Here is a 72,089-nt window from a genome sequence, read left to right on the forward strand (position 1 = left end):
TGTTATTAACACATTTAAATAGTTTGTTTTTTTGTAATGTTCAGTCTCATGCATATAGACATAACTGTAGAGTCTACATTTCACTTTTGCAAACAGAAAGTAATTGATTTTAGAAATTTCTTCCTCCCTAAATTTTTTCTTCCTTTTATAGCCCATGCCCAGAGTTACAAGTGCTGGAAATAGCCAGTTCATCTTTCTTGTAGACCTTTCATTAAAATGCATAACTTGCTTTGAAAGGATAGATTGCAATGGCCATTGCAAACTTGGCTAAGGACATATGCTGATAAGGATATAACTTAGTAAAGTCACCAAATTAATACTTCACAAGAGGGTTATATTGAGCAGCAGTAATGTTCTAGAGTTTTATTAATTTGCAAGAGAATTTTTCATGTTTGACAATACTCATGCAAGAAAAAATACTTTATCTAAATATTTTTTCATTTAGTTTAAAAAGAAATGCAGAGAGATATATGTAAACAGAAAAAAAGAAGAGAGACATCAAATGGAATCATTATTTAAAAAAATCAAAGTTAGTCATGAGAGCCATAAAATTTCCTTTCATATAAAATTGGTTTTCCATTATCTCTGGCTTCACTGATCACTGTACAGGTGAGGTTATTGCTTTTTCAGTTTTGTTAATAAACCTATTCGTACATAAATAGCCTTCTGGCCTTTCCTGAACAAATGGAAAATAAAATCGTTTCATTATCCCCAGGGTTTCATGCACTCCTGGTTATAGAACTATCCCTGAAGAAATGGTTCTGTTTGCAAGAAAATGTTTGTCTTGAAGACTTTTCATATTGGACTCTAGGGGCTTCCCTGGTGGCGTAGTGGTTGAGAATCTGCCTGCTAATGTAGGGAACACGGGTTCGAACCCTGGTCTGGGAGGATCCCACATGTCGCGGAGCAACTAGGCCCGTGAGCCACAACTACTGAGCCTGCGCATCTGAAGCCTGTGCTCTGCAACAAGAGAGGCCGCGATAGTGAGAGGCCCGCGCACCGCGAGAAGGAGCGGCCCCCGCTTGCCACAGCTAGAGAAAGCCCTGGCACAGAAACGAAGACCCAACACAGCAAAAATAAATAAATAAACTCCTGCCCCCAACATCTTCTTAAAAAAAAAAAATTGGTTTCTATATTTTTGTATTCTTTAGATTTTATAATTAGAAATGGAATATTATTTGAAGCCCTGCTATTTATTATAAAAAATATTTAAAAATTATTAGAGGCAATTTCAAAAAAGGTAAAGCATGGGTCCTGTCAAATTGCAAACCTACAAGGAAAAGAAATATGAGATTAGGTGTTTAGTGTCAAAGAAGGGTATTTTATTATATTGCAGGGATATTTCATAGGAGTTGAATGTTTAATTTTCAAATGGCCCTCAGATCAAGAAAATAGGAAAGAATCTACTATAGGCCAGGCCTAATAACATGTGCTGGGAAATGAAAGAAGAATAACACTGCATCCATTCATTTATTGATTCATACTCAGATAAGCCTAACTATTCCCCAACCAAGAAGGTACCTGTCACCTGCCTTAAAGCCCCAGAATTATTCCTTAGTCTTTACACACCGAAGGTAATTCCTTATTTGCCACAAATTGCTTTATTGGATTGTGTTGCTGTGTCAAATTGCTCTGGTTGAAACACTAGTCAGAAAGATGCCAGAGATGATTTTTAACAGCAGTGATACTTACGTGCCTGCTTTGTGTACCATAACTGCATTATTATAGCAGGCTAGAGTTAATTGAATATCCCTTTAAGATACTGAATTTCGGAGGACTCAATGAAGCTGCAAGAAAGCAGAAAAGTGAAAAAGCAAGGAAGTGAAAAACCAGAGCTCTAAAGAATTGGCTTGATGGCTGATCTGCCATTTACTGTATGAGAAACATAGGCTATTTGTTGGTTGGATAATAAAGTATAATGGAATAGGACAAGGGGATCACTGCAATTAAGCAGTTCTATACTCCATGCTTCAGTACGGGTAGTTTGAAAAGATTAGAGACAAATGATTCTTGTGAGTTCCTTGAAAACAACGGACAATCCTCATCTCTACAACTCCAACACTGAATTCAGTGCTTGGCAGATGAAGTGCACTAAAATTTTTGTTGATCGAATGAATTAATTTATTAATAAAAATGAATATATGTGGAATCTAAATTATGACACAAGTGAACTTATCTACAAAACAGAAACAGACTCACAGAGAACAGACTTGTGTCTGCCAATGGGGCTGGCGGGGGGGTTGGATTAGGAGTTTGGGACTAGCAGGTGCAAACTATTACTTATAGGATGGGTAAACAACAAGGTCCTACTGTATAGCACAGGGAGCTATATTCAATATCCTGTGATAAACCATAATGGAAAAGAATATGAAAAAGAATCACTTTGTTGTACACCAGAAATTAACACAACATTGTAAATCAACTGTACTTAAATAAAAATGAAAAAAATAAAACCCATTATCCAGAAGGTGAAAAATTTCCATTAAAATACAATTCATTCTACTAAACATATTTATTGAGGAATCTTTGTATTAGATTACCTTATATAAAACTATATAGGTGACTTAAAACCAGTAAAATGCCTTGAAACATTTTAATCTTGTTTAAGATTATTGCATCCTAACTGAAAAGCTAAAACCTGAGTTACTTAGATCCTAAGTTACTAGGATCTCATATAATATATACAATGTGGAAATGAAAAGATGAAGAGTAAATAGTGACACATGCCTGATGTGGGTTACCTAAACATTCAGAGAGATTTTGCCAAACACATGTTTAAGGTTCCTATCTAGCATCAGAAATCATACAGATCACAATTTTCTCTATGAAATTTCTACAGAACTGTAGGGAAGGCCAAAGTTTTTCTTACAAAAACTTAGGTGATGTACTTCCCAAAGCGAAGTATTGAACTCTTAAAAAATTGTCCAAGAACATTCATTAGCATTTTATTGATGAAAAATTGAGAGCATAAAAAGGACATTACCAGCCCATGAAAATTCATAAACAATTAAAATAATTGCTTTTAAAAGTACACAACTATTAAATATCATATATGCAATTGATAACAGAAAAATAATATATTATGGGTACATGAAAACCATGACGAATTTTGTTTGAAAATAATCTGAATATATTGTATTCACTCTCTGGCATATAGGATACTTTGCATTTCATGTTTGTTGGTATAAATGTTCATGTAACAATCACAACTGGGTAGCCTCTTGGTTGCCTTTCCAGGTTCTGGTATCTGCTTTGAAGAACTGTTGTGTTTCTTTATGTCCACACTTGATAAAGAGGAAGCTTAGCTATGTGCTGTGTTCTACGATACCCAGGCTCATATAATAAGAACTACACCATTTGCTACATAGGAAGGAAGAAAACACCCTTTTCCACTTCTAAATAAGAACTCTCAGTATTAAAGGTCATCAGTGTTTTCTTAATTCATTTTTAGAATGCTTTCATAAACATTTCCCAACTTTCCTACTTTCCTGAAAGATACTACCTCCTGAATTTAGGAGGGATGTGATTCATTGAAATGGTAATTTACCAGATGTTCAGTTATTCTATTTACCTATCAATATTCCTTTTAGGATGCCTGGAGGAGAGGCAATGTCTCTTTTTCTAGTCCCAAGAGACAGCAGGCAACTTATACATAATAACTATCTATTACATTTCTCTAACACCTTCACTTTGCTTGTAAATAATAATCGTGTGTTAGTTGTAGGAATGTTTACCAGGAGATTAACAATTTGTAAAAGCCCTGCCATGGAGGATGTGAAATAATATAATTCAATTTGAAAACCTATAATTTCATATGATACGGTTTTACCACTCTTCTTAGTCAAGGTAGGATAAAGCAACCTTCCTGTCAGAGATGATTGGATAATGTGATATATTACCTGATTACCAAGTGATTCTGGGAAAACAACCCATTTCTCTACATTAATCTGACTTGTTTAGTGTTTTTTCCCCTCTCTGCATTCAGATGAGGTGCTCGGCACCAACCTAATTCTTTTTTATGTACATTGGCTGTTTTTTAAAGCACATTTTTTTTCTAAACTGCTTAAATAATGACAGTTTTGCAAAGTTCTGAATAGTTTTCCAAATGTCTTGAATTTTAATTTGGTGCATTTTCCTTCATGACAATTTGTGTGGGTGGAAACAAGAAACTGGAAAACATGCAACTTGGTGAATTCCAGTAATATTTAATAATTTCTTAATGTTGCTGATATCACTTTGCATTTGTACGGCATTTTTCTTTAGGTGCTTTCCACATATTTCATTGTTATTTTGCAATTATTAATTTTTTTAGAAAAGGAAATTAGCGACACAGATGAAATAAAATTCCGTTTTACACAGCCAGTGAATAAATGACAAATATTAGACAGATGTCTTTTCTGAGATTTTTAAACATTTTCTTGAAAAGGGTAGAAATCATTTGTCTATTGTTGAATACAAGGACTTTCACATCTTGTACTAAACCTGTTCCCAATCTTTAAGGATCTATACCTTATGTTTTACGAGATACAAGTGTGTGTCCTTTTATCCACCATACAAGCTGAAGTCACTCAACTCTTTCTCAATGTCGCTCAATACACTGTAATATATCCCTGCCACTAGAGTGCCAAATAAGGACTCTGATGTTCTTTTGCCCTTTATAGATTTGTTCTTAATGCTGTAATATTTTTACTCATGATCCTAGTTGTTTGTTCCTGTTCCAAGGTTCTTTTCCAGTGGTACAAGTGAAAATTCAAATAGACTTTATTTGCATAAGACAACTTAGACTTTTTGTCTCAAAGGAAACTTTAATGGCCATATCGTTTAACTCTCTCATGAATGTGGAAACTGAGGCACCAAAAGATGGAGGGCTTCCCTAAATCAAAGAGGAATTTAATGACAGAATTGTAAATTCAAAGGATACTCTTTATGCTGCTTTTCTAAAATATAAATGTTCCCACTCTTTGTATTCCACAATTATGTAATTAAGCCTGGGCCACTTTCCTCATGCCACAAAAGAGCTCTTTCTGTTTCTTGTTTTATTCTACATGGAAATTTAACTCTCTAGCTAGATTTTCTACCCTTTGTCATATTTTTCAAATACTATTTCTTACATTATGTGTTTTGAACACTTTTTTCTGGATCACTGACCTTACTGTCTGGCTTGGATTTTTGTCTATTTATTCAGCTTTTGCTCAGTTGCTTCTATGTACAGGACAGAAGAGTGTTTTCTTTTGTTTTTGTTTTTAAACCGCTTTATTGAGGTATGATTGACATATAAGAGGCTGCACATACTTAATGTATACAATTTGATGAGATTGGAGATAAGATTACAAGCTGTGAAATCATCACAATGATTGCTATAAACCTATCTATCTATTACCTCCAAAAGCTTCCTGTTGCCCTCTTTGTTTAAGAGCATCTATACCCTCTAAGGAAATTTTAAAATGTACAATACAGTATCATTAATATAATCATATATATCATATATATATATCATATCATAATCACTATGCTGTACAGTAGATCTCTATGACCTACTCTCCTTGTATAACTGAATCTTTGTAACTTTTGGCCAACGCTCCCCATTCCCCCTTCCCCACTGCCCCTGATAACTACCATTCTACTCTCTGCTTCAATTCAGTTTGACTGTTTTAGATCCCTCATGTAAGTGGGATTTAGTATTTATTCTTTTGCATGTGGCTTATTTCACTCAGCATCAGACCCTCCAGGTTCATCTATATCATCACAAATGACAAGATTTCCTTCTTTTTAAGGTTGAGTAAAATCGCATTACATACAAATACCATATTCTCTTTATCCCTTCATCCATCAGTGGACATTTAGATTGCTTCCATGTCTTGGCTATTGTGAATAATGCTGCAATGAACATGAGCGTGCAGATATCTCTGGGAGATCCTGATTTCAATTTCTTTGGAAATACACCCAGAAGTGGGATTGCTGAATTATATGGTAGTTAGATTTTTATTTTTTTTTCAGTGTTGGGAAAGGCATTTTCATGTGTGCAGTTTTTCTACTCCAGCTCAGCCACAGAAGAATGAGAGCTGGGCCTGGAATGCTTCTTAAGCTAGAGATAAAAATCCCACACAGCCTTTACCAAGCTTATCGCTTTACGTGGAAATATTTTTTCCCTGTTCAGACTTGGTGTAGGTGAACTCCTTTGTTCATTTTAAGTGTGTGTATCAGTGGTCCTCAGCATGCCCAAGATTTCAGTATTTCAGACTTCACGGTAGGAGGGGAGGGAGAAGTCCTTCTATTGCAGCGTGTAGGTCTTAGGTTCTCTCCCAGTTGTCCTGATAGCCATGAGGGACCTGTGAACACTTTTGGAGTTGACTTTGTCTCTTCTCTACGTGAGTTAAAGTCTTGTTCCAGCTAATGCCTGACTGTTTTGTGTTTTTGTTGGTGATTCTAATGTCAAATAGGCATAGTGATGATTTTCGCTGTCCTACATGTATTTGGAGTCCTCCCCTGGCATTGATGACTGGTGCATGGTGTTCTGTTTGACACTGAGGAACCTCCATAATGGCTGCACCAAAATACATTCCAACCAATGAGATACACGTTTCCTTTCCTTCACATCTTTGGCAACACTTATCTTTTGTCTTTTTGATAATAGCCATTCTACAGGTGTGAGGCTATATATCATTAGGCTTTTGATTTTCATTTCCCTGATAACTAGTGATGTTGAGCATCTTTTCATATACCTATTGGCTATTTGAATGTCTTCTTTGGATAAATATTTATGTAGTCCTTTGCCCATGGTTAAATCATATTATTTGAGCTTTTGTTTGTTTGTCTGTTTTGCTATTGAGTTGTATGAGATCCTTAAACATACTGGATATTAATTCTTTGTCAGATATACGGCTTGCAAATATTTCTATTCAGTAGATTACCTTTTCACTTTGCTGATTGTTACTTTTTCTGTGCAAAAGCTTTTTTTTAGTTTGATGTAATCCCATTTGTCTATTTTGCTTTTGTTATCTGTGCTTTTGATATCATGGATATCATATGATATATCATATCCATATGATATATGGATATCCATATATATCCATATGTATATATCCATATATATGATATATGGATATCATATCCATGAAATCATTGCCAAAGCCAATGTCAAGAGGCTCTGTCTATATATTTTCTACTAGAAGTTTCACAGTTCCAGGTGTTCTGTTTAAGACTTTAATCCATTTTGAGTGGATTTTTGTTTATGTTGTAAGATTTCATTCTTTTGCATGCGGATATCCTGTTTTCCCAACACCATTTATTGAAGAGACAAAGATGCCATTTGGGAGATCCTTAGCCTCAGAAATTTACATAAACTCTAATTTCAGACTTGTGGGATAAGATTTGTTGTGTGTGTGTGTGTGTGTTTGTGTGTGTGTGTGAGAGAGAGAGTTTTGAAGTGATGACACAATGATTTCATGAGATATCAAGGATCACATGGGTATCTGTTATTCCATTGGTCCACATAATGCCCTTTCTCTCCTCTTAGAGTAATCCAGTTTAAAGAGATTTGGGATGTCCCTGATATGTGTGGACCCATTACTGAGACAGTTTTTCTCTTATATGAACTTTCCAGTATACAAGAAGCTGAAATTGACCTGTGGTCAATGGGAATCCACTGTTCTGCACAGAATATTCTGGAACACCACTTACGTAACAATGAATCCCTAAATTTTATCTGGCTGCCAGTGTACAACTAAGTTAATAGATACTGAATAGAAAAAAAGAACGGAATCTATAATTCCACTGTGAGGGGTTGCCAAAGAAATACTTTTAGATCTTGATTGAAATACTCTTAATATCTGGGGCAGAAAATGTGTTAAGCATGACAGAAAATGTCACAAGTCATGGTTAGGTAGATAAAAACATGGAGTGCCTTAAGAAGTCGCCTCCAAATATGGAGTATAAGCTAATGGTTAGATTTGGAAGTCTGGTGATTGGGATAGGTCATGTATATGAGAGGGTTCACTGACTCATAATACAACAGTAATTAGAGATGTGTGGGTTGTTCCAATAAAGAAAATAAAGGCTGTAATTTTAAAAAAATTAATTAGTGGCTGCATTGGGTCTTTGTTGCTGTGCGCGGGCTTTCTCTACCTGTGTTGAGTGGGGGCTACTCTTCGCTGAGGTGCGTGGGCTCCTTATTGTGGTGGCTTCTCGTGTTGCAGAGCATGGGCTCTAGGAGCGTGGGCTTCAGTAGTTGTGGCACGTGGGCTCAGTAGTTGTGGCACATGGGCTTCAGTAGTTGTGGCTCGCGGGCTCTAGAGCACAGGCTCAGTAGTTGTGGCGTACGGGCTTAGTGGCTCTGTGGCATGTGGGATCTTTCCAGACCAGGCCTCGAACCCGTGTCCCCTGCATTGGCAGGCGGATTCTTAACCACTGCGCCACCAGGGAAGTCCCAAGGCTGTAATTTTGTAGTGAACATCTGTTACTACATAGCTTGTGATAAAAGATTCTATCATAATTTAGTGTCTATATATGTTCAAAATGTCTCATTTATAGACTGAAAGCATAAGGAATCTTGGTCATTATGTCTGTGGGGCAGGCAGAGCTAATCTAGTGTTAGATTCACTACCTTCTGGTCTAAAAATACAAAATCCCTGCTATTAATTAAATCAGAAATTTTAATTAGTTCATGTAAGCCAGTCTTAAAAATTGACTGATACATGATTAATATTGTGTGAGCATTTGTTCTTATTATTATAATCAATTGGACATCCTAGCAAAGTAAGGAATGGATATAGCGCATGCATTTAGGAGATTCAGACTATCCTCAAGGAAGACAGTGTTTGCTATCCCCCCAAACGACAATGTTTCAATTCATGCATGTTTTCAAAGTATGATAAAAGATCTTTACAAACCCTTAAAATGGCCAGCTAGACTGGATTTTTGCTCTCAGGTTTTCAACTCTAAAGCCAAAATTAGGAGCAGAAAGTTGGATAGTTGCTTTCAGAGGAATTCTATTTCTACCTTTTCTGTTGTATCATTACTCTTCATTGGCTAAATTTTCAGTATTTATTTCCAAACCTGGGAGTCACTTCTGAAAATAGCTCTGAGACTTTGTTTTCCACATGGCAATGTAACAGGGGTAGATTTGCATTTTAACACTTGCAATTACGGTATAAAAAGATAGTGCACTGACTTTGTAAAACATTTATTAAAATAAAAAGTTTATAAAGAAGACAATATCCAGTTACCTGACCATGTAGATGTGACATATATTCCTGTTTTAAAAAGTTGCTTTAGGGGCTTCCCTGGTGGCGCAGTGGTTGAGAGTCTGCCTGCCGATGCAGGGGACACAGGTTCGTGCCCCGGTCTGGGAGGATCCCGAATGCCGCGAAGCGGCTGGGCCCGTGGGCCATGGCCGCTGAGCCTGTGCGTCCGGGGCCTATGCTCCGTAATGGGAGAGGCCATAGCAGTGAGAGGCCCGCATACCACAAAAAAAAAAAAAAAAAAGTTGCTTTATTTTTTACTAATTTTTATTGCAGAATAGTTGCTTTACAATATTGTGTTAGTTTCTCCTGTACAGCAAAGTGAATCAGCTATACGTCTACATATATCCCCTCTTTCTCATTTCCTTCTCACCACAAAGCATTGAGTAGAGTTCTCTGTGCTATACAGTAGGTTTTTATTAGTTATCTACTTTATACATAATAGTGTATATATGTCAATTCCATTCTCCCAATTCATTCCACTCTCCCTTCCTCCCCAGTATCTATTCGTCTGTTCTCGAGGTCAAAAAATAAAGAAGGAAAGAAAAGAAAGACAAACAAGAATTGAAAAAGCAAGCAAAATTAATTTCTAATATTTAAAAAGATTTGACTCTTTATTAACATTACTTAATATCTTCACATCGAAAACCAAAAGTCAAGAAATAAAAAAAAAATGGACAGTGTGGAAAAACAAATAAAAAGTTACTTTACTGAATTGGGTTTATACATTAAAAATGTATTTTTATTTCCACTTAATGCATATTCCATGATTTTTTTGTCTACATATATGAGTTTAGATACCTCAAAAGACTAAAAGTACAAGGTAAAATCTGGAAAAAATGTCTAAAAGTCCCTTTGTGCAAAGAATTAGGTAAACTGATAGACTTGTTGTGTTGTTGCAGAGACCTCCTGCTTGGTTCCCTACCTCTTTTTGATGAGTTATGTCATAGAAATTGCTCAGGTCTAGAAATTGGGAGAGAGATCTCGAGTTTTCCTTTGGCATTTACTGACATTTGCCTTCAGCTCTTGAGCTTTGTACAAATCAGAAATGTTTTTGTTGCCTGGTGGTATGTTTCACCCTCAGGATCATTATAGTCTATTTACCATTACCACAGGTACTTATGGGTCAAGAACCCTTTGTTATTTCTTCAGGCTGGCTGCCTATTTAAATAATTATGGAGAAATTAATTGTGTTGATTAGTTATCAACATCTGGCCTCTGATATTCTGTAGTCCTGTCATCCCACTGACCATAGGGAAGCTAGTTACAAGGTATTATCTTTTACCTTCTTTCCTGGACTTGGGGAAAAGACCACCAAGGACTGTCTCATAAAATGCTCTCTCATGGGTGCTATTCTTATTGCTTTAGCAACAAATTGTCTTCTGACCCTTTAGGAGAACAAAGTGAGCTGGTGGTCTTCTAAGAGCTTACTAATTCCTTCTTTGATACTCTAGGAAAGGGAGTTTTGGTATCTCTACCTCATTTACTGAAACAATTGTCATTACCAACTTCCAAGGAGCCATCCAACAGGAAGTTAAGGTCAACCTCAGGTGTCTTTGTTGGGAAGCTCTATTCTGAATTATAGGAAAGTGTCACTGTATCAATGAACTCTCCCCAATCCAGTCATTTAATTCTGAATACTGGTCTCAATACTGGTGTCCAATACTCTCAAGATTGATTCCCACACAAGTTCTCCTAATTTCTGCTGGTTTATATTGTCCAGGAACTTCAGTTCCTTCTCTAAAGAACATATTTCCTTCTGCAATAGGGACTATATTTCCCTGCATGGTCCATCCTGAGGCTTGACCCTAGTTACTGACTGGAGGAAATCAAAATAGGACAGATTGTAAGCAGGTTAAGTATCATCATGATGCTTACATCTCAGGTGAGGGCTCTGCGTGTTCTCCAGATAAAGGAAATCTTTTCTCCTCTAACTGGAGCTTTACTTCTGGACCAGAGGGTTCAAGGGTTCCCATTTCAAGTCTCAGTGTCTTATTTCTTCACTATCTGGGACCTGAAATATTAACATGTACAAACTGCTAGTTTTTGTGTTCATTCTCCCTTGTATTTTGTTATACTTATGATCAAATTCTGGGCCTGAATTCTTCACAGCAAATAATCGCTTTAAAAGCAGCTATGCAGGACATCTGGCTTTTACAGCGTTCCCTGAGATGATAATTATCTGATCTGAGCTTTCTATTTTCCTTCAAAATTGGTAAGGCACCTCCACAACCTCTAAAATTATTTTTTGCCTTTTATCTTTCAAGTGCTGCAGGTGCTTCACAAACCAGTGCTTCCCATTTTACCTTCATCTTATCTCATTTATGAAGGATGAGAGTCTTGGTAGTTGTGCTACTATATCATGACATAGACTATTACCATCCCACCTGTCATGAGCAATGGGATCCTTGTTGCTATCTGACCGATAACTGATATAATTCCAGAATCCCATATGGAGTGTCTGCTTTCTAGGATGACTTCCAAATTACATTAAATTGGATCCCTCCAAAACAGACCCTCCAAGAGGTCTTAAGTACAGGTGGTTTGTTTGGGAGATGATGTGGAGCTAGGAAATGAGGGAGGGAATAACACTAAAAAAGAGTGTATAAAAGATGAGCTGCTGTACTGGATTGATTACCCCATGGGACCCTCAGAAATGTTGTTGGGGAGGCTGTGGCATTTTTTCACCTATTCCCATCTCTCATTTTTGCTTGAGGGTTGTTCTTAAAGTCATTCACTCCACACAATTCTGGATTATGCTTAGGAGGAACAAGGAAGCCCCTACCATGTGAGAGAAAGCTCTGAGGCTGAGAAGAAGAAAGACTCACACTTAGGGTGCAAAGCTGTAAACATGCAAGAAACTGTATGACAGCAATAAATCAACCCAGAAAAAAGGCTGAAGGCAAATTCTATAATTTTTCTATAATTGTCAACTTATGGTCAATTTTGTTTCTTTATACAACCAACACACCTTCAACCTCAGTAGGATTATAATTTTATCTGTAAATATGTAGGTATATAACTTTTAAAAAAGATCAGTTGTTTTAAAAATATAATCACAATATCTCTACACCATGGAAAGGAACAGTAGCTCCTTAATCTTGTCAGTTATCAAGTCAAATACTTTGAGAGTTCAATTTTGTCAATATAGAGTTTACCTGAGTTTTCGTTTACATATTAGTGTCATGTTTTCTCACCTGAAAATTTTGGTCACTGGTGATAGTAACATAATAACTTTTTACTATGTGTGAGAGAACATTCTAAAAATTAATAAATAAAAACCACTATTAAAGTAGAGTTGGGAAGCCAGAAGGGGGAGGTCTCATGCCCTACAGTGATAGCAGAGCCTGACAGGAAGGGAAAAGCCTTCTATTCTTTCCTGGTAAGGACTTCCCAATTAAAAACCATGGACTCTTTGTTTACTATAACCCTCCCAATTAATTTTTCCCCTCTATACAAGTGTTCTTCTTTTGCCATGTGAGGTCTTGCATGTGCCTTGTCATGGTTGCAGAACCCAAGTTATAAATCTTTGTTGATCCCAAATAAACCCTTTTTTCCTCTTTTTTTTCTGGAGAGACAACTGTCTAAACATTTTAGTGACCTGTATGGGGATCCGGAGAAGACCCCTGATGACTCCAAGGCTGGTGAGCAAACAGGTGCAGCACTCACACAGAGCCCATTTTTGCTCACTGCTTTTCTCACCAACCCTGGGGTTTGAGAGGAAGTCTTTCTGATGAATATGAGCTTCCACCCTCTCTGTATTTTGAAGCTCACCAGGTTTTACTCAGGATGTCTTTTAAAGTTTTGTCCCTCCGGTTAAGGCCTTATTCTGTCTCTTAGTACTCATTTGGCACTTTGGTCTGACTTTTGAAATCAGGAACTGACTAGTCTTTGGTCCATTCCTTAAGGAACAGGGCCTGCTTCATTGGAACTGTGCTTTGGTCCAGCTCCTTTAGAATTAGGCTGCTCCACTACAGCTGTGCTGAGCAGCCTTCGGCCTGACTCCTTCTGGACCAGAACTGGTGGTATTAGGCCTTCAGGCTGTTTGAGCTGCAAGCTATTTAGACTGTTTGAAAATTATTTTTTTAATCTAGAGAAAAAACTCTTAAGATGGGATATCAGTTATCCAAATATTTTGAGCGCGCCATGCCTATGGGAGCCCCAGCTGATTTTATGTTTAACAACTGTAATTCTTTCTCAGGCACATTTGTAACTAAATGGACCAACCTAACCAAAGGCAATTTGGACTATCCATGACCATTATAAGGAACTTTTGAAATCCCCAAACTTACTTTTCTTAAAATCAACTGGACTACCATAAATCTAAAATTTCCCAAACTGAGTGGAATGCCTATTTCAGCTGATACTTTAAGGCTTCTATATGTTATCAGGAGTCTAGAGCTGTCTCTCTGCAAAATAAGATTTTAAGATTAACTGAGGCAAACAAAGAAAGAAAGAAAAGATGGCTTCCAAAGGCTCAAGGTCCTCTTCTCCAGCTCGTTTGTCTTGGGTGACACCTCCAGCTCCATCTTCCTCTTTCCCTTCTACACTGACTATACCTCCTCTATCTCCACAGTTCCCCATACTAATTCTCTCACCAAATGTCCCTTTTTTTTTTTTGAAACTCATCTCAACCCCCTTTCCTATAGACCTATCAGAATCTGTCCAGTTAAAATGAAGCCTTCTGAGGATCCAGAGGATAAATCCTTAACTTCTTATTCTCCCTGGACTAAAGCTGAACAGTCAAAGATTTTCCCAAAGTAACCAAAGATCCTCACAGATTTTTTGAGGAATTTAATATAATGATTCAAATTTATCAGTGTGGTTTCTCTGATTTATATCAGCTAGTTCATATGCTTGCCAGTGAAGGCCAGGCTCAGCATTGGATGAAAATTGCCAATTGGGAAAGTCCTGATAGGTCTCTAGAATTACACCTGGGAGACCAGCCACTAACTTATATTATCAGGTTCAGGCAATTGCTAGGTGACTTCACTGAGCACATTCCTAGGGCTTTTCCAAAGAGAGTTAATTGAACAAAATTCAAGTTTGCCCACAAAAACCTGATAAAATGTGTTCATATTTATTACAATCAACATCAGATTATTATTGAAAAAATGACTGGTCCTTCTTTGGACCTTTCCTTTCTAGAAAGAAGGACCAGGTATGAATGGAAGACTATGTCCACTCCAGAATTAGTTAATCTGGCAAAACCAATTGTCTCATAATCTACGTGAGTCACCTCAAAGGAAAACCACCAATATTCTTAATCTTCAAATCCAGCAAATGAAGGTCCCTAAATAAAACCAAAACCCTCCTAGTTTCTGCTATTATTGCAAAGAGTTGACATTGGGCAGGAGATTGTTACAAATTTAGATATATTAGGCACATTCAGCCCTCTATATGGACTTGCCAACGTCTGCCCAATTCTCAGTGATGAGGCTCTGAGAAACCACAGGGGTCTTCTCAATCCTCCCTCTTAATTGGTTTGGAGAAAAAATTCTCCAGATTGGGGATGAATCTCTTCCAGTCCTAAGTGACACCAGAGCCGCACTCTGGGTGCTTAACCCTACTACTATAAAGCAGTTCCTGCCTCAGAATCCTAAAGGAATTCAAATAGTGGGATCTCTAATGAACCTCAAGACGTTCCTGTCTCTGAACTTATTCCATTTGTTTAGGCCCTCTGAGAGATACACACTCTTTTCTCCTGAGTTTCTCCACCCTTAACCATTTATTAGGCCGGGACTTCTTAGAATAGTATCATGCTGGGGTTTGTTTCTCCTGAAAGGGGGAAATAATTCTGGAATTTGACAGTGGTCATCAAAGCAGCCAACAAGGTGAATTAAATGCCCCCTTGACATTTTTTTTTTTTTTTTTTTTTTTGCGGTACACGGGCCTCTCACTGTTGTGGCCTCTCCCATTGCGGAGCACAGGCTCCGGACGTGCAGGCTCAGCGGCCATGGCTCACGGGCCCAGCCGCTCCGCGGCATGTGGGATCTTCCCGGACCGGGGCACGAACCTGCGTCCCCTGCATCGGCAGGCGGACCCTCAACCACTGCGCCGCCAGGGAAGCCCCCGCCTTGACATCTTTTACTTGTTCTGTTTCTGAAGGTACTAGAACTGATTGCGGAAATACTGATCATTTGCCTTTTGAATCTGCTACCACCCTCCTTAAGGGCAAAATTTCCAACTAATATTGGCAAAATTCACAGCATACCTCCCATCAAGGTTCAAATAGGTACCTCACAGCCTCTCCCCAGAATTAATCAATATCCTACAATTAAAGAAATCTTTCAATGTATAAAGCCCATAATAGATTATCATTACACCTTGTACTAACCTCTGTAACACTTCCATTTTACCAGTGAGAAAATCTGAGGGCTGAGGATAGAGGTTTGTCAAGGACCTCTAAGCAATAAACAACATTTTTATCCCTTGACACCCTGTTATTGCTAATCTCATACCCTACTAAAATCCATTCCCACTGGAAGCAAATTCTTTGCTATAATTTATTTATGCAGTGCATCCTTTAGTATTCCAGTTGATGAAGCTTGCCAATACCTATGAGCCTTCACTTGGGAAGAAAAACAATTTACCTGGGCAGTAACGCCTCGGGGATTTACTGAGAGTCCTTATTTCTCACAAATTCTGAAGGCTGGTCTAGATGATATAAAGTTCCCTAAGGGTTCTACTTCGCTGCAATATATGGATGATTTTGTTCTTTTTTCTCTTTCTCGAGCCTCCTCATGGGAAAACAGCATCTACTTACTTGCTAAAGCTTTTAGTCTTAAAGGGACATAAATTCACCAAGGGAAAAAAAAAATTGCAATTTGCTCAAACCCACGTTTGATATTTAGGGCATCTGATATCAGAACAAGGGCTATACCTAGATCCAGGTCAATTTCATGGTGTCCTAAGTTTCCCAAACTCAAAACTAAGTCATAGCTATGAGCTTTTCTCAAGCTAGTTGGTATTGGATTCCAAATTTCTCTCTTATAGTCAAACCTCTGTATGTTTTACTCAACAACAACAACCCCAATCCAATTTTATGGGATGAACAGGACAAGGTAGCCTTTGAGGATTTAAAGGAGAGTTTGATGAACGCGCTTGCCCTTGGACACGCAAATTGTCAGATTCTCTGTTTCCTTTTTTTGTGTGTGGTACGCGGGCCTCTCACTGCTATGACCTCTCCCGTTGCGGAGCACAGGCTCCGGACGCGCAGGCTCAGCGGCCATGGCTCACGGGCCCAGCCGCTCTGTGGCATGTGGGATCTTCCCGGACCGGGGCACGAACCCGCGTCCCCTGCATCGGCAGGCGGACCCTCAACCACTGCGCCACCAGGGAAGCCTTGTTTCCTTTTTTGTATATGAAAAGGGAGAGAATGTCCCTGGGGTATTCACTCAAAAAGGTGGGGACCACCATCAACCCACAGGATATTATAGCCAGTAACTGGACCCTATGATAGGAGGATACCTCCCTGGCCTTAGGGCCACCATGGCCACTGTCCTTTAGGTTAGGACCACCAAGAACATTACTTTGGGATCCCCTGAACCCATTTTTGTATCTCATGCAGTAGAAGCCTGCCTGAATTTCTCATCACTCTCAACAATTTTCAGCCAGCCAAGTCACCACCTATAAGAACTCCTCACGTGACTCTTTTACATTGTAGTAACTTTAACCCCGTTACTCATTTTTCTGCATCACAGATGAATTCCCTCACAGGTGCTTAATGCTGATGGCTCACCTCCTGACTCCTTATAATGATCGGTAGGAAACTCATTTGGGTATTGCAGACGTCTCCTGGTTCATTGATGGTTCTTATTTAAAAGGCGACAATGGCAAATATCATGCTGGATATGCTCTTACAGCTCCTCTTGCTGCTGTTAAGATAGGCTTTTTACCTATGGCCACTTTGGCCCAGGAGACTCAATTACATACTTTCACACAAGCTTGTACTTCAGCCAAAGACAAAACTGTCAATATTTGTACAGTTAGTAGATATGCTTTCAGAATAGCTCATGGTTTTGGAATGTTGTGGAAGCAACATAAGGCTGCAGAAAGTGTCTACCTCACTTGTCCCACTTGCCAAAAGTACAACCCAGGGATGACTGTTTGTACTGCTTCCAGGCATGTTCAGCTGCCTAGTGGACTATTCAAGGTCTGGCAAATGGACTTCATACAACTTCCTCTGTCTGATGGATATAAACATGTCTCAATCATGGTCTGTATGTTGTCACACTGAACTGAAGCCTTCCCTTACAGACAGGCCACTGTCTCTTCTGTGGCTAAAATCTTTTTGGAGAAGATTATTCTTACCTGGGAAACTCCTCTGGAACTTCATAGTGCTTGAGAAGCCCATTTTACTGGCCAAGGGCTCTGAGAAGTCTGTGCTGTTTGGCCAGTTTTACAACACTATACCTAGGCTTACCACTCTCAATCCCTCTTGTTTAGTCAAATGAACTAATGACATTATTAAGACTCAATTAGCAACCTTGGCCAAAGGTATTGTCGTTGGTGCTTCTAAGATTTAGATCCACCCGTTTGGAACACATAAACTCGCAGCCTTTGAGATAGTCACTGGATACCCAATGCACTTGGCTTCTGCTTCTTTTGACCTACAGCTGATAGAAGGAGAGCTGCTCCGATATTGCAAAGGCCTAATTGGTTCTATTAAACATAATCATTTTTTTGGTAGCGCAATCTTTTCACAGTGTGTCAATTTCTACAAGAATGTCAGCTGAGATTCTGATAAGATTTGCATTGAACCTGTACATCAATCTAGGGAGTATTGCCATCTTTACAAAATCAAATATTTTGATACATAAACATGGGAGAGTTCCCCATTTTATTTAGATTCTCTTTCATTTCTTTCAACAATATTTTCAAATTTTCAGAACAGGTTTTGCATTTCTTTTGTTAAATTTATTCCTAAGTATTTTATTCTATTTGATGCTGTTGTACATGGAATTGTTTTCTTAATCTCATTTTCATATTGTTCATTACAGGTGTATTGAAATACAAATGAATTTTGTGTATTGAGCTTATATCCTGCAAATGTGCTGAACTTTTTTATTATTTCTAATGATTTTCATTGGATTTCTTAGAATTTTTTATATAAAGAGACATATCATCTACAACTAGAAATAATTTTACCTTTTTCTTTCCAAATGAATATTTTAATTCTTTTTCTTCTTGAATTTCCCTAGCTAGAACTTCCAGTATAATGTTATATCAAAGTAGAGACAGTATATATCCCTTTCTTGTTCACAGTCTTAGGGAGAAAGACCTAGTATTTCACCAATAAATATAATGTTAGCCGTGGGTCTTTAATATATGTTTTTAATCTGGTTAAAAAGTTCCCTTCTGTTCCTAGTTTATTAATTGTTTTTATCATGAATGGATATTGGATTTTGTCAAATGTTTTTTTGTGTCTAATGAGATGATCATGTGGTTTTTATTTTCAATTCTATTGACAAGTTACATTTGAATAAGAGATTTTTGAATGTTCTACAAACCTTGCATTGTGGAATATATCCTACTTGATCACTTTGTATAATTATCTCTATATGCTGCTGGATTTGCTTTCCTAGTATTTTAATGAGGTTTTATGTCTATATTCATAAGAGATATTGGTCTTCAGTTATCTTTTCTTGTGATGTCTTTGTCTGTTTTTTGGTATAAGGATAATAGTGACTCATATAATGAGTTAGACTAATTTCCTTTTCTTGAATAGAAAAGTAAACTGCATACAATGTTGCTTTGATTGACTCCGAAAACAAAGTAACTTGGGTACATACTATACATCTCAAACTCTTTATTTCCATCAAGCAAATTGTCCAGTATCAAAAGATTGTCCCTCACTTTGAGCAAAACCCAGATTATTGCCTAGCACAAATTCTTCTAGAGGTGCAATATGTCTGGAGTTATGTCTTCTTTCACATCCTTACACAAGTAGAAAAAAGGATTAAGTGCAGTTTTCTGTTTAGGGGTTGCTCATTTAAAGCCCAATCTCATTTCTGTCTACATTTCCATCTCATAGCAGAGGGTCACAAAAGAATGATGGAAGGCTAGTTATAAGTGTGGTAGAAGACGAAACTGTATATTAAGTAAAAGATGCCAAACTCTTCCCCTCTGACTTCCATGAACAAATATCAAGTCCACTTTACTTTGGTTGGGGAAAATAAAAACGACCTTAAGTTGTGTAATTTGAATGCTTATAAGGGGGAAATAGTTACAGTTGCCAAAACTTCTATTTCTTTTCTGTCAAACAAAATGTTTAATTTTGATGTCATATGTTTCTGGGGAATGTAAATATTTATTGCACTAATACATGACTGAAAACATCTTCTCTTTCCTCTAACATAGTGTTCTAGAAATATTTAACTCCAGGTGTTGGAAATAACAAAGATTTAGCATTTTTGAACTTTCCTTTTTAGACAGGGCATGTACTTGCTAAGTCTACCATGTTAGCAGAGGTGATTTCTTGCTTAATCTCTTCTTTTTTGGACAGAATTTCATCTGGACAATATGTAAGCAATGCCATTGAATATGCTACAGGAAGTCAAGAATCAGATTCTGATTTCCTTTAATAGCAAAAATTTCAAAGTTTCAAAAATTGTCCTACCTAAAACGATGTGCTGCTTGGAAGCAGCAAAGTGGCCTTAAATGTCTTGCAGATTTGCAATCATTTGCCTCTTTTTAAATGTAAAGCTTAGTCATGATTACTGAGAAATATGCATATCAGAAATGGAAATAAATTCTTCGAAATATTAAGGGTATTAGTTTTAACACTGTATTTTGAAAGCCTGGCAATGTTTTCTAGGGGCAATTAATGCTATGTATAAAGGTTAATTCAAGTGAAATTTTACTCCTACCCTTGGTACCTGATATTCTTAGAAAAATAGAAGTATTTTGTGGTTGTCTAGATGTCTCAAAGTTTTGCTTCGAATTATATGTGAGATATGGTGTGTGCCTATCTGTGTTTACTACATTTTTGCTTTGCACTCCTAGGAGTTTGATGTGTGACATTGCCATTGCCCTGGAGAGGTTTTTTTTTTTTTACTGTCTACAGGCTGTAAATAAATAATGTTCACAAAAAGACATGAATAGATTGAATATTTCATATTGTTAAGCTGTATGGTCCCACAACTAAATACATTATTTTCAAATGTCTCATTAAACTTTGAAGGACTACACTAATAATCTACCTAATGCTCATATATTTTTAATAAGGTTTATAGCTCTGCTATGAACATATTTAACAACGGAATTTCTCTTTAAATCAATATTTTTACACACAAGACTAGGTATTTGAAAAGAAGGAAACTCTATACATGCACCATCTCTAATACATCAAAGGACTTTTATTGGAATGGAAGAAAACTAAGTACAAACTATGACAGGGAACAGTCATCAAAACTAACAGCTGTAATAGGGAGGTATATTCTTACTTTATATATCATGTATTGGGTTGCTCTGGAAGTTATAAACACTGGTAAGTGTGGAAAAACTGTGAAATGTTTTGATATTATGCCATTTATGGCCTAAAAGATACATTTTTCTGCTACTTTTCCCCATGGTGTAAACAGTCCATTATCAACGAATGGTACCTCAGCTTAAAACTGAGCCAGATTTTAGGGCTTAGATTTTTCTTTGTCTCTGGGCTTAGTGTCCGTGATCACCATGTTAACTCTCCTAATTCACCCAATCCCAGGAACCAGGATTCATATTGAAGCTTTTAAATTGTTACCTTTTATATTGTTCACAGGCTGCTTATTAATAACTTTTAATTCCCAACAATGCAAATAACGGTGTGTTTTCCCTTTATATCTCAATATTTTAAAAATTTCCTTATTTCATATATAAAACCTTTTTTTAATGTGTATATATTATCCAAATATTTTATTATTGTGCTTTTTAGAAAAAGGTTTGTACATCTCACAGACTAGAATACCTGCTAAGGGAGTATTGATCCTGTGTTCCCTTTCATGCTTTCCAGGAGCTGGATGGGCAGGGAATTTATTTGCTGTGGTTTCACTTGGTAACACAGTTTCAATCCATAACAAGTAATGTTGGTGTTTGCCTTAAATGACATAGACTCGATAAACAGAACTTCTAATAGTTAAGCCCTAAATGAACAAAACATGTGTTTTTAGGAATGCAATTAAATGCCTGGAAGGTAAGGAACTTGCCATGAAAGTACAGTTGTTACACGTTTTAAGTCACTCCGAAATGGACTGGGCTCCAAGCTTCAGTTCTGATCCAATTAGTAGATCTTATAGTCTCCAAATGGGGCGTTTCTTCGAGGGTATGATTAGGGTACATCAAGGAGGCTAAGATAAGGAGATTTACAATCATAACAAAGGTAATAAAAGGGCAGTTTTTTTTCTTTTACAGGTAAAATTTGAAAGACCACACTTTCTATGAATGCACTTGTTTTAAAATAGTAATCCTAACTTTGTGAAAACTGACTATATGTTTTGGGTCTCCAGAATTTAGTGTCAGTAGATAGCCAGCATCCAGTTGTTCCTGAAAATCAATTTATTTCTTTTTCCCAAATGCACAATTACCCTGGTAAAGGCTACAGGTCCCTTTACGGAAGGCTGGGAGAAAGATTCACAGTATACATTTGTAGCAGCGTTCCTCAAGGGAACCCAGACTCCTCTGCATTCAAAGGATTCTGGGCCCATAAGCTGGCTTGAGCCTAGGAATTGATTGAGGGACCGTGATGCTCTGATTTTATGATTTGCTTTAGACTTTTGTTCACTTGACTTAGAACTTTATCGTTCATACGGATCAAGTAAGAATTTAATATTCTTCCTATGTATTTCTCTGCAGGGACACCATGATCGACTAGTCAGTGTCTTAGGTCTGTGTGAGTTGATTATTCGGATTGCTTCTCTGGCTCTGCTGCCATTACCACACCCACCTTGCTTTTGGTGGCTGAGTGCTGTGACTTGACTCCTGCTACCTGGGGATCCAATTACTCTAATTGCATTTAGGCTTTCCAGTTCAGTGACTGCAGTGCCCCCCTGTGAAGTCTGGCCTGCAGAAGCCTGCTCTTCCGTGATGCAGGAATTACTCTCACAAGTAATTTTTCTCACAGAAGTGGAGAAAAGTATGTCTTCAGGATCCTCCCAGTGAGTCAGGAGATAGATGGGCTCCAGGCTAGGCATTTTAGGCTAGTCTCCTGTTTACATTTCCTGAGGCAGGAGGCAAGTGGGCTCTAGGCTAGATATTTACAGCCAGCCTCCTGTTTGCACTTTGAGATGGAAATAACAACAGGAACAGGGTAAATAGCTGGACTTTGCCTCCTGTGGACGCTTTAAGATAACAGTCATGGCAGGGGCAGAGAGGGGCTAATCCCTGCTTGAGCAAAAGATCAAGACGTCACATATTTCCCATCCCTGGGGCAAGGGAGACACTGCACATGCGCAGAAAGGCTCCTTGGGGGTCAAAAGGGAGGGGGTGCCACCCCATAATAGGTGATGCCAAGGCTCCCCATAGGCCTCTGGGCTGGAATCCATCTTGGAAAAACGTTGCACATGCATGTTGGGGAGGGACCTAGGACAGGTCAGGTGTGGAAAAAGGAACCAGATATTTGGCTAAGGGTAAACAGAGACCCGGAAGAACTGTCCTATATGAATGATTCAACCGCCTCTTTACTGCGTTCCTTCTCACTAGCGGGGGACGCCCACACCCTTTCTCTCCGGTGTGCATCTCTGCCCTGCTTCTGTCTTAACTAAACAGTTTCTCTCCCACTTTTTGTGCTGTGTCTCTAATAATAAACTTTGTACCTGATATTCTACAGATGCAATATAATTAGGTTATATATTTAATATACTGTTTCACAATTCATGCATATTTTAACTCTAAAGTCTCACATGTTTTTTCAGTTCTGGAATATTTTTAATCACTCTTGGTTTTTTTTGTAATTCCGTTTAATCTTTCCTTCTGGAAATTTTATGCAACATATCTTGGAGTCTCTCAATCAAATATCCATATCTTCAAAATTTCTCATGTTTAGTATATCTCTCTGGTTTATTCTGAATGAATTCTTCAGCATTCACTTCCAATCACTTTTTCCCCCACAGGGTTCATTCTAGAATATACTACATCTATTGAATTTTTTTAGTACGGTATTTTTTTTAGTACGGCTAATAATTCCAATTAATTCTTTTGGATGTCTATTTGGTTTTGATTTATATAGCCTGTTTTGATGTACGATTTCCTATTGTTTTTATGGATACATTTCTTCCGTCACTCCTTTGAGAGACTTCGTTGTCCTTATTTTTTTATTTTTTATTTTTTTGCTGTACGCAGGCCTCTCACTGTTGTGGCCTCTCCCGTTGCGGAGCACAGGCTCCGGACGCGCAGGCTCAGTGGCCATGGCTCACGGGCCCAGCCGCTCCGCGGCATGTGGGATCTTCGAAGACCGGGGCACGAACCCGTGTCGCCTGTATCGGCAGGCGGACTCTCAACCACTGCGCCACCAGGGAAGCCCCGTTGTCCTTATTTTTAACATTCTTTGAGAATATGATGTAATTTACATACCATTAGTGACTTAATCTCCTCACTATTCAATTGGTTAGGTGCTTTTCTATAATATTATTTTTCCTCATGTGCTTTTAATTTTAATCTTCCTGTTCTTCTCGTGTTTTACTTTTTATAATATCTAGGCTTATCCTTTCCTGTCTCACACTTTTGCAGTTATGTCAGCTTTTTTCTTTGAGATGTTGTGGGTAAGTAGCCAGGTTATATTGGCAGGTTAGATTTTCTTTCCTGTGGGGAAATTTGGAGAACAGGCTCTCAGACCTGTATGCTTAGACTTCCTTACTCCCATCCACTAGCAATTGTGCTGTTCTGTGTGAGCCATAGACTTAGGAATGCTCAATTTTATTTAACCTCTTTTTAAGACCCTTTCTGGCTCCCTTCTGCTTTTCTCCCTTGACAAGTAGGTACTTCTTGTTTGACTACTGTTGTGTACCGCTGCCCGTTTCAGAACTGGAGCCCAACTGTCTGTTTTCACACAATTATCAATCGCTGTGGCTTCAGGCTGTAATTAATAAGTGTTTATTTTTATCTCAATATACTTTCTTTAATATATTTTCTTTCAAGGCCTCATTTAGGAAACATTTATTGTGGAATTCATAGAACGCTAATCCTTGACATCTCAAACACATTTTAGAACACGTTTTTTATATTATAAATCTTTTTTCTCTCATTTTAATACATTTTAATTATCCTCATCACATCAGTTCTTGATTATCGACTCTTGTGACTGTAACCACTGGCATTTTGGTATTGTACAGATTTCAGATGCAGAAATAATATGTATCACAAATGCGAAAAGTTAGAATTAAAATGAAGGCATGGAGAATGAAGAAAACAGAGAAAGCATTTGATGAAAATGTGTAGCTTCTGCCAGTCTTAGTCAGTGATGCAAAACGGCTGCTTCTGGGACTTTGATATTTAGAAATGAATATAAAACGGGGAAAAATTTTAAGTCAGTGTTGAAATAGCATTAGCATTTTAAAGAAGTGGGGAAAAACACCTCACTAACTTTACTTTTCATTCATGACAGCAAAAAAAAGCTCATGTTTTATATTACCGCATATTTTTGGTTAATGCCAGTTAAGTCCAAAAGTAACTGTCAACTCTACTTCAAGATGCCTTTTATAACTTGATAGCAAGCATTATTTAATTTTCTAGTTAATGAAAAGTAATCACTGTGATCATGAATAAAGTCTGGTTATGATTTTTGGTTAATTAGAGAGATTTTTAAAAATGTTATCAGAGGAATTCATGTCTAAGTAGAATCTAACAGGACATTGCTAATTTTTTCAAAGGAGCTATAAGTGCAATAGTTATATCTGAACCCTGGATTGAGTAGGTTACTCAGTGGAAATTTTATCCTATTATTTGTGTCCTCTACTCAGTCAGCTGTTTAAAAATCAGTGAGTTGGGGGTAACGGCCACAATGAATATTGGACATAAGGCAAATACTTTCAATCTGAAATTGAGTTACTTCAAAGTAATGAATCCTTTCTTTGACCTGAAAAGGGAAATTGCCTGTGAATTGAGGAGAATTTGTATATGGAAAGGCTCCTCCCATGCCTACCTCAGGAATTTAATTCTTTATTTATTGAATATTTTATCTTTCCTTTTCTATATAGTAAGAGAGAATTACTATGTTTGGACTTTGTAGAAAGTTCAAATGACTTCTACTTACTCACAGACGTATTATTTATTAAATTAGCTGCATATTTTCTCACAATTTTATTTTAAATACATTTTCAGGTGTACTACAGGATGTCTATTGTCATTCTCATGGTTTTAACAAGGAGGTTAGAAGATTGAAATGCTTCCCTTGCTCTGCAATTTTCTGTAGTAAGAGTAGAATCAGGACACTGACCAGGTGTCCTGCTAAATAAAAGTATTCTGACAGCACAAGTGCAGTGAGCGAGTCCAGGTAGTTTGTCAAGATCTAAAGTCTGAACAGAAGAAAAGCTTCATTATAGAACAGTTGACCTAGGACAGAAATTTATTGCTCTTTTTAATGTTTTATTCCCTTTGCTGGATATAGAAATCTTGAATGACAAAAGTAGATTGTATGCAGAATGAGGTTAGAGGTACAGGAAAGTCTGGCCCTTGATTGGATAATTTCTTCAGCTAAGATCTCCTTATACTACTGTCTTGTTGTTGTTATTATCACAGTTTCTATTAATTCTGACTTGTCCTCATATTATCTATTCTCAATAGGAGGAAAAAGTTTAAGAAAGAAATAAAAAAGAGACACAAGTCTAGAGAGAGAGTGGAAGTACCAGTGAAGGACACCAAAGAACTGTTGAATGCTAAGTGTCATTCTTTGTCCTTACCTGGAATGAAAACCTCCTTTCAAAGGAGAGGGTTAGTTAAAAAGAAATAGAGTGAAATGACATAGATATTGTTCTTCAAGTTATGGTGACTTTTTTGGAAGTTTCCTTCTTAGTTATATATTTCTTTCCATTCTAATACTGAATTAATTGAAATAAAAACCAGGAAGAATACTTTCTCATTTTAATTTACATCCTATCAATTCAAATAGTAGGCAACAGGTCACTTATATATAAATATTTTATAAAATATATGCTTTTATTAAAAGTTTATTGAAAAAAATTTGTTGTGTTTTTCTCCCATAGGGTGCCACCCATTTATTCAGAAAGTGGGAGATACCCAAAAACATGAAAAAAAGACATAAGAAAATTAATATTTTACTTTGTTCAAACAATGTCATTAGACACTTTGGACACGTTAAGCAAACCAATAGAGTTATTAATAAAGTTATGATATTTGTGTTTTTGGTGTCAGGCAAACAGTTATAATTATCAAAAAAAAGTAAAACACTAATCCACATTATTTGATACCTTGCTTAATAACTGTAAAGGTTACTGAGAGCAATATATTCAATTTACTTATGTACAACCTTTATTTCCAGTACTCTCATAAAACATAAAGGTAATATCAGTAATTTTCTAAGTCAACCTTTCTCAAAATAAAGTACAAACTTGACCAGACTGTAAAAGAAAAATTGCTCAGTGTTTAAGAGTCGTGGGTGGAGTTTTATTCAGGGTCTCAGTGAGGACTGTAGCCCAGGAGATAACCTCTCAGACAGCTCTGATGTAATGTTCAAAGAGGTGGGGCAGTGGCTGGTATATATATGATTCTGGCCAGGGATTACATGCAGTCAATCATGCATGTCAACAAATTGTTATTGCCAATCATGAGGAACAGGTATCTCTGTTAATGATGCCAGTGGTTTCTTTTTTGTTTGTTTTTTGTTCTATGTATGGGGAGATGCAAGAATTTGGGTTTATTAAAATTCTTCCTGAGATATATAAATACATAAGGGGCCTGTTTTTCCAAAACACAGAGTATTTTTCATCCTAATTCCTTTCTGGCTGAACCATTGGTCAACGACTGCAGTGGCTAATTACTTAATCCTTGTAGAACTGGATGGTGGGCAGCATTCTTTCTTTTATAATTCTCCACTTTTGGTCATAAATTGACCAAGTTTTGGGAGACATTTCATGACCAATTTCTCCCATAGTGCTAGTAAGGCTCATTCCTAGGTCAGGCGAGGATTTCATTGATAGCCCACTCAATATGCTATTAGCAGACAGGACCCTGCTAATGGTAGCATAAAAGTCTCCGGACCACTTGTGTTACTAGTCTGTTACTAGTCTGTTATGGTTCAGGAGGCGTTCTTCTTTGTTAATTCATATATCTAGAGTTACACTATTGCAATCATTTTAATCTTACATAGAACTAGGTGTTTGGTAAACCATTTTAAGTAGCGTAGTCATCATTATTTTTGTTGGAGGCTCACTTACACATTGGGTAATACAGGAAACAATAGTCTTGCAGAATAGGCAGAATACAGCTGTCAGACCCAGTCTATTGCATGCCATTCGCTGTCTTTAAAAGTAATGGTACATTAGCATTGCTGGTAAGGCACCCAAGCTAATTTCCTAGTGTTATTAGGCTGAAAATTACCCTCATTTCTACAAAATGTAGCCACATTCAGACTAATTTGTTTGCAAAATAAGTCTGGTTTCCATAAACTTGGCCAGGTTTTTTACATAAGTGTAACAAGAACAGCAATTGATTGTATATGCTCTTTAAAATTTATTTTGCCAGAACTTTTCACATAGAATCTCAGACTGACTTTTATAAAAGCCTCTACATATTATATGTAGTATGAATTAATTGTTCCCAACATAAGGGGGCTTTAAACTTAAATGAACATAACCTGGTATTACCCATATAAATTAATCCCATAACTGAGGGAGGATCCTCTTAATAAGTGGGAGGTTATGGTTTCTGACTGAAATTTAGCTTTTTGCTCTGATTGAGCTTGAGTAACATTTAAAGAAAATTCATATTTATGGCCAGGGTCAAAGCAAGTATGAGTGATTGGCCAAGTGAGTGATTCCATCTAGTAATATTAATAATGGCCCAAACAGAGCTGCAACTTCATTCTTCAAGATTAAATTTCCTAAGAACTATTGCACTTTTATTCCTACAAGAAATGTATGAGTCCCAGTTGTTATACCTTCTAGCCAACCTTGCGTTTTATTATCTGCTGAGGTTTTCATTTGCATTTTCTAAGTAGCTAATGATGAGCATCTTCTTTTGTTGTCATCTGTGTGTCTTCTTTAGTGAAGGGTTTGCTAAAATATTTTACCCTTATTAAGTTATTGGTTCTCTTATTGAGCGACTAAAATATTTTTATAATGTGAATACAGGTCTTTACTAGATACATGTTTTGTATATCTATTCTCTCCATGTGTGGCTTATCTTTTCATTTATTTGAGAGTGCTTTTAAAGAGTTTTTTTTTTCTTTTTAAATTTTGAAGAAGGCTACAAGAATTATCAATTTTTCATGGTTTGTGGTTTTTGTGTAAGAAATGTTTGCCTAACCAAAGGCTTCAAACAATTAGAAAACTGTTTTATTTACAAATTAGATATCATATTTAAATAACACTGACTGTGAAAAAAAAAAGATTAAATTTCCTAAGGACCATTCAATCCGAGCCTTCAAGAGGAGAAATCTGCCAGGGTAACCAGAAGTACTGAATATAGATCATTGAGCTTAAGCCCAATGATTGGATTGATTTTCAAACTCTGTATAGGTCTGTGACCATGACATAAAAACACTTGATTAATAAGCAAAAGTCCAAAAAATCAAGAAAACACTACAAATAATCATACAGGTCAGGTCCAGCATCTTAGGATAGCTGTCTGTTTCTGATGTGGTCTTTTTCTCACCGTGATGCTGATGTCATATCTTCTCTGTCTGACTGTTGTTTTTAAGGTGAGTTTGAAGTCAGTAGTCCTATTTATAGACTAGTCCAGTGAAGGGGCCCTTTTTAAGTGAAAATATGAATTCAAGAATCAATTCCCTTCAGTTTTGCTGTGCATGAGCTAGTTAAGAGTATCTGACAAGGGTCCTTCCATCTAGGTTGGGGAGAGTCCTTTAAATGATGTCTTTTCCAATATGCATAATCTGGTTGCACATCACGTGGCACCTGATCTTCATCTAAAAACATATTGCTATAATAAGCTTCAGAAACAAGTTTAGAATGTCCTTTTCATAATTCAGTTAAAGCTTACAATAATGTAACACAGTAACAAGGAGCCATTTGGAAGTGAGTCTTAGGCAGTAAACATAAAATCTCAAAGACCATTAACAACACTAGAATTTAATATCCACTGAAACATATTTTTTTCTCTAAAATTACCCTCATTTCTACAAAATGTAACCACATTCAGACTAATTTGTTTGCAAAATAAGTCTGGTTTCCATAAACTTGGCCAGGTTTTTTACATAAGTGTAACAAGAATAGCAATTGATTGTATATGCTCTTTAAAATTTATTTTGCCAGAACTTTTCACATAGAATCTCAGATTGACTTTTAAAAAAGCCTCTCATGTGCAGGAAATTCACTACAAGGACTTGCCACTATATTCTACCAGAAATACCTACAAATTTGGGTTGATTCCTCTCTTCTTGAGGTCCCTGAAATATCTTGAGGTCCTGTACCTACCAGGAAGTAACTTCTCTTATTTAGCTGGTAAGATTGCTGGGAACCGTGTAAGCAAGGCACTGGGCTGTTTTTCTACTGGGCTTTATGGCTCCATACAATTCACCTTAGCTGTTTAAGCTGTCTGATCATATCTGACTCTTTGCATTTTTCTCAAATATGGCATCCCAGTCAAAACCATTGTAATATAATCAATGTTTCAATTGTGATCTGTTACAAGGGGAATAGATTCTTGTTGAACTCATGCAAATGATGACATGGTCATGAAAATAAGAATATTCACAAAGTGTTTCCAAATTCTGGAGGGATCAGGTAGAGAGAAAAGATAAATGTTTTAATTCTGCTTACAAAGTGAAAATTTACCAGATTTCTGTAAGTCATAATTAGCTTAAGGTGAAAAGTTTCCTTATATCTGGAAAACAAAGTTTAAATAAACAGGTAATATTTCAGACAAAAAGTCATAAAAATTATCATTCAGCCCTATGAAACTATTTACTGTTAATCTTGATCTTCTGTTAACAGTTATATGAAGCCACCAGAATTTTCATTAGAATTCTGTAGAATAAGAGTATCAAATTAAAAGAAAAGACGAGTAATTCCTATATGTTTTTTCACTAGAATTTTTTTTTAACATCTGTATTGGAGTATAATTGCTTTACAATGGTGTGTTAGTTTCTGCTTTATAACAAAGTGAATCAGTTATACATATACATATGTTCCCATATCTCTTCCCTCTTGCATCTCCCTCCCTCCCACCCTCCCTATCCCACCCCTTCACTAGAAACTTTTTAAGTAAACTTACTTTATATTCATAGAGGGAAGAAAATATATTCTCTAAATCTCAGTTTAATGATTTAATTTTGTCTCATCATTTTCCCCCAGTTTTTATTCCCCTTTAAGAACCACATTTAAAAGCAAATGGCCAAGCATTATATCATTATACTGAAGACTGAATTGGTTGAAAAATTGCAGGGAAATTAAAATTCTACTGGAAGAGAATGTTTGTGATAGGAAACAAGAAAGGGTCTCAAATAACTAATATATAAGGAAGCACTGTAGATACATTGAAACAGAGTTTAATGATCTAAAGTTGACAAACAAGGTGATATGGACTATTCCAGGTATGCTATTGCTTGACCTGTGAATTATTTTCTTAGTGAGTAGTGTTTTTGGAGAATGCTTCAGTTCACAAATTCTTCTCAAAGCAGAAAAAATTAATAGTTCTCAGAGTCTATAAGAGGGTAATTTTAATATCCTCATGTTTTTAACATTGCATATTAATGTTTGTCAAAGTAAATTCTAAATGTATAAACAAAGTAGCTTAGAGGTATATTTTATTCTTGTTACCATTGTTTAAAACATATATAAACCTTCTTTAAAATCTATAATAATCATGTTTATTATTGAATGTTTTGACAATATAGAGAAGTACAAATAAGAAAAAAAACTCCTTTAATTATAACATGCATTGATGTTTATGCTTAGTATTTTGGTATATGTTCTTCCAGTACTATTCTATAAAACTATATGTGTTTGTCTAAATATTTTATGTTTGAATTATATCACATACTGGTCTGTTACCCATTTTTCACTTGGCAATAAATATCGATCTTTAATATATTCTATATTAATATTTTAATAAAAGTCTATATTAACATTTTAATGTTTGTTTAGAGTTACATTCAGTGAATGGACACATGTGTCCAGTAAAGCCCTGTAGGCTGATATTTTGGTTTATATTATTATTTTATTGACACTGGAAATGATCCCACAGTAAACACAGATCATTTGGTACATATTTTTGTGAGTCATTAGTTTACATTTCTGGACATAAAATCTTTGGACACACTTTATGATTATCTTAATAGTTTTGATAAAAGAATTGTGGTAGCAATTTAAATTGATGATCCATTTTTCTATATACCTTGAATAACATTTTTAGGAAAAAGTGGAATTCTGTGACTGTAGTTTTAAAATTTTTATACAGATTATGCTTCTTTTTACACTTATTTTATTCCATGTATTATTTTATTTGTGAAATTTCTCAAGTTGTTCTTTATTGTTTTTGGAAGGAGGTGTTTGAATTTTCTTAATAATTTTTAACAAACTTTTAATTTTATTCATAGATGGGTCCTTTCATATATTTGTGTCTCATTAAGTTTATAGACTTTCAGAAATTATTGATGTCTATCAATATTGTTATCAAATAATGCAATTTATTTTTCCCAATTTTCACTTATTACTAAAATTTTCCCCTATGCTGTGTAGCTCCTAATTAGAGCCTCTTATGAGCAAATTATCTAATAGCTGCAAGATAATAAGCTAGAAGAATGTATATTTTATTTACCCTAACATATATTTCAATTACTATTATTTACTACTTGCTCTTAATATGTTCACAGTTGGGCACTTTGGCCTTTGTTTATTTCATATCTTAATGGGAAGATTTTTGTGCAGAAATGAAATCAGACACACAGATGGTATCATGCTTTCTTTGCTATACTTGACATATATAAGCAATAAAATTTTCTTCCTTTGATAAGGAAGATTTTGGTACAGATTGAACTCTATAGAAACATTTGTTCCATGTTCAAGAACTCTGCATTTATTTACATAATACAGCATTTTGGGGGGCAAATTCTTAGAAGTATACACATATAAGGGATTTTTTGATTTGACAGATTTTTGAAAATATGATAATATCGAGTGTTGGCAAAAATTTTGGAGAAAGACCAATCCTACATACAGCTAATGGGAATATACAATTTTAGAGATTTCTGGAAAATAATCTGGGAAAATATTTTGTAATAATTACTAACACATTGTTATCACAGTATTTGTGATGATATAGAAAAGACAGAGGCTGGTGTGACTTCTTAACATTTTAATAATAATGAAAATGATTTTATAATAGAAACTAGGAGAATGGCTAAAGATATTTTCTGTGCACATGAAAATCCTTTTTATATTACAATATCTCATGATCTTTCTTTGTATTCCCTTCAAAATGGCCTTTAGCCCAAGACATAGATATGTGTCCCCAGAAATGGAAGTGAATTTCTATTTTCAGAGGCAAACATACTTCCATAAAGACTAAAATATTCCCAGGTGATTCTGGATTTTTTTGATAGTTTGGCAACAAAGACGTGACAAGAATTTTAGGTCTTCTTACAGTAGCCTAGTGTAATAAAATATACCAAATACTTACAGATTACCTAAAGAATATGTGAAAGTGAACATCTCTAAGGCACTTCATTTCCTATATAATTATATGCATTAACAAGTAATGTTACAGAACTAGGGGAGGAAATATTCATCAAAGCACCTGTACCTTCTGAACCGCACTACTTAAAAGGAGAGCACAAAATAAATACAGTAATTCTTAATGGGAAACTCTAAATAAATATTTGAAAACCCTATAGAAATTGTATAATCATTTACCTTGAAATTCCACTTTTATTAAATTAGTTGAAATAATTAAGATGTTTGAAGTTTTTACATAACAGTTAAAAGTGTAAACAATTTATACATGTAAAAGAATGAAATTAGAACACTCCCTAACACCATACACAAAAATAAACTCAAAATGGATTAAAGAACTAAATGTAAGGCCAGATACTCTAAAACTCTTAGAGGAAAACATAAGCAAAACACTCTGACATAAATCACAGCAAGATCCTTTTGGACCCACCTCCTAGAGGAATGGAAATAAAAACAAAAATAAACAAATGGGACCTAATGAAACTTAAAAGCTTTTGCACAGCAAAGGAAACCATAAACAAGATGAAAAGACAACCCTCAGAATGGGAGAAAATATTTGCAAAGGAAGCAACTGACAAAGGATTAATGTCCAAAATATACAAGCAGCTCGTGCAGCTCAATATCAAAAAAACAACCCAATCCAAAAATGGGCAGAAGACTTAAATAGACATTTCTCCAAAGAAGATATACAGACTGCCAACAAACACATGAAAGGATGCTCAACATCGCTAATCATCAGAGAAATGCAAATCAAAACTACAATGAGATATCACCTCACACCAGTCAGAATGGCCATCATCAAAAAATCTACAAACAATAAATGCTGGAGAGTGTGTGGAGAAAAGGGAACCCTCCTTGCACTGTTGGTGGGAATGTAAACTGATACAGCCACTATGGGGAACAGTATGGAGGTTCCTTAGAAAACTAAAAATAGAACTACCATACCACCCAGCAATCCCACTACTGGGCATATACCCTGAGAAAATCATAATTCAAAAAGAGTCATGTACCACAATGTTCATTGCAGCTCTATTTGCAATAGCCAGGACATGGAATCAACCTAAGTGTCCATCGACAGATGAATGGATAAAGAAGATGTGGCACATATATACAATGGAATATTACTCAGCCATAAAAGAAACAAAATTGAGTTATTCGTAGTGAGGTGGATGGACCTAGAGTCTGTCATACAGAGAAAAACAAATACCATATGCTAACACATATATATGGAATCTACAACAACAAAAAAAAGGTTCTGAAAAACCTAGTTGCAGGACAGGAATAAAGACGCAGACATAGAGAATGGACTTGAGGACACGGGGAGGGGGAAGGGTAAGCTGCAATGAAGTGAGAGAGTGGCACGGACATATATACACTACCAAATGTAAAATAGCTAGCTAGTGGGAAGCAGCTGCATAGCACAGGGAGATCAGCTCGGTGCTTTGTGACCACCTAGAGGGGTGGGGTAGGGAGGGTGGGAGGGAGACGCAAGAGGGAGGGGATATGGGGATATATATATATATACGTATAGCTGGTTCACTTTGTTATAAAGCAGAAACTAACATGCTATTGTAAAGCAATTATACTCCAATAAAGATGTTAAAAAAAAAAGTGTAAGCAATTTAAAAGTTCAACAATAAAGGGTTTGTTAAATTTGACTATTCTAGAGCAGAATACTCTGCAATCATTACAAATGAACACAAAATGTCAATACTTATAATTTATATTTTGAATAAAAAATCTACAAACAGTACACTGACATCTTTTTAATTAAAAAAATGCACATAATCGTGCTTAGAAAAAAGATTTACAAGTATAAAAGCAAAAAAGTCACCACTGGGCTTCCCTGGTGGCGCAGTGGTTGAGAGTCCGCCTGCCGATGAAGGGGATGCGGGTTCGTGCCCCGGTCCGGGAAGATCCCACATGCCGCGGAACGGCTGGGCCCGTGAGCCATGGCCGCTGAGCCTGCGCGTCCGGAGCCTGTGCTCCGCAGCGGGAGAGGCCACAGCAGTGAGAGGCCCGCGTACCGCAAAAAAAAAAAAAAAAAAATCACCACTGCTTATCTATAAGTAATGAGTTCTTGAGGTCTTCTTTGTATATGCAGTTTGTATTTTTCCTTATAAACATGAATTATTTTATAACAAGAAAGATAAGGATAACTAACACGTTGAAAATATAGCTCGAAGAACTAAAGTGACCCTTTACTTTTGCAAATCACATAAGCAAGGTTATATTTGTTTAAGTCCACATGTGATTGAGGTAGAATTAGAGCCATGTCCTTTTTCTTCTGGGTTTTGTTCTTTCCTCTGCACAGTAATGGTTTTTACACAGTCTGAACTAGTTTAAATATTCTTCATCTACATACCACTTACCATTTGCCTCGACATACATTTATTCAGGTGCTGAATAGACTGCTAAAAATCAGTAATCTAGTCCACAGATTCTTTTCATGAAACCAAATGGAGTAAAATTACCTCACAGCTATGCATTGTAGGTTTTACTTTGCTTCTATAATATCTATACTTCGTAAACATAAATGCAAATCAAATAGATGCAACAAAGGTAAAATTTTGCTCATCCCACTGTCGCTGTGGTTTCATCCTTTTACTTGGGAAGCTTGACAGTGAAAAGAAACGCTAACCTTTGAAGTCACTCCCAGCAGAGCCCTCCTTTAGCTCAGTTTGTTATGCTCTTGAAAAGATTTGAAGGAGTAGGAGTCAAACTTGAAAATCATTCAAACATCTAAACATCTAAATTCACAGGACTTGCTTTCGTTGAGACAGCTCTGCTCATTCTGAATCAATACTCTCTGATGTGGGACTTTTTGATTTTCTTCTGTTCAGACATTTGAATTAAATTTTATGAAGCCATACATGAAGGGTGAGTACATAAACCATTCCTCAGGTACAATTAACAGCAAGTATGGCACTCCAGCTGAGTTATTTTATCCAAAACATCAAAGGGACTTCCTTTCTACTGTGGTCCCTTTAGGCACTTAAGCAGCAATAGCCTATGAATTACTAGCTTTAAACTGCAGGCCCGGGGAAGACCTAATTGGATGAATTCAAACATCTTTATAATGTTGATATCTACAAACGAAGACATAATCTGAATTGAAATACAGAACACACATTGAAATAGAAAGAAAGGGGACTAATGAATATAAACAAATCAAAAGCTATAAGACCAGAAGGGACTAAAGCTATTTTTTTTCCTGCTTTATTCAGCATTGATACTGTCTGACTTTATCTTTTTAAAGGAACTGAGAATTTGTATTTCATATTCGAGTTAGCTAAAATTTGTAATAAAGCAGAGTATAAAGTTGATTCTCTCATTAGGGTGATAAATAAATATGTCAAATTAATATGGTGTAAAAGTAAAGATTAAAGACTCATTAGCCTAAAAAGAGTCCAGGTAAATTGTCACTTATTGTTTCATGACAACATTTGTTCAGAGTCTAGAATTTAGCCATGCAAGTTTCTCAACTCAGCTTTTAATGCAATGTATTCTCTTATGCTGTTTGTTCTGACTTTTGTTCTCATACTTTCTGTACTATTTACATTTCTCCCTTTTTCTCCTCCTTCCTCCTTTCTGAATTTCTTTTCTCTCTAGGTATCCTCTTTACATTTTGCATTTGTGTAATATATGTATCTTTGTATGTGCCTGTGAATGATGCATACATACATTTATAATATATATTCATATATTACATATGCTTATACACATATATAACCGTATATTTATATTTCATTATAATATAAAAAAATATATGCATTCTAAGTTTTGTAACCTACATAAAACTTTCAAAGCAGATGGTATTTTAATTAATTTTAATAATTATATGACCAGTTTTAATATTTTTACCCAACACCTAAAATGGAAATAAAAGTGCTTTGGAAAAGCATGGCAATTGTAATTCTTATTTGATATTAATAAAATTTTAAAATAATGGGCTTTGTAAATATATAACATTCATAGTGATTGTTCTGTAAATATTCTTTCTATTTCAGTTTGTTATCGATAATTTGTATTATTATTTGTCTACATTTAAGTAAAAAGAAATTGGAAAATTCTACTCTCTTATCCTTGATGAAGTGGCCTGAAAATATTGGTTTAGAACATGCAGGGCAAAGACGTGTTTTCTGCTCTGTGATAGTAAAATGAGTCAAACAAAATCAACACTTCTACAGCGCCGATTAGTATGACTCTTCTTGTATCAATACGTGTCATGTTATTTTTTATTTTATTTATTTCTTTTTGGCTGCATTGGGTCTTAGTTGCTGCACCCAGGATCTTTGTTGCAACATACAAGCTTCTTTCTAGTTGTAGCACACGGGCTTCCCTCTAGTTGTGACATACGGGCTCCAGAGCACATGGGCTCAGTAGTTGTGGCACGCGGGCTTAGTTGCCCCATGGCATGTGGGATCTTAGTTCGCCAACCAGGGATCGAACCCAGGTCTCCTGCATTGGAAGGTGGATTCTTTACCACTGGTGCACCCGGGAAGTCCCAATATGTGTGTCATGTTAAAGAGGACATGTCCTTGAAACATTTCTTTATCTTACAAGTTCCCTGGTTTTCTTTTGAATTCTCTGGATGCTTGTTTTGTTTCCTTTTTTTGGTTTTCCTTTTATCTATGACCATTTAATGTTGGAGGAGTCATGGGCTCTTTCTTGATCTGCTTGTATCCCCTAAATACACTCAATCTGCTGGTGATCAAATGAAATTTCGTGGTTGCAAACAACATCATAAGGTGGAATCATCAAATTTTGTCTGCATCCCAAACATCTTTTCTGAAATCAAAATTCAAATACCCAACTGCTTACTTGACATTTCCATTTGACATTGAATATCTCAACATAGCATGCTCAAAATGAAATTATTCAGCTCCAACTTATTTTACTCTCATTCTAGCCCATCTCAGTTAATACAGTCTTACCTTTCTAGCTGTTCAGGTCAATCTTCAAGATTGACTGATATTCCCTATTCCCTTTGTAAAACAGATTGATTGGATACCCATCATACTCATTTTCCCTTATTAGTGGGTCAGTCTTCATTAAGCCTATGCAATTCTGCATTGATCAGTTGAAAGAATTGTATATTAACAAAACGATAGGTACAATGGTATCAAATGATTATTATGGCAATCATAAAAATTAATTAAATATTATATGAACTGATAAATTTGTACAAAAATATTGTTAAACTATATTTATGGTTTAAGCAACTATATGGTTGCTTTTTCTATGAAAGTTAAGTGGAAAGTTTTCAAAATACATATAACAATAGAAAAATTCTTCTGGAATAGGGTGTTAAGACAATCTAAAAAAGCTTCTTGGAAAAGAATGAGCAGCCAGGAAAGAAAGAATTCTTCAAAATAAGCTCAATTCCCAACAAGATATTTGCTTAATTAACAAGCTGTGTGGAGAGGGAGGCTAAAAATCTTTAGTAGACTGAAAAATCGGCTACAGTAGCTTGCAGATGATTCCGCCAAAACGTAGGGAATTTTTTCACTATCTTGAACTTAAACTAGCCAATCTCTTTAAAGACAATAGATTATTCAGATTTTCAATATCCTCTTTTGTCACTTTTGTGAGTTGCATTTTTAAAATTATACACCTCAGGCATATTTCAAATATGTTGAAAAATAGTTGTACAAAATGTGCCCTAACCATCCTTCTAATATATGTAGGATTTGTATTGATACCCTAATTTTATTCCTAATGTGAATAACATGTTTTCTCTATTTCTTGATTACTCTTTGTTGGAGTTTATTAGGTTCATTAAAGTTTCTATACAACTAAAGTTTGGCCTTTCCTTTAGTGTACATTTACTTTCTATGCTATTGATTTCTACTCTTATTTTTATCATTTATTCCTTCTATTTTCCTTGGGTGTGACCTGCTATTCTTTTTTTTTGCGGTACGCGGGCCTCTCACTGCTGTGGCCTCTCCCGTTGCGGAGCACAGGCTCCGGACGCGCAGGCTCAGCGACCGTGGCTCACGGGCCCAGCCGCTCCGCGGCATGTGGGATCCTCCCGGACCGGGACACGAACCCGTGTCCCCTGCATCGGCAGGCGGACTCTCAACCACTGCGCCACCATGGAAGCCCAATATTTTATTATTTAATTGACAAAGTAGTTATATTTCTGATTTTAAAATGATATTCTTAGAGCACTAGTTATACCCCAAGCATGATTCTAATGGCATTTCATCATTCATTCCATTACTTCTCACAAAAATTCCCTGAAAGGGAAAAATTATTTTCTGTTTTTGCCAACAAGAAACTTGAGGCACAGAGAGCTCAAACATCTTGCTGAAGGCTACACAGGCACTAAACAGAAGAGCCAAGATGTGAACATATGTGCTTTGGCTCCTGCATCCTTTGGGACACAACCATTTTTGCCACTATGATTTATCATTTAATTATTATTGATGATTTTGTTATCAATATTTATTGATAAGATATTTTTCTCATGTAAATTAAGAATAGAAATAAGTGAATTAAAAATAAGATGCAGGGATATTTAAAGTTTTTAAAAAAGGAAGGGGATAAAACAAATTATCCAGTTCTTATAGGTTCTCATCTTCAGGATTTAGATGAGTAGATACCATAACACAAAGCAAATCAGGAAAGGAATTTAATTTTGTCAACAAGAACATTATTATGACTATAATTGCTTTCAAATATATTCAATTTGGATGACAGAGGATTTGACAGGAGTATTTAGTTCTCATAAGGTGCACGCATAGGTGGTTAGATCATACTTGATTAACAGATGCAACTATATGAGCTTTCACGAATAAAGCCACGTTTCAGTGTATCGGGGAGAAAAATAAGTAATCAGTATTAACTTTAAGTTTGAGTTCTCTCTGAGTTTTCTGCCTCTGCTAAAGTACATACATGTTTGTTTTGCCTTTTTAACTGTGAAAAGTTATTATTCACCTACATTTTTCTTACGATCAGAGCATGTTGAAAACACACAGTCATTTTCTTTTACCCCAGTGTGGGTCCTTTGCCTTCAATAACTAGGAGGTATAGAAACATCTGGATAAATCTGACTAACCCAATTCTGTGTGCAAAGACTCTTCTCCCCTTAGAGAACCTCCTTGAGGTTTGTGACATTTGAAGATAACAGATCTTCTGACCTATTCTCTGGAGAAACTTATTGACCTTTCAAAAATACTATTTTGTCTCATCACCAGGAGGATCTCTGCCCTCGCCCTTTTATGGCAATACTCACATCCCACCTCATCATCCTCCTGTCTCTAGCTCCTAAAAGTCTTTAATATGTTCTCCATTTCTATAATTTTGTGATTTCAAGAATGTTATATATATAATCATGTATTTTTTTACCTTTGATTGCACGCAATGTCAATGTACTTGTTAATATCTTGGGCTATGTTTCTGCAAAATGTGACCATTGTGGAAACTGAACTGGGTAAAGGAACCCATATTATTCTTGCAACTGCATATGAACCTAAAATTATTCAATATAAAAACCAAATATTAAAACAAAAACAAAATGAAGGGATGCAAAAGTACTAATAGAGGTATATTTTAGGAAATATACTTATAGGCGTTATTTTTCTCAGAAGCAGCACCTGGTCCTAGACTGTATCCTATACTGAAGAAAAAAGTATACTATGTAAGACATTATTGTGTAAACTGACCAAATTAGAATATGGAGAGTAATTAGATTAAATGACACATCAATGTTAAGTGTACTGGGGTTGGTAATTATACTGTGGTTATGTAAAATAATATCCTTATTCTTAGGAAATACACACTGAATTATTTAGAGCTAAAGAGTCATGCTGTAAGTAACTTAACCTCAAATGTTTCAGAAAAAAGTGTGTGTGTGTGTGTGTGTGTGTGTATGTGTGTGTGTAAAGAATACACGTGCACAAATGATAAAGAAAATGAAATATTAGTTTGATCCATGCAGAGTATGTGTTTTCCTTGTAATAATCTCATTTTTACAATTTTTCATAGGTCTGAAATTATTTCTAAATCAAATTAAAACAACGCAACCGGGCTTCCCTGGTGGCGCAGTGGTTGAGATTCCGCCTGCCGATGCAGGGGACACGGGTTCGTGCCCCGGTCCGGGAAGATCCCACATGCCGCGGAGTGGCTAGGCCCGTGAGCCATGGCTGCTGAGCCTGCACGTCTGGAGCCTGTGCTCCGCAACGGGAGAGGCCACAACAGTGAGAGGCCCGCGTACCGCAAAAAAAAAAAAAAAAAAAAAAAAGATATATATATATATATATATATATATATGACAAATAAGCTTATGAAAAAGATCCTCAACATCACATGTCATTAAAGAATTGCAAGTTAAAACAGCATTGAGATATCAGTACACACTTGTCAAAATGGCCAAAATACTGACAACACAAATTATTGGCAACAAAGTGTGGCAACAGGAACTCTCATTCTCTGCTGGTGGAAATGCAAAATGGTACAGCCACCATGGAAGCTAGTTTAGCAGGTTTTTCAAAAGTAAACATACTCTTACCATACATTCCAGCCATCACATGCTTTGGTAATTACCCAGTGTAGTTATAAACTTATGCCCGTACAAAAACCTACACACAAAAGTTTAGAGTAGCTTTATTTATAATTACCAAAACCTAGAAGCAACCAAGATGTCCTTCAGTAGGTGAATGTGTAAATAAACTGTGGTCCATCCAGACAGTGGAATATTATTCCATGTGAAAAAGAAGTGAGTTCTGGAAAGATAAGGAGGGACCTTAAATGCCTATCACTGAGTGAAAGAAGCCAATCCTGATAGGCTACACTCTGTATGATTCCAACTACACCATATTCTGGAAAAAGCAAATCTATGGAAATAGTCAAAAGTCAATGCTTGCCCGGTTGGGGCCAGGAGGACGAAATAGTCAGAGCACAAAGGACTTTTAGGACAGTGAAACTGTGATATATGTACCTGCATACATAATATCATGGTGGTGGACACATACCATTACACATTTGTTCAAACCCATAGAAAGTACAACACCAAGAGTGAACACTCATGTAGACTATGGACTCTGGGCAACAATGATGTGTCAACATAGGCTCGTCAATTGTTATAAGTGTGCCACTCCGGTGGGGATGTTGATAATGGAGGAGGCTGTATGTGAGGTGGGGTTGGAAGTGCACAGGGGTCTGTGTGTACTTGACTCAGTTTTGCTGTGAATGTAAAACTGTTCTAAAAAAAATAAACTCTATTAAGAAAATGGAAGCTATGTGTTACGCTTAATTGCTTCTTTTATTGTTGCTCTAATGCTTATAAACCTATATTTGTTTTATTAATAACCCATGTATTAAAAATAATCCAAATAATCATTTGGTAGATTAATTATAGATGCTTTCTCAGTTGGATAAGAATTAGAAGCTTTAATAGGCGTTTGGATAGGTCTATGGTTATTCCCAATTTATGGACAATGATTATTTCAGTGTGGGTATGATCAGGAATCTTATGCTTCTCTATAGCTGATCGAGTGAAGAGTGTAGAATTATTAACCACATTTGTAATATAACCGTTAGGCATTGAATAAATCTGTTTTTTCCAAGAAGTATTGCATAGATTGAAATGGCTATATAAGAACACTGAAGGGGTAAAAATATTGTAATACTATTTTGGGGAAATAAATTAATGTTATAAATTATCAAAATTTTTTTCAAATTTGTTTTTATGATTTGAACACCAGTCAGATCTTTTGCTTTAAATATATTAGTGTGGCTTAACAGCCAATCAATTTAAATTACCAGCTTGTTCTCAATTACATACTGAATTAAATAAGAGATAAGAAGATCCAAGAGCCTAAAATTTATAGTTTCATTACTCTGAAAAATTAAATCTAAAAATGTGTAAAAATTCACATTAGTCATTTAGTTTCAGCACGTAAATGTAAATGGTTGGAACTAAAGTTCACTTCAGACTATAAGTAATAATTACCCCCAAACACTTCATGAGCTTCATTAGATATTATGTTTAATAAAAGTGAGGAGCACAGGGGACCTGCCCAAATCTGCACAAATAAGAGGATTATAGTATTTAATCAGTATAAATTGGTCACCATAAAGCTTCATTTAGGAGCATTTTCAAAAAACGAAATCAGGGAAGATGATCTTGAAAATGAAATCTGATTTTCAGCTTCCTTAACATAATGCAACTAATTTTTATGCAGTTGTCTTTTCATGTTCTTTTTCTACGTGTAACAAATTAGTAAAGAAAAAAGAATAAGGAAGTTATTGAAAACACCAATAGCATTCTGATCTTTGTTTAATAAACGAGCATTTGTAAATGCCAGCAACTTTTTTTCAATTTCTAATTTTATATGACTCATGCTATTAAATAACATCTGTTAAGAAGTCACTTTGAGAAAACATTTCTAGTTTTTAGGGGATAAGGTGCACAAATCTTGTTAGAGGCAGTGGAAGCTATATTTCTGATTCTCTATGCAGAGTGAATCAGAGAACATGCTACATTTACAGACAAACTGGAGGCTCTGAAAAATTTTTCTGTAAATTATTAGAAAATACAAATTTACCTTTAAGATGTATTTGTTTAATTTAGTGGGTCATTTCAGTGATACAAAGTTTATATTCTTATAATTACTTGAGGAACACACTATTCATACCACACTGCTTTAGAGCTGCCTTATTAATGCAATAACTATGCCAAGATTTAATTTTAGAGTCTCTTTTCATGCTAGAATACATATTACCTTTTCTAAAAACTATTTATTTGGTTGGTTGCGCCGGGTCTTAGTTGCGGCAGGCAGGCTCCTTAGTTGTGGCTCATGGGCTCCTTAGTTGTGAAGAATACATATTACCTTTTGATAGGCATTGAATTTAAAAAAAATATGAAATCATCAACTGCCTAGTGCATATTTCTGGAAGTGCTTAGACAACAACTATACAATTTCATTAAAAAGTAGTGTGCAATCTGAGTGGAGTCGTCACTACTTTGTGGAATCTATGAGCTCTCTGTTAAATATCTAATTACAATTCAATACCACGTGGCTTTTCAGCGACTTACTCCTGAATGTTAAAATTTAGGTAATTCAACTGGGTGGCACAGAGTCTATGAGCGTCTATAAGAAATAAGAACCTAATACAAAGGTAACATATTGGCAATATGGATAAACTTTCATCATTTAAAAAAATGCACTCAAAATTTGGAATATAAAAAAGATTGCAAAATTACATGAACCCAGTGATTTTTAAAAGTAATTTGAAAACAGAGTAAATGCTTAAACATTAAATTTGGACTATTGGCTTGTTCTATGGTTTATGGAATCTCTTAGGATACTTAAATGAGATTCCAATTATAATACAGATTTGTACTTTTGTAATGTCTTTCACCAAAAGCAAGATTTTAGTAGGATTAACTTCAAGTGGCAAAATGTCAATGTATAATCCTTTAGAAGTTAAACACACACACACATACATATACAGATATATATGTGTATATGTAAATATGTGCGTATATTTATATGTATAGTATATATAAATACATATGTGTGTACGTATCTATATAATGGGCCAGTAAACATTATCCTGTATCTTTTTAGCAAATAGAAAAAAATAACATAAATTATGTCAGAGTAATTACGGAAAAAGTTGGGTACCTGTTTTAATCAAAATATCTTATCATGCCAATCCCCTTCCCATTTCTCTTCCTGTTAACTTGCTCTAACTCTTACCTTTCCACTTTGAATAACTATACTTCCTCTCTCAATCTCTAAGTATGTATTACAGTTCTCAAGTAAGAAAATATATAAATATATATAATTTATATATAATCTATATAAACATATTTATAATAAGTATTTAAAGTATACATATAGTATGATAGTATTTAAAGTGTGTATATATACTTTATTTATTTATTTATTTGGAGAGAGAGAGAATCTCTATACCTATAACACACACGTGTGTATGTATGTTTGTCTCTGATCTTGGGGAAATATCTGAATATTTATAATTATATTTTCTCACCACATGGCCGTTCTGAACTCAGAAGCATATAGTGTCTATCCTCCTATTGAGTCATTTTGTTTGCAAAAGCAGATGGATACTAGCTCTTACCTGGTTCTGGGGAAGCTAAGTCAGTCTATAGAACGTGTTTCGTAGGCTTCAGTACAACTGAGCTGTGTCTTCCACCTGACAAGGCTCTATGATGTTGGTTCATGGAGAAGGGAGCTCAGTGCAGGAGTTAAGGTTCCCTTTTCACATGCATACACCCAAAGCCTAAAGTTGTAAGAAAAAATGCGGGCTTACAGACAGAGAAAAGATCACGTCATCCAAACATTTGGGTCTCACTGTTTTCTCTTCAGCTTCACGTGTTCACTTATTCACACTTTTTCTCTTTAAATACCTGCACCTGGCCAGAGTCTCTTGCTTTAAAGACAAATGCATCTCTTCCCATTACTCACTGTTCAAAACGTCCCGCTCTGCACATGCCCACTAATATAGAGAACATGAACATGACACTTCCTGATGCAAAAAACAATTATGCAGACATAAAGAAATTTCAATAGATTTTTATTGTAATATTTAGCAGTAATAAGATAAATAAAAGTCAGAAAATTGAATAAATGTGATTATCATTATTTTCAATAACATTCTTTTATGTGTTAAAAAGTATAGGATATAATTATATAATATATAACTATTATATATATGTGTATATATATTCATCATCATGGAACTACTGAAAAAATGCCAAATATATGTAAATGAAAATTAAACTGACCTAGCATTCCAGGAGACAGAGGTAACCACTGTTTTCTATTTATTATGTTAATTATAGACATTTTTCCTATGTTTCCATGCAGAATTCTTAGGCTAAATTAGTACACGTGTGTGTGTGTGTGTGTGTGTGTGTGTGCAAGTGATAGGTCTGTCTACCTCACCAAGCTATGGGTACAGATGCAACATACAAGTGCCAATAACAACAATTTTATTAACTTTTCTCACCTGCTACCCCTGTATCTCCAAGTCTTCTCAATTATTTCTTTTCCCGTTTATCTTAAGACACCTTCAGGACTGTCTCCCACGTGCTCAGTGATACATGTGGAGGAATTATCTTTTTACACACTACAGAGTGTATCCATATACTGTTTTCTTTTCCTGGTCACCTTGCTGTCATTTACTGCTAGAACTTCTCCCAGTACCAATAATCTTTACAGGCTTTGGCCGCATCTACTTGGCAATGCTATTCCATTTTCCATTCAACTTTTTTTATTGGCATGACTTCTCATTTGAGTGGATACTGAGTTTCTCCAATGCTATTCTCTTTGACACAGAAGTAAGATGAGTGTCCTTCTTATATCGCACACTGTGATGGAACCAGAGGAGTGGAATCTCTTCTCCAGTTTCAGAGTCCCTTCCTCAAGGCACCTCTTTCTTTTTTTATTTAAATTTTTATTTTATATTGGAGCATAGTTGATTAACAATGTTGTATTAGTTTCAGGTGTACAGCGAAGTGATTAAGTTATACATATACATGCATCTATTCTTTTTCAAATTCTTTTCCCATCTAGGTTATTAGAATAAAGAGGTTATTAGGATATTCATATATACACTGGAATATTAGCCATAAAAAAGAATGAAATAATGCCATTTGCAGCAACATGGATGGACCGGGAGATTATCATACTGAGTGAAGGAAGTCAGACAGAGAAAGACAAATATCATATGGTATCGCTTATAAGTGGAATCTAAAAAAAAATGATACAAATGAACGTATTTACAAAACAGAAACAGACTCACAGATTTAGAGAACGAATTTATGGTTACTGGGGGGTAAGGGGGGAGGAGGGATAGATTGGGAGTTTGGGATTGACATGTACACACTGCTATATTTAAAATAGATAACCAACAAGGACCTACTGAAGGCAGCTCTTTCTGGCCCCACAACAGCCACCATGAGCTGGTTTTGGAGATCTGTGGCTTGCCATCTTCCCCGTTAATTTGGCCTCAGTATCATGGACACACTCTCCTCTACTTTCACCAAAACCCCCAATGTATTTCCACCACTGAAATGGGTTTGGAGGGTCCAAGTATCTGTCAATCTGCGAGGATATGCCCAAATCCCATTGGTGGGTCCAGGGGTAGGTCTATCTGGACTATATGCCAGATTATAACATATAAGTCAAACTCTTCTCAAGGATCTTTTAGAAAAACTTAACCTTTTGTAATACTTCAGCCATTTGTGATTTGGTCTTTAATTTGTTTTAGCACTATTTTTGCCTCACTTTAGCATTACTTTAACTTTGTAAGTAGTAAAATGTATTGATATGTGCTTGTAACTTCTTTATTTTATTTTATATTAAGACAATGCACTCCTAAGTTGAGGTTTATTAAATAGTCACCTTTTCTTTCATCTTTTAGGATTTTGTATTTTATGTTTATCTCTTTTATTCATCTTCCATTAGTTCGATGCCTGCTGAAGTGGAAGTACAGCTTAATATTCTTTCTGCACAATAAAATTGGTTTGGAGAAGCCTTCTAAAGGTACTGTGATAGCAATGGGGGAGTCAGACATGGGTATAAAAATTGGGGATTTGTACATTCCTCAATGAACTTGAAACCTTTAGGGGAAAACACATGTAAAACACAAATCTACCCAAATATTAAGCGATGCCAAAGGTGACAGTTTTGCTGTTACTATTTTTCATACTTTACATTCACCAAGTGCTTTCTGTGAGCCTCACACTAGGAAGACCTATTATAAATTTTACTAATTAATACAAGGTCTAGAAAAGAGAGGCAAACATGCCATCCAGTTTTTCTGGCTTGGGAAACAGGGTAAGTGATGACATAATTAACAAATGCCCTATATGAACTGATTTAGGGAGAAAAATTTAAGTTCGATTTTGGACAGATTGTTTGATATGCTCCTGAGAATTCTAAGAGATGTCTCAGAGAAGTGTCTGAGTGACCTTAGCAAGAACAGTCTCACTGGAATGATGGAATCAGAAGACAAGTTAAATTGAGTGGAAGAGTGAGGAGGAAATAAGTGATAGAAATGGAAAGTGCTCACAAAACTCCAAAAATAAGTTGTAAAGTAAATGAGAGATAGAGTGTGAACTGGAAGAGAACAGAGTCAAGGGAGTGTCTGTGTTTCTAAGAAGAGAAAGAATTTTAATATGTAATAAACATTGAAAGGTAGAGTCCAGTATAGAAATACAAATGGGTGTCCAGAGGCTGTCAGAGAAAATCTATGACCAGAGAGCTGAGAGGAAGAAAGGGATGTGATAAAGGCAGAGTCAAAGGAATTGTTACAGGGAAAACCAGAGTCATTCATACATTAGAACCGTAGGGAAGGAGGTCCAGGTAAATACACATTGATTAATTTGTTACCGTCGACTTGAGACCCTTTTGACCAGATCCCCTTAACGTGGATCTGAGGTCATCTGCTAAGGACCTTGAAGGAAAGTCAAGAAGGTTAAAAGTAGTGATTGAGGAGAATGAGGGAGTAGCATGAAGAAGGAAGTAGAATGCTGCTGATCAAAACAGAGGAGCTAATTGTGGGTGGTGACGTGACCCGGAGCTCATGGCAGTGCAATTCCTCTGGCGAACGTGCTTGCTTCGGGTGTGATTCAATTAAGCACAAGAAAGACATGGATAAGCACAAGAAAGACATGGTTTCAACCAAGGTTGAAATTCTACATACAGATGGGATGGAATGGTAGGGAGCTTGAGTGCTTTGTCAGGAGAATCTCAGTAATGGTGTTAAGGGGTGTGAGTGATGGATAGGAGAATTTAGCCTGGCCCCCGAAATGGCTTTAAACATTCATTTCCTTAAATATACAAATTATAATTTATGCAAAAAACGATTTTTTGAAAAATGGCTTGGCAAATTGAAATAATTAAAAACCACAGGAGAAGGGCAAAGATAAGCTTGTTAAGGTTATTTATTTATGAATAAATTCAACCATATGTCTGAAAACCTTCTCTGGAGAAATTGGGAGACTGTTCCCCTGCTCTTTAAGAAGGCCTAAAGCTAGTTAATACTGGTGTGATGACTGTTCATCTTTTATAGTATGCTCTAACCTTTTCTTTGAGAGACAATTTAAATAGCGAGCTGTGAATATAGTACTTTAATTAAGCCATCTCTTCTTTACAGTTCTGATCTTATGTTCGAATATATTCTGGGGAGAATGAGCTATACTGTAAAAAAATGTTTAGAATCTTCTTTTATTCTGCATCTTTTAAATATATTTGTTATATGGAGGAATAATTAATCTCTATACCACAGCAGAAAATTCTGTCTCTAATATTTATCAAATTTGTATCAAACACCTTGAAAACAAGTTGGTGTTGAAAAAGTACCAGTAAAATGATTCAATAAGGTGAAGACTCTCAGTGTGTGTGTGTGTGTGTGTGTGTGTGTGTGTGTGTGTGTGTAGGGATGTGATTATTTATGTGAATTCACACAGATTTTGGACTAGCAATGTACAAGTCCAGTAGTAAAGTCAGTATATTGGTTGCGGGTTAAATAGCTGGAGACGCCCCAAATTTAAAGTTTGAGATAGCAATAGGGCATAATGGACATGTGAATAAAGAAATAACTAAGGTGGAAGCTTTAAACTTCCAGCTTTGTAAAAATGTTACACACTGTGATTTTTTATTAAGGGGGCTCTGTAGAAAGAAATGTTACTCTTGCTTTGTCAAGTGTAGTGGCAATAGTCGTGAGGCAAAGAATCCGTCCTGATTAAGTGCTATCCAATTACTGTCAGTAATTTCTACCACTAGCCAGAAAGTGTTACGTCAATAGTGTTCATTTTAACAATGATAAAAATACATTTCTTATGCTATGAAAATGTAGCCATTTTTTTTCTATCAGTAATTTTGAATAGCAGTGTTTATTGCAAATGATAAAGGTAGAAACTTTGCTGAGAAACAGGAAGAATCTACAAAAATTTTTTGACTGGGTAACACTGACCCATATAAACAAACACAGAACAGGTTGCAAAATAATGTTCAAATTAGTTGAATTAGTCAGTTAGTTGAATTGATATGTTTTATTTTATAGTGCTTCAAAAGTAAGTAAATTCAGACAGCATGACTATGGAAGGAGGACAGTTTCTTATAAAAATAAACAAAAATGTGTTTGCCTGTTACTTATGGGAAAAAGTCAACTTCCCATATCCTAGTCAACAACAAAATAATTCAAGGTAAAGCAAAAAGCAGTGCCAATAAAAACCAAACAAGGATGTATTGTGAGATGGGAAGTTTGTAGGACTTTCTAAGATATAAAACAGGCTGGATCAAACAAATGAAACACTCCACCGGTCTGGTTCACTATCTAAAGAAAAAAAAAAACTGTCAAAGTTAAGGGAAAATGTCACGAAATGTCAAGCTAGAACTCCTACAAAATAAACCAGAATATTTTCCTAGAGATAAAGACTGCTGTTCAAACCTATTGGAACTCTATAAATCAAATTCATGAAAAAGGGACACCTCAATAAGCTAGAATGTCAACATTAATAAACAGAGTCAAATAGAACATTAGAGTAGGAATGAAAAAAGGAAAAGAAGTGGAATTATTTCCAGTTGCTAGGCTTTGCAGCAATATGTTCGTGTGGGTTCTAGAAAGTGTGAGTGGGAAAGAAGAAAGACAGTATTAGGGAAATAAGTGGGTGCATAGAATAGGAAAAGAAGCATTGATCTGTAGATATTGGAATTTTTTTTAAGATGAGCAACTGTGAATAATAGCTACCAGATACTGAGCCTGGTTATATGACAGCAACTCTGCTTGCCACTTATAAGGTTATTTCATGTTATCCTCAAACTAATTTTTTAAACTGTGTTATTATTCCCTTTTAGAGAGGAGAAGACTAGATCAGAAAACATATATCAATTTACCATTGTCACAGAGTGACCGAGGACCTGGATGGAGTATGAGTCCAGCCAGAACACAGTATTTTAAATGGTAATATATTCACTCATTCTTTTGTAGTGTCATTCTCCTGCTCATCTAATTTGTTTAGGCAGCAAAATTGTGCTTTTGTACTCAGAGTATTCAAAAAAATCATTGCCAATGGTATCACAAAGTATACAATGAAGAAATAGTGATTTTTTAAATGTAGAAAGTATATTTCCATATTAAATACTCAGCAGATAAATCCACCTTGCAGCTGTGAAGATATGAGAGTGATACCGGGATTCTTTTCAAGTAATAAACGATACAAGGTGAAACATTACCGATTGGACGCTACGACCTCAGTAGGAACTTACGTTGGTCCCTGTAGAGGGACTGCTGATTAAGTTACAACAATTTGACCTCTGGGTGAGATTGTATATTAATCAGTGAAGCCTTAGAAAATAGTGATCAAACATTAGCCTTTTGTTTTAGCTCTGCTACTGCTGAGCTATTATTCTCACAGTAATTAATCAAAGGTTTAATTGCTTAAGGCTTCTTCATAACGAAACAATGTCGTCTGCACACTGAGTGATGATTGCCTCCTAATTTACGGTGTTAGAAAGGGCTGCATCCAAATTATCTAAATCAGTAGATACGTTGTCCAAATTATCTTCTGCCTCACATGGATCATATTGATAACACAGTCTCATGGGTGACATCACTCATTACACAGAATAATTCTAAAATGGTGGAGGGCGTATTACCCTAAGGTAATGCTTCTCGAATCAGGCTGCTCATTTTGGTCACTTGTGGAATCCATAAAAATACAGTTATCAGATGTACATCCCTACAATTCTGACTCAGCATAGCTGAGAAGAACCTAGGCGTAGAACATGTTTGTAGAACTCAATTTGGAAGCATAACTGGTTTTGAAAACTATTATTTAAGGACAAGATAGAATCTTTTGTATATCAAAGAGAGTAAGCTATTTAATTCAACAAACAAATAAATAACTATGACAATAAAACTCCAGAGATAATTCTGATATGCTACCTGAACATAGATTTTTAGAATGGGTCTGATCAAAATGCTGGAGGGTAAGTGTATTTGCAGACTTTGAATTCCAGATCAGTGCATGAGTATGCACATTTATTTTTCCCTCATGCCCAAATCTATTTGAAATAGCAGTAAAGTTAAAAATATAAATAATTCTATGAGAGTCTAGAAAGAAAAACTTTGCAACGCCACTAAAGCAAAAGAGAAGACTTCCGAGTGACTGTTCCCAAAAGAATCCTGGAGGGACAAGAAAGGCAAAAATAACTCAGAAATTGGGAACAAGAGAAGCTGTGATTCAGAAGAGAGTTCAGGTGAACGAAATATGGCACACGTGCACCAGGCCATCTCTGAGACAGGCTGACGTTCCGCCTCTAAAGACAAGGCCTTTTAATAATGTCAAAGCTTGTAACTATTCTGACAAGGTGGAAAATGTGTAATGGTGGCTCTCCATGGAAGGATTTGGGTCTAGAGAGGCCAAAAATCTAGATATCAGCTTTGATCTATCATTTTCCCTCACACACACCAACATCTGATATATCAGACATTCTCGCTGGTTCTAAATGCAAAACTTCTATCCCATTTATTCCACATGCGTCTCCATTTCCACAGCTGCTGTTCTATTCCATGCCAGCATCCTGTCCACCTGCCTGACTGCAAGCCTTTCTACCTGGCATCTTCGTTTGCACTCTTCTTCCATTGCTAACTAATCTCCAAACAGCTCCCATGGTAAGATTTTAAAAACATTACATCAGGTCATGTTCTCCACTTGTTCAGAGCCCTGCCGTTGTTCTCATTGAAAGTTGAAATAAAAAGCAAACTCCTTTCTGTGGCCTGAGAGGTGTTGCACATTCAGGTCTTCACATCTTTATAGGTAGCGGTCCTCCCTCACAGGAGGGTACTCTTGACTTTTATGCTATTTTATTGTCCTAGGTATATGATCCAGGATAGGACGTGCCTTCTTTGATTATACAATAAGTGTGAAATTGTACACAAATCTGTAAGTAAACATAATAATTTATGTAAGCCTGTTGATGTTCCATTGCTTGGAAGAAATGAGCTATCTTTTAAGAAAATATGGATAAAATACTGCAACGTCTTAGACCACAGAGGACCATTACTAAATGCAAAATTTTATTGTTTCTCCTCTTATTTTTTCAGGTTCCATGTTTTACTGAGTATGGTTCACAGCAGAAGAGCAATATTGAAAGGAAAAAGAAAGTTTTCATTCTCAACTGGTTCTAAAATATCCATCACTGAAGTAAAGGTAAGCAAAGAAGAAAGAGAAATACTAAGTCCTTAATTATAGACATAAAATTAGTAATTCAAAGATTGTCACATACTTTCCCACTGAGTGATATTTATCTGAGATGATAAATTAGCTTCAGCAACAATATTCTTCTCATATTGAAATAAACATGTCTGGGGAAATTCATATTTCCTATGAATAATATTTTGAGAAGTCAATACAGTCGTTTGTATTTAAGCCTCCCCAAATTTAAAATTCAGGTGATAAATGCTCAGGAAATATCCATCATGGTTCTGGAGACATCTGAGGGATTGTTACATGCGTCAGTGAGAATGATAAATAAGATCTAATAATGATGTAAGGCATACCGACGTCATCCTAAAATTGTGGTACAGAAAAGATTTTAAGTAGATAAGAACGTGACCTATTAAAAAAGTTTAAAAATTATATAACTTGATTTACCAAATTTACTATAATTGAAATCTGAATAAAGAATAGCATAAAACATTAAACAAAGGATTCATTTAAAAATAGTCAGGTAGCTATGAGAAAAGGTAAAAATAGTCAAGTAGCTTGAGAAAAGGCAAATGGTCAATAAGATTTTATTCTTTCACTCAAGTTGCCATATTAAAAGAAGAAATCTCAGATATTTATAGCAGTACTTAGAAATATCTGTATTGCCAGAAAAGTACCCTTTCATTTGGGGGCTTGGTCATTTATTACTCTATAGAAGCTAAGTGTTAACCCCCCTGAAATGTGACAGGTCTAACTAGTTTAACTTAAACTTTGTAGTGAAAAATCACTTTATCTTTGGTGTGGAATTATAGTATACTCAGCTCGGTATATCACTCAAGAAGAAAGGCGTAATAAGAAGTTAGGCACTAACAAATACCTATATTCTGTTGTTTGTTGGATGTAATTAGGTAAGGGGAAAATGGCACTAAAGAACCAAGGTAGATTATATTTTTATCCAAAGAGTTTCTTATCTGTAAAGTTTTCACCAGTGTGGCAAAATGACCGGTTTTTAAGAAATCAGACAGGTTAAGAAGTTTGTTAGGGAAAAAAAAAACGTTAGCAAGTAGAGACCACAGGTTCTGATCGTGATGGAGTAATCTATAACAGAATCAGCTGCTTACTGAAAAGGACTTTCAAAACTGTGCTAAATATATAAAACCTCTATTTAAAGGCATTGGAGAGATGCCAGTGCAGTCAGGATGGGCAAGGATAAAATTCTGAAGAGAAGTGAGATGAAATCAGAGCAGAGCTACACATTCACTCTACTTTGTTTTCCCTGAGGACATTTGCTAATTCTCAGAGTGGTGGGGATAGAATACTGAGAATGAAAACAGAGTGATACTAGGATAAAGACACAGGAGTTGATGTTAAAAGCTTCCAAAGCAGGTGACACTTAAGCAAATTTCAGAGAAATCCCATGCAGTTGAGCCATTGTACTAACTTTGAAGTTCTACAGGGAAGATGAGAATTATAAACTGAAGGATCTGTTTCCTTGAGAGTAATTTTGAGATTTTATGTGAAGAAAGAAGGCTAGCACCTGACTAGATATTGACAAGATAATTCTATGAGATGCTTAGTGCATCTAGAGCTGTGCTGAGAAAGAGTCCATGTGACGGTAGTTAGATTAGGGGAGGATCATGCTAACAGATCTGCTTACAAGCTGACAACATTTTGGCATCTCAAGAACTAAGCACCCTTGGCATGAATGTTGGACTTCTGAAAGCAGACACCTTCTGGGTGATGGAGGTGAAGTTTTCTTAAATGGCTTCGATCAGAGGAGCCATGGAACCAGAGTAGGGGATGAAGAAGAGTGGCAGAGAACTCATGCTGACAGATCTCTAAGGACATGCAGGTATATTATTACTTAGAAAAGGTTCTAAGTGATAATCAAGAAATTTTTTAAGAGGATACTTTGTGTGCTATAGGTTTATGTGTTGTATACAAACAGCGAGGCTAAAATACATCCCAGTTGGATTATCATTAAAATTTAATATGATTTCATGGGACTTCCCTGGCGGTCCAGTGGTTAGGACTCGGGACTTTCACTGCCGTGGGCCCAGGTTCGATCCCTTGTTGGGGAACTAAGATCCTGCAAGCTGTGCGGTGCGGCCAGAAAATAATAATAACAATACGATTTCAGTCCTGATCACAATGCTAACACACAGATGTTGTGTCTACATCACAATCACGTAAACTTAAAAACGTCAGACCTCTTCAGAAGTAAATAAATAGTAAAATCAAGGCAGGTAATTCTTATTGCTATTGTTTCCACATAAATCTCAACTAATCTTACACAAGTATGTGGGTGATAGCAAACCAACCAATAAACCTTCCATCTCCACAAGAGCAGCTTATAGGATAAGAAAACACACTGACCTGGTTTGACATTTCAACACATAATTTAAAAATAAATAAGTCTGGAAATTACAGCAAATCATTTCTAATCGTAGCGTTGTAGGGAAAGAGAATTCAGATTCTGAAGTTGTAGAGAGGCTTGGGGATGTGAAAACATCCTTCATTTCATCAGCATGCGATCTTTAATTGATCCCCAGCCACCAGAGAGCTAAGAATTATCGGTGAAGATAAAATAACTCTGAACTGGGATTCAGGAAACAAAAATTCTAGTCTGGGCAAATCAATTAACCTATTGACCCTTAGCTCCCTCAGATAAAGAATAAGGAAGTTAAACTAAATGATCAGAATGGAATTTTCCATCTGGGCCAGTCTGTGAATTTATTTATTTATTTTTTTAAGGACCATCAATTATTTTTCAGTATCTTCATAAGAACAGGAAAATGGCAAAGTCTTTGCTCTATTCAGCAGTGTATACTTCTTTGCAGCTGGTTCCTGAGCAGAAAGAAGAATGGACTAACAGCTAATTTGTGGAGTAAAGGTCTGGCATGTCCTCTAGTTAGTTATTCTTTATCAATCATCCTTTCATTTTTTGTCCCAAGTCTGTGATCTTCCAGGTAATATCTTGAGAATTTTGGAAATACATTAGCTCTTTCAAAGCTTTTAGGTACCATCGTACTATGTCAGGGGACTATTAAGTAGAACAACCCCTCATTTAGTAGGCATTGTTGAGAATTAGCTTGATCCATTTAGGTAAAATTAGTTCAGTGCAAAAGTTTTAAGCTTCACATGTGAGCTTATGGCATTCTTTTTGATGGCTTAGAGCTCTCTCTGACTCTCTGGTTTGGGACTGTCTCTGGGACAGTGAAGTTTGTTAGGAAATGCTCCACGCTAACTGATATCTTTGGTTGGGAAATTTTACTTCCTTGAAAGAGCATAACAGAATTTCAAAAGTGATTTTGACTGGAGAGAATAGATATAATTTTAGTTAATATTAAAAAAGAGAAAAAAAAAGAGCTTCATGCTTGGAAGGAAGATTTTGCCAATCATCAACCTAGCTGTTTATGATTATTACTTCATCAGAAATACTAGCTATAAGAACCTAGCTCTAAGGACTCTTTTTCCTTAAGAAATTCCTTTTTTTCCTGTTTTTAAAATTTGTATAAAAAGGAAAGCTTAGTGTAGATCCAGAAATTAATGGGGAAATTACCCTTGGGAAGCTGGTAGTGGATAGCATAACTTTACAATCTGGTAACTCTAAATTTCACAAGTAATTGCAGGCAGAAAGTTGGAACCCACGTTGAAGTTATAGTGAAATTACCACAGAAAGCAACCATCTAACCAACAGAAATCTAGCAAAAATTTAAAGCTACATTGTTGCCACCCAAAAGGCATGTAAATAATGTCTTTGAAAACCATACGGAATCCATGAATAAATTTTATACAGATGTAAAGGATGACATAAAATAGAATTCGTAGTATTATCCCCTGATGAGAAAAAAAATTCATTTTTTCTTTAATGAAAAAAATATATCTATCTCGACTTGAACACCTTTTAAAATCTATTAAACTATAATCTACTTAGGAAATCTACATGAGTTAGAGTGGTTTTAAAACTGAACTACTGAGCTTCCCTGGTGGCACAGTGGTTAAGAATCCACCTGCCAATGCAGGGGACATGGGTTCGAGCCCTGATCCAGGAAGATCCCACATCCCGTGGAACAACTAAGCCTGTGAGCCACAACTACTGAGCCCAAGCACCACAACTACTGAAGCCTGTGTGCCTAGATCCCGCACTCGGCGACAAAAGAAGCCACCACAGTGAGAAGCCCACGCACAGCAAGGGAGAGTAGTCCCCACTCGCTGCAACTAGAGAAAACCTGCATGCAGCAACGAAGTCTCAATGCAGCCAAAAATAAATAAATTTTAAAAAACTGAACTACTAATCTCATTACGTAGGTGTATATTCAGTTAATAGAAAAGAACCCTTATGAAAAGTTGAATTCATAGCAAATTATGACTGATGTCTTTGAGAACAAGGACTACATCTATACGTAAAGTATTTATACTAGATACTTTTGTTTTACTTTATTAAAAAGCTGTGACAAATTTCTCAAAAGTTATATCACGTATTACAGATGTTGATTCAAATTGTGCTTCAAAACTGATATAAAAATCTATAAATGCTATATTCTTGATATGCAGGGAATCTTGTATTTTCAGACACAAGTCTATCTGATGTATGAGTCCTTTATACCTTTAAACTTTACTTAGAAATGATTAAATTCTAAAAATTATTTTTTGTAAAATCCCATGCCTTCTTCTCTACAAGTGATATGCATACTTTTTCAGTAGATACAATTTAGAATAGAAATAAAACATAAGTTGATTATAGTGGTTCAAGGTAAAGATAGATTATTATGGATTGGTGTAGTCAGAGAAAATTTAGTGGAGAAAAGAGTTAAGCTCACTTAAAGGAAGGGATTTATCAGAATTGAGCCTCGTGTCTTAAAAAGAAGCAGGATATGCATATAGACAGACATTAGCATGGCATATGTAAGAATGAGGAATTAAGGCAGACAATACAAGGATTTATATAGAAAAGTTCAGCGGCAAAAGGTAAACAGGTTCTGTCAGTTTTTAATAGAGAACTAAAATTGTTTAGGCTTAATGTAGAAGAAAGTAGGGAGTCAGTGTGTCTGATCTCTACTTTTTAATGCTGGATAGGGGCATGAGGCAGATGTGATTTTAGGAGGATTAATCTTCGAACAATATTCAGGCAGCCTCTGAGAAAGGAAAAACAATCACCAGAAAATACTGAAAAAAACGTTTTAGTAATAATTCTAATGTAAAAGTATGAGCATCTGGTTTCTGCACAGATAAAATGTAGATAAAGGAATGGGAAACCAAAAGGACCAAGTAGTGCTCAGGCCTGGTCAGAGGCAGTAGGGAGATGTATTGTTTCAGAGGATTTCAAAACAATAATAAAACTGAATAAAAGTTTATCTGTTTCTATTGTCAAAGATAAAATACATTTTCCTGACAAATTTTGGTCTAAGTACCAAACAGTTGCCATCGTTACCGATGAGTTTTAATCATACACACACAAGCTTTACCTTAGCCTATTTTAATTACTTTTCCTCAATAAACATTGCAGTTAAAGGATGTTAATTCAAAGAACTTCTAGTTATAAAATCAACTCCCATTACCCATGGCCTCCACTATACCATTTCACGTTCTTTTCAAGAGTCAGTTCACGAGAATTCAGAATCCTTTGAGCTCATTTCAGGTAGTTTGTGTTTTAAAGCCCTAAGGTATTAGATACTTCTTCAGTAAAATGCAGTACTTTTGAAATAAGCAGAGGGTATGGTGATTTTTAAAATGAAGAAACAGAATTTGAGTTTTTTTTACTTCTGTAATATTTACTTATTATTATTAATTTGTGTATTTTCAAATGACATGATTTTATATATAGGTATATATACATATGAGATCCAGTAAAACAAAATTGTCACTTCTTTTCTGACTATTATTATTTGTTTCATTTTAGGATTATTACTGAAAATAATTTTCCTGTATAGAAAAAGTGGGTGTTAGAAAATAATTCACTTCAGCTGTCAAAACGTTAAATATACTGCAGAAATAAAATAATAGTAGAGGCATTTGTAGGCCTATATATAAGATAAATGAAGTGGAATCATCAAAGGAATTTTTGTGCTTCTTGTTTAGGGATTAGGAATATTAAACGTAGTAAAGAATCTGGAACAAGGAATCAGTTAGCTAGTTTGTGAGTAGAAAGAATGGGGAGAAAAGATAATGAGTTTGGTTTTTTGCCTATTTGATTTGATATGATGATGGCTACTGTAAGCTAAGATAGAACTTATACATTTATAAATCTATGTATACGTATGTATTATAGTACCTTATATTGCATTATGGTGATTTGGTGAAATGTTTATTTCTTTCGGTATATTGTGAATTCCTGATATTCAACCAAGAGCATGGCACGAAGCAGCTACTCAAAGTGCTCAAAGATCGAGCACATGAACACATGTGGAAAAGTTTCAGACCTGAGAACAGGTGAGCTATGAACGCCAGAGATGTGTATTTTGCAATTAGATTGCTCTTTTCTTGAGGCTGACCAATAGGGTCTTTAAATTAAAAAAATTTTTTTTAATAAAAAATGTACGCATTTAAGGTGTACAACATGATGTTTTGATACACATATACACAGTGAACCGATTATTGTCAAGCTAATTACCATATCCGTCACCTCACATAGTTACCTTATTTGTGTGTGTGTGATGAGAGCACCTGAAATCTACCCTCTTGGCAAATATCCTGCATACAGTATGTACTATTAACTGTAGTCACCATGCTGTACATTGTATAGCTAGAACTTATGCAACTTTGTACCTTTTGTCTAACATCTCCACATTTCCCCTCCCTCTCCACCTCTGGTAACCACCATTATATTCTCTGTTTCTATGAATGTGAATTTTTTGACTCCACATGTTAACAGATCATGGAGTGTTTTTCTTTCTGTGTCTGACTTATTTCCGTAGCATAAGGTCCTTCTAGTTTTGTCCATGTTGCCTCAAAATGGCAATATCACCTTCTTTTTTAGGGTTGGGAAGCCATCTGGTCCTGGGGTTTTCTTTGTTGGGAGGTTTTTGATTACTACTTAAAATTTCGTATTAGATGTTGGTCAGTTCGGGCTTTCTATTTCTTCTTGATTCAGTCGTGGTAGGTTGTATGTTTCTAAGAACTATCCATTTCTTCTGTATTATTCAGTTTGTGCATACCTGGGGTCACTGAAATACTCATCTTTAGCTTAGATTTTACTTCCTCAAAGATATTCTCTGAGCATCTTACTAAAGAATCTTTCCCACTCACCATCTATTGCATCACCTGTGTTTATTTTTATATTTATTTTCTATATAATTTCAGTTAACACTAGTTGAAAGTATGTATTTTCTTACATATTTACTCCCATTAGAATACCAGGTTCTGTTTTTTTTCCTCTCCTGTTCACTTTTGTATTAAAAAAATAGTACAGTGTTTAGCACTTATTATTATTTTTTTAGAAAGAATAAGATCATAGATTTTTCTATAAATACTAAACATTAAAATTAAAAATACTTTTAAAATAGTCATTCTTTGGCAATATAAATGCTACAATGTGATTTACCATTCAAATTTTACACTTGCTGTGTGAAAGCTTCAGGTGATCCTTCATAATATTTGCAAAAAATATGCATTGATTATTGCATTAATGATTTAAAATACGGTGTCTCACACCAGGGCCTCATGATATAGAAATTATATTGTAGAAGAGCTAGATATAGACAAGATGGAATAAATAAAGCTACCCCTCTTTATTCAGGCTGAGAAACTAGAAGAAGGAGAAGCACACTGCTCTTAGAGGAGTCCAGAAGTAAGGAAGATACACTGCTAGCGAATCATGCAGCAAAGCTGTTTTCTGTGCATCGCTGCCCCTACAAAGTAACATAGAACTTCTTTTAGTTTTGATGCTTGGTTACTTGATTCACTTAGATTATCTCTATTATCTGATGACTTTGGTAAAATTACTCATAATAGAAAATCTATGAAAGGCAGATTCATGATCATGACTATATCTCAGAAAGATAATGCCTTTTCTTGACATATACTATACACATACTGGCTCTCTACTGTGCATACTCTACTGTAGAGCATGAGCTTCATATAAGGATTTTTAAAAATTCTAAAGAAAGGAGAATACAAAAGCTTCTCATTAAATCAACATATATGTGTTTTCACCATGACTTCTACCATATACATATTGACTCTACAAAGATGGTTCTTTGCAGAACAATATCTACTTAAGTTAATATGACTGATCTTAGAAATAATCAAACTCAACATAAACCCACAGGAGCATAAATCTACGTACAACTAATAGCTAGAATCAGGACCAAGTCTTTCCTGTTTCCTAGGCAGGACCATCATGAGGTAGAATTTTTTTTTTTTTTTTTTTTGCGGTGCGCGGACCTCTCACTATTGTGGCCTCTCCCGTTGCGGAGCACAGGCTCCGGACGCGCAGGCTCAGCGGCCATGGCTCACGGGCCCAGCCGCTCCGCGGCATGTGGGATCTTCCCGGACCAGGGCACGAACCCGCGTCCCCTGCATCGGCAGGCGGACTCTCAACCACTGTGCCACCAGGGAAGCCCAGAACCATCATGAGAATGAGGTTTTGTTACCAGGTAAATATTACCCATTATGCAGTTGCCTAACCACCACTCAACCCCTTGATTTCTTTTTTGCTTTTCTATTTTGACAGTAGTTCAAGTAAAAAAAAAAAAAAAAAAAATATATATATATATATGTCTCTTTATTCAATTTTCCTTTCAGTCAATTCTGTCAAACTGAGAAGACAAGAAAAAACCAAGAAAAAATGTGCAGCATATTTTGATAGATCTCCTTAGAATGGACATGACACCTGTCTAATCATAAGGGATTAAAATGCAACATAGTCCTTAAACAGACAGCCAGACTGTCTGCCCTTGACAACTCCTTCTGTCTTTTCTATCATGCTGAAAATGAAGGTAAACTTCATGCATATGACCCCACTGATTTGGAATTTATAAGATTAAGGCATAAAAAACACAGTTGTTTTAAAAGGTTGCATGACAAAGTGTATAGGGTATTATTTGGGGAGAAAGAAATATAGTCAATTATTAAAACTTTAAACTAAGGGAAAATTGTGTTTTCATATATTGTCAATAATCCTTTTTTCTTAATAGATAATTACTGTTATTTTTAGATTAAAGGAGAGGAATATTTTGGTACCTATTAACCTATTAGCTCTTTTTTACTAAAATATAGGACTAGTGTTAAAAATATAACCTGTATCTTATTTTTAAAGGATATATTTTATATTTATAATTGCATTTTCTTCGAGGGTAGTTATAGAATTGTAACACTTATGCATATTGTCTTCCTCGCTTGTTAAATATATATGTGTGAATTACTTTTCCTTTTCTTCTTATTTCCCCTTATTGTTTTACAGAAAGATTATTGTTGGTGACTAACTTTACAATGTAGTCATTAGGTTAAGGAATATTCAAACAGAACTGGCATTCAACTTGAGAAGTAGCTAACATCACCCAAATTTGAGTAATGCAACTGTTAAAATGTGTATCCCGCTTCTGGGGAAGAGAGTGAAAATCTTTTTTATTTGTTAAAAGTGTTAATGTTTATGTTGTTGGAAGGATGTTCCCATACGTGTAGAGCTTATTTATGGATACTGACTAGGCAAAGGGGTGGACCTGAGGCTGGGGTTTAAATCTACACTTATTCTTTGCTGACTTCCATTAGGTTCTACCAATAGATGAGGCAAGAGGAGCATTGGAAGGCAGGAGGAAGGGGAAGAGACATGTTTCCTCCTGTCAGCTTCCTGTTTCTGTCAGCGTTTACTCAGCCACTGTTTTTCACTTCAGCAGAGGCTTCCGTTTCCAGCTTCTTCCAATACCATCCCAGATCCAACCTCCTCCTCCTCCTTAGAGACACCACAAATAGCTGGGTAGCAAGCTTCCTCAGAGTTTTGAGTCCCAGGTCTTTAGGGCACTGCATTTTGGACTGGTGACAAAGAATTTGTCTGCAGATTAGACATTGAATGACGCTGACTTATGGCACGCATGAACACATTTGGCTTCATCAGCATTTGTTTCTTGCCCTTAGGCAGCAGAGACAGAATATCTAACTTCTTCCTCTTTCCTTTTCTTTTAATCATACTCAGCTTATGTGTCCATTCACATAAAACCTCTGAGGTAACCAGCCTCTAAAATGATCCCCAATGTTATTGCATTACTGATATTCACAGCCTCCTATAGGTTTCTCCCACATTGTATCAGAAGTGATCTGTGTGGCTAACAGAATGTGGTTGAAGTGATGGTATGTCACTTCTGAAAAACCATTGAGTTTCTACTTTGCTCTCTTTTAGACATTCACTCTGGAGGAAGAAAGCTGTCACATTATGAGCTGGCCTTTGGAGAGGTCTACATGGCAAAGTCTTAAGGCTTTCAGCCACCACAGAGCAAGAATCTGAGGTCTTCTGCCAACACCCATGGATGCACCATCTTGTAAGGGGATCTTCAGCCCGAGTCCAGCCTTCAGATACTTTCAGCCCTAGCCAGTTGCAACCCCATAAGAGGCGCTAGGCCAGTCCTAGCCAGCTAAACTGATTCTGGATTCCTGACCTTCAGAAACTGTGAGATATAATAAAGTCCTGCTTATTTTTATGATGCTAAGTATGGGGGTTTATTTGTTACACAGCAAAGAATATATGGTACACCTTCTATCTTGTAAAATTGAATTTTACTTGTCAGAGTATGTCCAGAGAGCTAAATATTGCAACAAAGTATAGAGTTTGGGAATATAAAGTAATTGTCTTTATATGTCTTCATAGCTCTTCCAAGTTAGGAAGAGTTTTTAAGAGTGGTGTATCCAAAGTAAAGGGACCTTCTGAAATTCTTAATTATCAATACTTTGATCATGTTATTAAAAACATTTAGCATGCATTATGCCCTTCTGAAATTTCTAATAGTGACAGTTTATTTCTCTTTATTTAAGAAATGAAAATGAGGTTGATTTTTTTTAATCAATAAATTTAGGAAGAAAAATGTCATCTAGTAGTATATGGTGCTATAGGGTTTGATATCTCTTTTCTCTTCGTATCACACTTTTTTCTTTATCTGGTCTATAACTTCCTACAAAGCTTATTCTCAATGTTGGTATTGTATTGCTTATTTAAACTAAATGATTCTCTCTCTCCCAGCTCCTCAATTTTGAAATTTCCTTTCAATTTGTTAATTCCATATTTAAAAGCTTCCTGAACTTTATTTGCTCCTTTTTTTTTTTTTTACAAAAAATAAGGTTTTCTTTATTGTGAGAAATCACATCAGATTCTTTTCTTCCAGCTTAAATTTCTTAGTTTACAATCCAAAATTTCAAATTTATGTCTTTGCTCTTCTAACCTTCTCTGAAACTGTTACCAGCTTCACTGAGCCGTTGTAACTCTTTACTAAAATTTACAACAACAATAAAAATAGTGATTTTGTAACAAGACTAATCAGAATAACTTTAAGGGGAATAAAATTTTACCTTATTTGATATTCTTACAAGTGTGAAACCTGCTCTATCCCTGCTTTTTCTTTACTGCCTGTACGTAGAAGTGTTGTAATTAATTTGTAATTCATAACTATGTTTTGTGAGCCAAGGCTCATTTGTGTAAATATGTTTTTCCCCTTTTACTATGTCTCCATACTTTGAGAATAATTATGACTCAATCCTATAATTAATTAGTAGCTTTACACATTCATCCAACAGATGTGTACTGCAGTAAATCTTCATATCACATAAGACACAGACAAAATTGTTTTGAATAATGAAAAAGCTATATTAAAGGAGCTTGTATTTCAGTAGAAAGTATAAAGTATACATCCAAATACCTATTGGCAACATGAGGATTTTAGTAATCAATTAATTTAATCTGTTTTGATGAATTATGGCCATAGGTCATTATATGTGTTCAATAAAAGTATATGCTGTTAATAAATACGTAAAAATGTCAACAATTTGGTGAGAAATTTAATTTCTCTGAGATGTACTGAGTGTTTTAAGTTTCAACATTATAAATGTGTGGTAATAAATCTGTTCTATCAAGAAAAATATTATATTCTCTTCTAATTCTTCTCTCTCTCAGCTCCCCTGCTCCCTGCCTTTCTCTGTTTTTCTCGCCCTGTCTCTCTCCTTTCTTCTTCTGTCTTTGAAGTTTTTCTCTGAGTTCAAATGTCCTGAAATACTGAGGTGGAAGATTCTGTGGTTCTTCGGCAGAGTTTATGAGTTGACTTACAAAGAGAAGAATCTTGAGTTTGGGAAGGAAAGGTTATTTGCAGAATAGGAGGAAATAACTTTAATTATATCTCGGATGTAATTTATGAAAGAAAGAGATCAGGAATGTCAATCCTAGGATGCATAATCAAAGAAGAATCCTTGACTTTGTACCAACTGTTTGGAGAATAACATATCTATTTATATGAATTACATTAAAATGGAAATATTTTAAAGTATGAAATTATTTTACAGACACTTTAAATTTTGTTTTATGATTCTCTCCTTTAACTGACTTTTAAAAATGTATAGCACAGTGACTGTAGTTATTAATACTGTACTGTATACTTGAAATTTGCTAAGAGAGTAGAACTTAAGCATTCTCAAAATGATAATGATAATAATAATAGTAATAATCAATAACTATATGAGGTGATAGATTGGTTAACCAGATTTTTAAATTAACTAAATATATACTTTTATCAAGTAACCTTTATTTTAATTCTCCATCTTGAATAAATTAAAAAAAGCGATAAAAAGGTAAATAAGAAGTCCCAAATACTTGGAAAAAATTGAAATATACCGCTAAGACACTTTATGTTAAGCAAAGGAAGTTGCAGTTTTCAGCACACATCCAGGCGATAACTGAGAAGGTGGAAATTGAGTTTACAGTGATGTGATATCCAGGGCTGGGTTCTAGTCTAAGCATCCCTCGAAGAACTGGTCGGATTGCCACAGGTGAAGCACTCTTTGACATGTGCCAAAGGTTTGAATATTACACGCGTGAGAGAAGAGGCAAAAGGCTGAAATCATTCAAGCCACATTCCAACAGCTTCCCTAGTTGGCTTGTGCATATTCAGAATAGATTCCAAATAAATTGTTTCTCCTTCACAGCATGTGGTAAGGATGATATTTCCTACACAGATGCAAGGCCAGCCCTGTGAAAAGGTGTAAAAGACATTCATTTGGAGTGATTTATGGAATATCAAACACTTTCAACTTGGCCAAATAACTTCTCTTAAAATGTATATGTGTGTGTGTGTGTGTGTGTGTGCGTGTGTTGTGTACAGTTGTCCAAATTCTCACCTTTGACATTGGAAGCTTTTGGATTAAAACAGTACATTTTTCTGTTTCAAACAGAAAATTGACAAAGTTTAAGAAGTTTGATAACATTTGCATTGCATGGTGTACGTCATGTGCTGGTGCATGTTTTCACAGCTTTTGAGAGGGAAAACCTAGCAATAAGTACTAAAATTTTAAATGAAAATACCATTTTATATAATAAGTTGGCTTTAAAGTTTTCATACTATATACTATAACTCATACAAATTGTGAAATAAAGTATGCACTAAAATTTGTTGCTTACAAGTCCAAGAAAACTGTGAACAGCCTAAATGTTCATTAGTAGAATAAAGATTAAAGAGATTAATGCCAAAATATATAATGCAGAAATTTTTAAAAAATACATCCACACATGCTTATTGAAGAAAAATTGCCAAGATAAAATATTGAGTGAGATAAAAGAACAGGATACGGAGTGTGATTTTTTCTGTATGAGTATACTTGCAGGCATACATTTAAATATACATGAATTACATGGCTCTTTGTCTAACTTAATATATTTTGTATATGCATAGAAATTCCTGGATGGATACACAAGAAACTTTTCTCAGTGGTTACATATGAGAGGTGAGGGTAATTAATTTTACATTTCACCTTGTACCATCTCTATTTAATATGATTTTTAGAAATAGTTGTTTTAACAGTATATATCCCTCCTCCCCTCTCCTCTCATTCACATCCTCACACCATTTAATTCCTTGTACTATCAGAAATAATTCTATTATGCCCATTATCCTAGTTTACATTAATAAAAATAAGCCCAAGAGGCCCAGGTCACCTCTCACTCCTTAGATTTTCATTCCCAAATACTTGTTCTATTTCTAACCGGCCCCACCTCTTATTCCTTTCCAAACACTAAAATGTTCTGTGTCCCTGCAATTCACAGTCCATCAGCAATAAAACCTTCTTTATCTTCTCCAATTGTTCCTTCACTTTGTTACTCAACACGAAACCCATTTTTCCTGGGAAGATTCTGCTTTCTCCGTGGCCCTGTCACGCGGTGGCTAGAGGAGCAATCCGTTTCCTCCTCGTTTCTCATTTCCAGTTCCAGATAATTCTCCTACCACCTTCCTAACACTCAGATCTAACGCTCTTGTCATTAAATTATACCGACACTGTCTTTCCTTGGTGCCATCTTCTACTAATGACTCACTCTCGTTCTTTAACATTTCAACACCTCTCTCACTGTCATTCTTTGTAACATTATGCCTGTCATCATTGGTGATGATATTAACATCATTTTAATAGCCTAGTGGATAATTCCCTCCCTTCTTGTCCTTCAGGGACTTCTCCTCCAATCTATCTCAGCCATTCCCGCCCTTCATCACTGGAAATAACGGAAACCTCTGCATTACCCTACTTCACTCTTTTACTTCCACTTCTTAACTTTGCAGGTCACTCTCGGTATTCTGACAATTCTTGGACTCCATTGTTATATGTACCTTACTGATCTTATCTCACTTGACTGTTTCCACCACCTCAAATTGTCATCTTCCTAATTACTCACATTAGATTCCGTGATCTTATATTACAGTCACTTCCTTGCTACTCTGAAACGTCTTTGCTCCTTTCTCGGTCCATTGGACTCCCTTGCAGAAATGCCAACCCCAGATCACATCCGGGGCTCTGACTAACCTGTGCCTGCACGGCCGAATATACCTGGAGAAATGCACACAACCAACAACAGCTTGCTAGCGGGATGCTGAGTTTGCAGCCGCTTCCCGCAGTGGAACCCTAGCGATGCTGTGTTCTCATGGTATGCTCTAGTCCACTCACTTGCCCACTTAAATAGAGGTCTCTTCCTTCATTGAATTTCCAACATCTCTTTCCGTATCCTTACTCTCATCTAATCATCTTGTTTTTCTTTTCAAGAAAACAATGTTAGCATTTTACTGTGAACAATTCTCAACAAGACTCATTTATATAGGGAAGAGTTAAAAATAAGTTTGTTTTACATAAAGTGAAAACAGTGGGCCTGCTACCCAGGCTGCTTGGGTTTCTACATATTTCACAAACCCCCTCAGTGGCTGGAAGACTCTTCCATGGAAACTGAAAGCATCACAGACAGAATTAAGAATCCTCTGATCCAAAGAATAGGATTGATAATATCTAAATTCTCGTAGGAGACAAATTACGAAATTCAGCATTTGTTCTCATTTCCTCCACAACATGCACAAGTAATCCACTCCACTGTGCTGGCACAGACAAGCTGCTTTGTAAATGGGAGCTAGCGTTATTAGTGCTGGTTTGTGTAATGCATGCTATTGTACATAATGTGCTTGGGCTCAGAAAAAGGAGAGTGGTAGGTGGAAAGATAGAAGTAAGATATTATTTCATAGAATTCCATCACCTCACAGAAGGTTAATATTTTCCCATTTGTTCTAAGAAACTGGGTAGGTAAGATTTGTGATTCTCTTACTCCCCCAAATAATAAATAGTAAAGCCATATACATTGCTTCTGTCATGAGCAGAGCATAAGTCAAATATAGCACTGGGAGCATCTCTGAGCACTCTGTCTTTTAAGATGTTACAAATAGTTCCCCTGTCTCTATTTTAATTGCGAGGATTATTCTTTACTCTGCAATATATATTGTACCATTGAAGATGCGTATTTCTCTTTTAGGGAGGATGACAAGATGGTGTTTTCATAGCAAGAGAAAAACTTGAATTGGATAAAGGATTTTATAAATCCAATGTGGGCAGGCTTTATAACAGTATACCAGTGAATGGTATCTATTAACAGAATTTGATTTGCTGATGACGCAGAAATGTGATATAACATTAGCAAAGACATTTTGGGATGATTCTTGTTTTTGACAATTTGGTGAGTTGATAGAGAGGTGCTGAAAGCTGTGGTCTGCACTTTGATGTGATCTTTGCCATTCCATGTAGGAATAAACTCAATCATTTCTGACTGCTCTAGCACTGATATGTTCAGTTAAATTTAAGACGTTCTCCAATCAAACAAGCATCTAAACAACAGTAAAATTCAATCATAAAAAATGAATTTCTTGACTGACATAAATGAGCAACTGTGACATCTGAAGGGAATACATGCCTTAGGTCACTGATGACTTTCACTTCAAAATGCTGATTTTTCAGTGTCAGGATAAATCCACCTGCAGTGATATATCACCTGTACGATGTTTCTATAGCTTTATTCCCTATGTTAGATGAGTTTTCTTCCTTTTTCTTTTAGTAAAATGAATCATCAAAGGACCAACTCAAGGAGAAATAAAAAGAAAGCACTTGAATATAATATTTTCATGGATTTTTAAAACAAGCTTAGACTTTGATCATTGCTTATTTGATCAAAGAATATTTGGTACCCTTTGAAGGGAACTGTATTGTTTTAGTATCCATCAGATTTTATTCACAACTTCATCATGACAAAAATGAAAGGAAAAAAGCTGCTTCTATTGTGAATTGAATGTGTTTATATATAAATCAAGCATGGCAATATACACATATATATAATTTTAATTTAAAATATCACTGCTCTTGGGTAAACAGATGTCATCCATTGTGGAAAAAAATAATTAAAATAAATAGTTGAATTTAAAGTTAAATGTGGTGGTATTCGTTCTCTATGAATATTTTAAAATAAATCATGTTAACGTCTCATCATATGAATGATGAACAATATCTCCTGACGATGATTTATCACAGTATTTTTCTTAAAGAATCACTAAAGTACTGTAATAAATGTATTAAATCTAACAATTGACTTTTTTGTAATTTAAAACTCGGGCACTCATTCATAAGTCAGGTTATTAAATAAAATTTTGCTTGGATTCTAAGGCACTCCCTGGAATAAAGTTAAGTACATTGGAGAAGAGAAAAAAAATTCAATATCCAAGAATACCTAAAAATTAAAAAAATAATATATTTATATTTCAAATGATTTTTACTTTTGTAAATACTTTAACATTTAACTGACTTGCAATCCCATGGAGGCTTGTATTAATTTTATTGTTGATTTCTAATAGTGTGATAAATGTCATGAAGTATTCATATATGGGTACAACTTGAGTTCTTAAAGCTTATAGTATAAGACAGAATGCATTTTCTTTCTCTACTGTGTCTAAGATGTGTACAGTGTAAAACATCTGGGTTAAAATGTGAAACAAAGAATCTGGGAGATTCGTTTATACAAGTTCATGAACTCTTCTCACTGGAAATTCGTGGCTATTGTGGCTTTATTGAAATAGCCTAAGCTATCTATTAGAAGCATTTTAGATATTAGAGAGAGCCTACTAGCCATTGGATTGCCGGTGATCTATTTTAGGGATTTTGATTCAGTAATGATATCACTGGGATTATTTTGTACTATAATTTTGCTTTGCTGCTTTATTTCTTAGAAGGAAAATTATTTTTAGAGATCCACCTAATAGTATTTTTTGTCTTTGCCAAGGGCTGTTAAAGACCAATAGTTGTCTTTTCTCTCCCTTTGGTTCAAGAATATCTATTTTGGGCTTCCCTGGTGGCGCAGTGGTTGAGAGTCCGCCTGCCGATGCAGGGGACGCGGGTTCGTGACCCGGTCCGGGAGGATCCCACGTGCTGCGGAGCGGCTGGGCCTGTGAGCCGTGGCCGCTGAGCCTGCGTGTCCGGAGCCTGTGCTCCGCAGCGGGAGAGGCCACGGCAGTGAGAGGCCCGCATACCGCAAAAAAAAAAAAAAAAAAAAAAAAAAAAGAATATCTATTTTGACATTGGTAATTCAGAATGACTTTGATATTAAATGGAAAGTGGCAATAATATAATCTTTCACTTTGATTACTTAATTTATTAAAAGAGGACTGAGATGTTTCTTCTTATTACTATAATTTTTTACCTGATTTTTTTCTTACTTCCCTTAAAATTTTTTAGTGATTAAAACTTTTGTCCTCTGTCTGACTTATTTTGCTAATCACAGTACTCTCTAGGTGCATCCACATCGTTGCATATGGCAGAATTTTATTCTTTTTATGGATGAGTAATATTCCATTGTGTATATATATATACCATACATATATCTCCCACAGGAAAGGAGGAATGGGTGAGATAGGAATATGGGATTAAGAGACACAAACTACTATGTATAACATAAATAAGCAATAAGGATATATTGTACAGCACAGGGAAATATAGCCATTATTTTGTAATAACCTTAAATGGCATAGAATTTATAAAAATATTGAATCACTATTTTGTACTTCAATAACATATGTGTCCTTAATCTCTTCTTTCTTTATTCTTTCTGCACATCTGGTATTATTTTTGTTGTGGGGTGACTTTTAGGGTCTTCTTACCCTCACCTGCAGCTCTGTGAGTCCCTAACAGAGGGTAACAGACTCTATGTGGCCTTATTAAGTGTACAAATACAATTAAGTTATTCTTCTGCCTCTTCTACTGCCGCAAGAGAAATAAAAACATACATAAACAAATGAAATGTGTTTTAGAGACAGTTTATGAAAAAAAAATCTT

This window comes from Monodon monoceros, unplaced genomic scaffold (genome assembly GCF_005190385.1).
Source record: "Monodon monoceros isolate NGI ecotype Baffin Bay Population unplaced genomic scaffold, NGI_Narwhal_1 Super_Scaffold_20, whole genome shotgun sequence".
Classification (NCBI taxonomy): Eukaryota; Metazoa; Chordata; class Mammalia; order Artiodactyla; family Monodontidae; genus Monodon; species Monodon monoceros.